Below are 72,089 nucleotides of genomic sequence, written 5' to 3' on the forward strand. Positions count from 1 at the left end.
AAGCCGCCAACTTTTCAGTCAGCTCCGGTGGTGAATGAATTCCCAGATGTATTTCCGGATGAACTTCCAGGTCTTCCACCAGAAAGAGAAATTGAGTTCGCTATTGATGTGTTGCCAGACACAAAACCTATTTCTATTCCTCCTTATCGGATGGCTCCGGCAGAATTGAAAGAACTAAAGGTACAGTTGAAGGACTTGCTCGAGAAGGGATTCATTAGACCTAGTTCATCACCGTGGGGAGCACCGGTCTTGTTTGTGAGAAAGAAAGACGGCTCGCTACGAATGTGTATTGACTATAGGCAATTGAACAAGGTGACGATAAAGAACAGATATCCTCTCCCAAGGATTGATGATTTGTTCGATCAATTGCAGGGTGCCAAGTGGTTTTCCAAGATAGATCTGAGGTCGGGCTACCATCAGGTGAGAGTTAGAGAGGCGGATATTCCTAAAACGGCTTTTAGAACGAGATATGGCCACTATGAATTTCGAGTGATGTCATTCGGGTTGAATAATGCTCCGGCTGTATTTATGAATTTGATGAACAACATATTCAGGCCTCTCTTGGATCTGTTTGTGATCGTATTTATCGATGATATTCTGGTGTATTCTCGCACGAAATCGGAACATGCAGATCATTTGAGGATTGTTCTAGGCATTCTTCGAGCCCGGGAATTATATGCGAAATTTTCAAAGTGCGAGTTTTGGCTAAATTCGGTGACATTTCTAGGCCATGTTATTTCCGATGATGGTATTCGAGTTGATACTCAAAAGATTGAAGCGGTGAAAACTTGGCCAAGGCCTACGACGCCCACAGAAGTTCGTAGTTTCCTGGGTTTGGCTGGATATTATAGGAGATTTGTAGAGGGTTTTTCATCTATCTCAGCCCCATTGACTAAACTAACCCAGAAGGCGGCTAAATTCCAGTGGAACGACGCTTGTGAGCATAGTTTCCAAGAGTTGAAAGACAGGTTAACCTCAGCTCCAGTTTTAACACTTCCAGAAGGATCAGATGGTTACGTGGTGTATTGCGATGCTTCGGGTGTCGGGTTAGGATGTGTATTGATGCAGCATGATAAGGTTATTGCATACGCATCGAGACAATTGCGGAAGCATGAAAAGAATTACCCCACACATGATCTCGAATTGGCTGCAGTCATTCATGCCTTAAAGATGTGGAGACATTACTTGTATGGTGTGCACGTGGATATCTATACAGATCACAAAAGCCTCCAGTATATTTTCAAGCAAAAGGAATTGAATCTGCGACAGAGGCGGTGGTTAGAACTATTAAAAGATTATGATGTTGACATTTTGTACCACCCCGGGAAGGCCAATGTAGTAGCCGATGCACTTAGCCGCCGATCGATGGGCAGTCTATGCGAAGTCCCTCCGGAAAGGAGAGAAATGGTTCAAGAAATACATCGGTTGGATAATCTTGGAGTGCGTGTGCTTGATGGGGGTGAGGCAGGTACTAGTATCAAAGATTCTACAGTTTCGTCCTTGGTTATGGAAGTGAAAGAACGGCAACGCGAAGATCCTCAGTTATGTCATTATAGAGACGTATCTTATGGAAAAGAAAATTCTTCGTTTGAAGTTTCTAGTGATGGGGTTCTCAGATACCGAGGGAGATTATACGTGCCAAATGTGGCGGACCTGCGCCGACGAATCTTAGCAGAAGCACATTGTACTCGGTATTCTATCCACCCAGGTGCGACCAAAATGTATCATGATCTAAAGATAATGTATTGGTGGGATGGTATGAAAAAAGATATAGCGGAATTCGTAGCTCAATGCCCAAATTGCCAGCAAGTGAAAGTTGAGCATCAGAAGCCAGGAGGCTTATTGCAGGCTATAGAAATACCTACTTGGAAATGGGAAGTGATCAACATGGATTTCATTGTGGGATTACCTCGCTCTCGGGGTAAGTATGATTCGATATGGGTGATCGTGGATAGATTGACGAAAGCAGCCCATTTCCTTCCAGTCAAAACAACGTACGCAGCAGAAGACTATGCAAGGCTATATCTCAAGGAAATCGTGCGGCTCCATGGCATACCATTGTCTATTATCACAGACAGGGGAGCACAGTTTACAGCTAAGTTCTGGAAGTCTTTTCAAGAAGGTTTGGGCACGCAAGTGAAATTTAGCACAACATTTCATCCACAAACCGATGGGCAAGCCGAGCGTACCATTCAAACCTTAGAAGATATGCTCCGGGCGTGTGTGTTAGATTTTGGTGGAAGCTGGGATGATCATTTACCCCTCATTGAATTTTCATATAACAACAGCTATCATTCTAGTATACAAATGGCTCCATACGAAGCGTTATATGGAAGGAAATGTAGATCTCCAATCGGATGGTTCGAAGTAGGAGAAGCACAATTAGTGGGCCCTGAATTGGTCCAGCAAGCAATAGAAAAGGTCAAGGTGATTCGAGATCGGTTGTTGACAGCCCAAAGTCGCCAAAAGTCCTATGCGGACAACCGCCGACGAGATTTGGAGTTTCAGATTCATGATTGGGTGTTCTTGAAAGTGTCGCCAACGAAGGGGGTGATGAGATTTGGCAAGAAAGGGAAGCTAAGTCCGAGGTATATCGGACCCTACAAAATCATCCGCAAGATGGGACAGGTAGCCTATGAACTAGAGTTGCCTTCAGAGCTTGAATCAATCCATCCAGTCTTTCATGTTTCAATGCTCCGCAAGTGTGTTGGAGATCCCACAAAGATTGTCCTGATAGATGATGTGCAAATAGTGGAAAAGTTAACTTATGAAGAAGTGCCTATTTCCATCTTAGATAGACAAGTGCGAAAGCTTCGAAACAAAGAGGTAGCTTCCGTTAAGGTCCTGTGGCGGAACAACAACCGGGAAGAAATGACTTGGGAAGCGGAAGAGAGCATGAAGTCAAAGTATCCCCACTTATTCCAACCCCCAGGAGAAATCCAAGACGAAACGCCAACGAGATAAGGTATGTATGCACTAATTTTTATGATTTTGGTCGTGTGTGGCCACAAATATGTTGCTATTGTGATGTAGCCCTGTGAGGCGATGATATTATGGGTTGTTGTGACAGGTTAGTAGTGTCATAGTACAGGGGAAACTCTGGCGAAATCTTCGTAGAATTCCCGAGCGATTAACATTCGAGGACGAATGTTCCCAAGGGGGGAGAATGTTACACCTCGGAAAATTTTCGTTCGCGCACAGTGGATCGACTGGCGAAGGACAATTTTGAGTATCGAACTAGCGATGTCTTAAAGATATTTAGGAGAAGAATTATAATGCCCCTTATGTTGGTAATTAGGATCCAAGTGAGTTTCAAGAAGTACCCACAAGCCAAATATGGGCACAAGCCATCCAAAAAGGGCGAGTTAAGGAAACACTTTCGGAGGATCTGGTTTGTAGGTACCAAAACTCCATTTTGAAGTCGGAATTTGGGAAAAACACCACAGTATAAAAGTTGTAGATAATTGAAATATCTTTCCAACCATATGTGGTGGGCCCTTACATCACATCGGGATCAAAAGTTATGGCCATTTTACGGCAGATAGTTCATCACGCTCTGGCATGACCTGCGACACCACATGCGACTCGCATGTTCGACATGCGACTCGCACATAGTGTCGCATGTTGTTCCAGTGAGAGTTGATCAACTGGCATGACCTGCGACACAACATGCGACTCGCACATAGTGTCGCATGTTGTGCCAGTCCAGAATCTTCTGGACAATTATATATAGACCCAATTTCGTTTCTAACTCATTTTTTTTCACCATTTTAGTCCTAAAACCTCTGGAACCCTCTCCAAACTTTCATCCACAAGAAAAATCAAGGGAAACCAAGATTAACAACATCAAATCCATGAATCAAAGTGTATGAAACCCAAGTAAGGTTCATCTTCCTCAAGGAAATCCAAAGAGGGAAAGTAGGGTTTTGGTGCTAGAAGGGAAAACTCCACTCAAGGCTTGTCCAACCATCATCCAAGGTAAGTTTCATGACTATTACATGTTGTTTAAGATATTGGAAGGTTAAGGTACTCGACTTGTAGAGAAGCATAGCAAATGGGTCATTCAAGAGTGAATAGTGTCATGTTTGGTTAGTAGTTGAATTGAATCATGGATTATAGGGTGTTGTGAGTATGAATAGGTTATAAATGACTTGTAAACCCTGAGATAAATGTGATACGTGGAAAAATACGATATCGAACCTATAACCATAAATGTGATGAAATTGGAGAGAAATGGTGGACTTTGCTAAATGCACATAGATGATGATTGTTGATTGTGATATTGTGAGTAGCATTGGGAATGTTGGCAGTTGATTTGGAACATGGGAAAAGTAGTATAAACAAAGGAAGTGCTGCCCAATTTTTCCTAGAAATAACGACGTGTTCTCATAGTTATTTAGCTAATGTACCTCGCATTCTTTAATGAAGGTGACGACGTAACATCGGAGGTGAACGAGAGACCGATAGCTTAGCTAAACGACAAAGGTATGTGAGGCTAGTCCTTCCTTCTAATGGCATGAATCTCTTAGCTTGAATTCCTATTCCTTTCATGAGCTCTCACCTTCTAAGAAGTTAGAGGCTTATGCCTATGAATGTCTATGTGGATTAAGCTATTCGATGTGAGGATGTTATTCCTTGCCTACACTCACCTTATGTACTAGTCCTTTCAAGGTGAGGCAGAATGTCCATAATGGCTCCATAACGTAACTGGGGGATCACGACCTTACGTCACCCCGATATGGTAAAGTTTATCATGAGTCTTATATACGCATTAGGATAAGATAAGTAATTTATAATGAGCATATTATTATGAGTATTAAGCATTGAGCATGTCATGAGCATTTTACACCGTGCCTAGTTGGCCGGGCAGTCACCGCCAAGGCGGGCAGCTATACGGAGACACCATGACCTTCGGGCATGGGCAGACACCACTAGTGGGCGGCATGAGATGGTACCCCGGAAGCGGGAGGCCTGGACGCGGGCTAATGTTATTGATTATCACACCGTTCCGATATAGACGGGCAGCTTGCATATTATGCATATATGAGATTATGATGAGTATGAGTAAGACAACATGCAATACTTCTTTTATGATTGCCATTCAGATTTAGATGTTTCATATTGATGTTCACATTATATTATCACTGTCTTTCTTCATTGTTTATGCCTCTCATACTCAGTACAATGTTCGTACTGACGTCCTTTTTCTTTGGACGCTGTGTTCATGCCCACAGGTAGGCAGGGAGGAGACGTTGCTCCAGATTCCTAGAGTTGCCAGCCGATTAAAAGCCCTCCATTGCTCCGGAGGTGCCTATGGCAATCTTTTATGTACAGTTGTATATGTGTCAGTTCATAGAGGCTCGTAGATACTCGATGTGGGTTGTATGGTCCCATGGAAGGGTCATTTTGTATGTATGAACGTATATGTATTGTTTTGCTAGCCTATAGGGCTCAAGTATATACAATGCTTTTGTTTCCAAATGAAAATGGTTTTATTATAAATTAACTATGAAGTGGATAATCGATTGATAAAGAGGCTAAGGAGTAGTAAAACGAGTGGTGCTCGGTGGTTAGCACGGGTCCCCGTCGCGGCCCCTAGCCGGGTCGTGACAATTGCGGATCTATGTATTCCTGCTAAATTGGATAATGGCAAGTTACATTTGTGAAATAATAATTAGTTGATAGAATCCATGTCTCGACTTTGAGATTGATGATACCCCTTTATGGATGCTTATAAGTCTTATATGAAAACCCTGCAGGTGGATTTTGTATCCGTCACATGATGTAAGTTAAGCAGAAATATAAAGGATTCAATTAGTCAATGAATTAAATTGTCAATAATTTAATTTAATCGATTGGTATATGTAATCTTAACATGAGGAGTTAAATAAGTTTTAATGTATGATTTCGAAATTGAACTGAGGAGTGCAGTTATGATATTTTAGTGGAATAATTCGTAATTTATTATGGTAGGATTAATTCAGATTTTTTAAATTAATTCCATATTAGGAAGCCTCGTTAATTAAATTTTGTGGTCCCTGTTGCACCCGAATAATAAAAAAATTAAATGGAATATTATTTCTTGGTAGAAAATAAAGACCCAATAGGTTTTGAAAAAGGGTGAAAACCCTAAACCTGTAGTTATAAAATAGGGGGTCTTATTCCATAAGGAGGCTAAGGGTTTTAAAAATTTCTACACTTTTTCCACAGAAATTCGCTCATACGAATTTCACAAATTCTAATATTATTAGGGCTCCACAGCAGAAGACTGTGGAGCTGAAGGATGTCGATCTCATGTATGGTGTGTGTTCATGGTTGAAGATTTGATTCTTGGTCGCGATCACGCTTCAAGAGATAAGTATCAATTTTATGTTTGATTAATATCTTAATTATGTGTTGTCTATATTACATGCAAGTTTGATCCTGACTATTTCCTTTCGCTGCGTATGCCTGTATTCCATCAATTCTGGCATCTAATGTCTTATAGTGCAGGCATGCCATCACTAAATTAAGACGTATAAATAACAAGTACCAAATAATCTCAAATTTCAAGTTATTCAATATTAATACCAATAGGATAGAATAGTGAAAAAGGTCATAAAACTCAAAATTAGAAGTATTTCTTCCAGGAATAGATTCCTTAAAAGCTGATTTCCAGAGAGATCGAAGTCTGAGCTTCATAAACAAAAAGCAGAACATGGAAGCCCAAACGTTAATAGAATACATATATCCTTCCAATCTTGGATTATTCCGAACGATATTTTCACGCCCCGAACCATGGCCTAGGCGTAACACGACACTCAGTACCTAACTGCATGTAACCGAGCGAACCCATAGGCTGACTGAATCAACATGTGATATCAAAACATGCTAAAATGAGGAAATAAGACTAACACATGTTGATCTACTAAAAAGGTCTGGCTGAAATATATAAAATGCGGAAATACTGTTTAAGTCTAAGACAACTGAATAAATGCCATCAAGGCTAACACATCAAAGTCTGCTAATATATGACTGACTAGACTATGCCTATAAAGCCTCTAAAGAATACGGAAAAGATAATTGTCTAAAACTGGTAATACTGAAAGCAGGATAACGCTCTGGAGGAACTGGGGCTCGCCAAGCAGCTGATACGAGTAGTCCTAGCTAGTTAGGTCGTCAACCAGAACACATATCTATCACTTTTGGAATGTTTGGAACCCTTACTCAACATAGGGTCGTCTTTCGACCGATATTAAAGAGGTATCTTAACTGCGTTGTCTGCGTCGCGAGATGCAGGCCCCTAAGCAATAAAAAGGGACATCAGCACATTTGAATTGTACAGGTATGTAAAGCAACTAAAAGAAAAAATACAAGTACTGAAACTGAACTAAACAGGAAGGCAAGGATCTGAAGTACTCCATGTTTTGAATGAAGAATCATTATGTGGCCTAGGGCCCAAATAATGCGCACAAAAACTGTGGCCTCAAGCCCAAGCAATACATATGCATAAACTGTGGCCTAGGGCCCAAAAACACAGATACATGTCTTCAACGTTAAACAATGTGCAAGAATGAGATTGGGCTATAGCATGATAACTGTTTCTGATTATGAAAGTTAAGCCAATGACTTATTATAACTGACTGAGACTCATGCGATGTCAATACACAAATCTATAATGATTACGTACTGAGTTCATTATATTCAGAATGATCACTATGAGAGATTTATGAAACTATAACCCTATAAGATAACAGTTCTACAACTATTCAAGAAACTAGGGCTAAACTATATTATAGGTCAAATTACTGATAAGCATGTGGAATGAGGCGTAGGGAGAATCATGAACATTCCCTAACGTAGATAGTTAGCCTCACATACCTGCATATGCTCCAAACTTTGCAAGAAAGGTCTAAACTTTAAGAAGAATCCCAAAAGCCTAAGTCTTGAACCCTTATATGGGTTTTCTTGAAAATCCTAGGGTAAGAAAAATGAATTCTTGCTTAATGTTCACTTGGAATAGGCTAGGATTGCTTACTTTAGTGTTCTTGGTGAAGGAGAGGAGAGTAGGTCATTCTAGGGTTCAGGAATTTGAAAATAATAAAATAAGGCTGAGTCTGCGTATTTATACTATTCACTGAAGCGGACGAAGTACGGACGCCAAGTGCGTCCCGTACTTTGAAGTGCGGGCTGCACCTTGTGGCCCGTACCTAGAATGTCAAATTCCAATAAGTAGTTAATTTTCCTGGTGAAGTACGGGCACCAGGTACGTCCTGTACTTTGAAGTACGGGCCGCACCTTGTGGCCCGTACCTGGAATGTCAAATTCCAGTGAGTAACTATTTTTCCTATCGAAGAACGAAACAAGGATACGTCCCTTCCTTCCAAGTGCGTCTCGCACTTGACCTGAAATTTTCAGTTTCCAGCTCTAACACTTCTGTCTGATTTTCTAAGTCTAGAATCGTGGTCAAAACTTAGTTGAAGGTCTGGGGTGTTACAGATATGAAAAGATAGAGTCGAACAAAATGTTCATCATTTAAAGCTTCTATTCACCATTGAATTTCATTATATTTTAGGTGTTCAAAGCTTTTGACTGACTATATATGCTGCTCTATATCTTTGTGAATGAGTAAGAGAATTTGGAGTTGAGTTTAGTTCTCTATATGTAAAATTCTTAGTTTACAACATGTCACATGATGGATCTTTTATAAATGTACTAACTAAAGTCATCAAGAACCTTTTGAGGCACCTGACTTTAAATGAAAAAACAATGTATTGAAGATCCTTATTTTAAGGCTTGGGATAGTTCATCGTAGTTGTTTTTAACTAGTGCTTCAAATCAACGACACCAAATATTCAGACCAAATGTCTAGATGTTGAGTGTTCAAGTAATAAAATGAGCACTTCAATCCCATCTAACTATGCATAAAACCCATTAGAAATTCTACCTATGCTTTAGGTAAAAGCTACTACAACTTGCTTATCCCAAAATTGGAAAATTCTAAAGAAAAACATGCGTTGGGAGAGAAAGTGGACAGTATCAATGACACAACTTCATATTTTGATTCATCTGTTAGCTGATTTTGGACATGCATGTGCTAAAAAAATTGATTTCAGACATCTGTTAGTTGATTTCGCTGGTGAATAAAGAGAATTAGGTTTACATCGTAAAGTGATATTGAACGATATAGAGAGCTCTAACTGCACCAAAGGAGAAATAATTAAGAACTTTGTGCCCATTTTAAGCAGTTAAATCAGATATTTCATCTTTTATGCATGAGGTACAAATGGTTGCACCACATAAAAAGAAAATACATAAATTATCCCTAAAGCAGCTGGTTAGCCCCAAGTAGTTAGTTAGCCCTAAGGACAGATGTGGTAATTCTTAAATAGGGATGGTTTTTTTTTTTTTTTTTGGAAACTTTAGGTAAAGTACAACCTAAGAACATGACTGTACAATTTAGCATAAGCTAAATATAAATTGAATACCCCAAAATACCCCTAACTCTAGGTAAAGCAGGGAGCTTAACTCTCCCTTCTATATATGTAGTAATTGTCTCTCACAAGTTTCTTCTTCTCCAAGAAACCTACGTTTCATCTTCTTATCATAGCAAAAATAACCATAAAAATAATAATTCACTGTTCCAAAAACAATGGTGAAACTAAAGAGAGAAATATTTTTGCTGCTTTACTTCTTTCTTGGTTGAAATACACACCTGTAACTAAACAAGATATCAAGAATATAAAACACCCTGCCCAAATTCTTGAAGACAAATATCCCAATTTTCTTGAAAAAGAAATCCAAGAAAAAGAATTAGAAGCAAAAAAAAACCCACAAATCCCAAAGACTCAATTATCAAAAATAGATACGAATTTTTGTCGGATCATTCTTTATACTCAAACTATAAGTGGCATAGGAGTTCATTTAAAAAAATTATATTACAAATCTCCTACATCATAAAAAATTTAGAGTTGCTCTTTCATTTTTTCATGTTTGCTGCCTTTTATTTCACATAGTAACACTAATATTTATAATAGTGATTATCAACTCAAGTTAATCAGATGTTAGCCATGTGTTTTAAATACATTACCTTAATTATTTTTTTGTAAAATTTTATTTAATAATATGAAGATTTGAGTAATTTAATTCAAAGTTTTAAAATATTTCTCTTCAAAAGTAGATAATTTTTTCATTTTTTTAAATTATAATTTTTGAACTTTTTTTCACAATCTTCAATATTATCTAAGAGAAAACAAAATCATAAAATTCATTCTTAAAAAATTTTGGGGCCTCAAAAGTTCGAGAACCTAAAGCAATGGTTTTACTAGTCTCGACCTTGAGTCACTCCTGCATATAATTTAGAAAGGGTAAAATTCAATAGCCATCCACCTTTACGATTGCTATTAGAAAATAATTTATAGTTTTTAAATTAATTCAAATTTAGCGCCACTTTCATGTAAAAATAATATCTAAACAAAAATACTCATATATTATCTCTTGATATAAAGACGTGATAGTTTAGGGTTTATATATACGTATGTGTGTGTGTACACATACACACATACATATACATTATCTCTTGATATAATACTTTTTCGGTTGCTCAAACTATAAAAATTATTCTGGTGTTCAATTCTTACAAGGACATTATCCCAGAGTTCTTTAATGAAAAAAACAAAAGGTGTTACAAAAGAATTAATATAATCCTAGCAAAATTCACAGGTAAGATGAGTGATGACCATCCAAATCCTAGTGAAAGCGAAATAAAACACATAATTTCTCGGAAATCTTCCCAGCAGAGTGTTCTTATCATGATACGATATCAGAAGTATTCTCTATAACATCCCTCTCAAAAACCAAACAATACAAAATCAAAAAACATTATTCAAACTAAGATACGATCAAATTCGAGTAAAATTTTGTGGAGCATTTTGTATTTTAACAATAAATATTTCGATCAAAATTTCTATTTCATATTTAATTTCTATTTAACACATTTAAAAAAGTGAAACTTACACAAATAGCTACCTTTTAATAGCTTCTAACTAGTTATAGCTACAAGTTGAAGATTTACAATTCGTAGCTTCTTTTAGTCGTATTTCAGTTGAATCTCGCGTTTTTGAAATACAGTGAAATACAACGATGTTGAGTAAAAAACGGGTGTATTTAAGGAAATACGACGAAATACAAAATTGTTGTTGAGTAAAAAACGGTTGTATTTATGGAAATAAATATGTTCTTTCAAATTAAATGGTAATTAGTATTAATGCTTCCATGTATCACGCAAAGCATATGAGGTTCTATATCATCACTGAAATATACTGAAATTAGATAAAACACAGAGAAATACACATTATCAATGACAAAAAAAATTAAATATAAACAGAAATACACTGAAATATATTAAAATACATAGTCAATGGCAAAAAAAAAAAAATACAATGAAATATATTGAAAATTAAATATATTGTTTGCTAATATACTGAAACATATTATCAAACATTTGATGGGCATGAAGCTCCACAACTCTAATCAATGGTGTTTCTACTCCATCCACTCCAAAAAAAAAAAAAAAAAGACACTAAAAATTCGCCGTTCCTGGCATTCCTCGTCATCTTCTCCAAAATTTCCTCCAGTCCCGCCGTAACGATTTGCTATCTTGTTCCATGGATTTATTCCTAAAAAAATTCAATCTTTTCTTCTCTTCCTTCGGTTCCTAACCAATGACCAGAGTCGCTTATCCATCAATTTCTAATTTTTCCCTCTCTTCTCAGGTTCAATCTATTTGTTTTCTTGTAGTTTATACATAAATGAATGACCGAGTCTATGAGAAAGAGAGGTGTTAGAGAAATAAAGAGAGGGATGAGATCTCAGATCTGGGATGAGCAGATAAAGAGGAGGTGAGGACCGTGTATTTAGGGATAGAGTAGCTAATGGACTGTATATTTAAGAGATAAGGAAATACAGTAACTGAAAAATAGTCAGGTAGTTATGAAATGTAATTTTAGAATAATATAGCTGCGAAAATTAAATATTAAATAAGATAGTTATTATTCATAATTAATAGCCTGTTTGGCCAAGCTTCTAAAAACAGTTTATTTTAAAAAGTATTTTTTTCAAAAGTACTTTTCAAAAAAGTATTTTTGGTTAAAAGCAGTTTGTGTTTGACCAATTAATTTAAAAAGTACTTTTGAGCAGCAATTGGTGTTTGGTCAAGCTTTTAAAAAGTGCTTTTATGTGTATTTTTCTCAAAAGTACTTTTCAAAAAAGTGTTTTTGGACAAAAACTATTTTTTTTAGCTTTTGAAAAACTGCTTCTGCTATTCCCAAAAAGCACTTATTTTCTCTCAAAAGCTTGGTCAAACACCTCACTTTTTTTAAAATAAGCTCTTATTGAAAAAATAAGTACTTTTGAAGGAAAAATAAGCTCGGCCAAATAGGTTATTAAGTCTTAGGAATAGCTATGGCAAGTAAATTTTTCTTTAAAAAAAAAGTAAACAACAATAACACATCACAAGACATTAAACACAAAACCATTTAAAACACTACTACCTCCAGTTCAAAATAAGCGTCTAATTTCACCGTGCTTGTTTTGTCCTCATACCAGATACTCCCTCCGTCTTAATTTAGATGTCTTAATTATTATTTTTTTGTCTATTCCCGAAAAAAGTATCTTTTTCTATATTTTTAGTAAATTTTAAACCACAAGATTTAAATTACTAACAAATTCAAAAATCTCCCTTTCTTTCTTAAAAATTCGTGTCTAGTCAAATTAAGACACTTAAATTGAGACAAATAAAGCAATATTTTAATACAGAATAAATTTATATTTCCGTATTATAATATTCCACAAATTATCCCCTTTGCCCTTAAAAAACTTATATTGTTCGGCATAAGTTAGATGGTTTTTTTTTTTTTTTAATGCAAAGTTTGATGGTTAAGAGGACAAAAACTAAATGACAGTCCATTTGAAGGGTCCACCCGATTTGGGTTTACCTATCCCAGGGCCACTCTCCTAAGAGCCCGTTTGGATTGGCTTATAAGTTAGCTTATAAGCTGTTTTTAGCTTTTTTGAGTGTTTGGCTGGCCAGCTTAAAGTCACTTTATGCTTAAAATAAGCTCAAAAAAATAATTGGACCCATTTGACTTAGTTTATCTAAAGCAGCTTATAAGCTGAAAACAACTTATAAGCCAAAAAAAATAAGTTGGACTACCCCAACTTATTTTTTTCAGCTTATAAGCTGCAAACAGCTTTAAGCTGTAAGCCAATCCAAACGGGCTCTAATTCCTCTAAAACTCCCAAATAGAATACAAATAGAATTGCCTCACTAAATGGTCGCTTCTTTTCCAAGTAACACAACTCTACCATTAATATAGTCAATATCAACCAAAGAACCAAACAAAATATTCAAGTTGCAGCGAATTTCATAGGTTGTTCAAATCACGATGAAACTAAAAAGAGAAGACATCAATGCGGCTTTACTTCTTTCTTGGTTGAAATATACACCCGTTAGTGAACGAGATATCAAGAATATTAAACACCCTGCCCAAATTCTTGAAGAAAAATGTCCCAATTTTCTTGAAAACAAATGCAGCAAAAATCATCTCAAAATCACAAAAAACCAAGCCCCAAAAAAGACTCAATTATCAAAAATAGATACGATTTTTTGTCGGATCATTCTTTTTATTCAAACTATAAGTGGCATAGGAGATCATTTAAAAAATTTATATTACAAATCTCCTACATCATAAAAAATTTAGTGTTGCTCTTTCATTTTTTCATGTTTGCTGCCTTTTATTTCACATGGTTACACTAATATTTATAATAGTGATTATCAACTCAAGTTAATCAGATGTTAGCCATGTGTTTTAAATACATTACCTTAATTTTTTGTTGTAAAATTTTATTTAATAATATGAAGATTTGAGTAATTTAATTCAAAGTTTTAAAATATTTCTCTTCAGAAATAGATAGTTTTTTCGCTTGTTAAAGTATAATTTTTGAACTTTTTTTCACAATCTTCAATATTATCTAAGAGAAAACAAAATCATAAAATTCATTCTTAAAAAATTATGGGGCCTCAAAAGTTCGAGAACCTAAAGCAATGATTTTACTAGTCTCGACCTTGAGCCATTCCTGCATATAATTAGAAAGGGTAAAATTCAATAGCCATCCACCTTTACGATTGCTATTAGAAAATAATTTATAGTTTTAAAATTAATTCAAATTTCGCCACTTTCATGTAAAATAATATCTAAACAAAAATACTCATATATTATCTCTTGATATAAAGACGTGATAGTTTAGGGTTTATATATATATATATATATATATATATATATGTATGTGTGTGTACATACACACATACATATACATTATCTCTTGATATAATACTTTTTCGGTTGCTCAAACTATAAAATTATTCTGGTGTTCAATTCTTACAAGGACATTATCCCAGAGTTCTTTAATGAAAAAAACAAAAGGTGTTACAAAAGAATTAATAAAATCCTAGCAAAATTCACAGGTAAGATGAGTGATGACCATCCAAATCCTAGTTAAAGCGAAATAAAACACATAATTTCTCGGAAATCTTCCCAGCAGAGTGTTCTTATCATGATACGATATCAGAATTATTCTCTATAACATCCCTCTCAAAAACCAAACTACAAAATCAAAAAAAAATTATTCAAACTAATATACGATCAAATTCGAGTAAAATTTTGTGGAGCATTTTGTATTTTAACAATAAATATTTCGATCAAAATTTCTATTTCATATTTAATTTCTATTTAACACATTTAAAAAAGTGAAACTTACACAAATAGCTACCTTTTAAAAGTTTCTAACTAGTTATAGCTACAAGTTGAAGTTTTGCAATTCGTAGCTGCTTTTAGCTGTATTTCAGTTGAATCTCGCGTTTTTGAAATACAGTGAAATACAACGAAATACAAAAATTGTTGTTGAGTAAAAAACGGGTGTATTTAAGGAAATACGACGAAATACAAAATTGTTGTTGAGTAAAAAACGGTTGTATTTAAGGAAATAAATATGTTCTTTCAAATTAAATGGTAATTAGTATTAATGCTTCCATGTATCATGCAAAGCGTATGAGGTTCCATATCATCACTGAAATATACTGGAATTAGATAAAACACGGAGAAATACACATTATCACTGGCAAAAAAAATTAAATATAAACAGAAATACATTGAAATATATTAAAATACACAGTCAATGGAAAAAAAAATACAATGAAATATATTGAAAATTAAATATATTGTTTGCTAATAAACTGAAATATACTGAAATATTTTATCAAACATTTGATGGGCATGAAGCTCCACAACTCTCATCAATGGTGTTTCTACTCCATCCACTCCAAAAAAAAAACACTGAAAATTCGCCGTTCTTGGCCTTCCTCGTCATCTTCTCCAAAATTTCCTCCAATCCCGTCGTAAGGATTTGCTATCTTGTTCCATGGATTTATTCCTAAAAAAAAATCAATCTTTTCTTCTCTTCCTTCGGTTCCTAACCAATGACCAGAGCCGCTTTCCATAAATTTCTAATTTTTCCCTCTCCTCTCAGGTTTAATCTATTTGTTTTTTTGTAGTTTATATATAAATGAATGATAGAGTCGGTGAGAAAGAGAGATGTGAGAGAGATAAAGAAAGGGATGAGATCTCAGATCTGGGGTGAGCAGATAAAGAGGAGGTGAGGATCGTGTATTTAGGGATAGAGTAGCTAATGGACCGTATATTTAAGAGATGAGGAAATATAGTTGGGTAGTTATGAAATGTAATTTTAGAATAATATAGCTGCGAAAATTAAATATTAAATAAGATAGTTATCATTCATAATTAAATCTTAGAAATAGCTATGGCAAGTATATTTTTCTTTAAAAAAAAGTAAACAACAATAACGCATCACAAGACATTAAACACAAAACCATTTAAAACACTACTACCTCCGGTTCAAAATAAGCGTCTAATTTCACCGTGCTTATTTTGTCCTCATACCAGATACTCCCTCCGTCTTAATTTAGATGTTTTAATTATTATTTTTTTGTCTATTTCCGAAAAGAGTATTTCTTTCTATATTTTTAGTAAATTTTAAACCACAAGATTTAAATTACTAACAAATTCAAAAATCTCCCTTTCTTTCTTAAAAATTCGTGCCTAGTCAAATTAAGACACTTAAATTGAGACAAATAAAATAATATTTTAATACAAAATAAATTTATATTTCTGTATTATAATATTCCACAAGTTATCCCCTTTGCCCTTAAAAAACTTATATTGTTCGGCATAAGTTAGATGTTTTTTTTTTTTTTTTTTTAATGCAAAGTTTGATGGTTAAGAGGACAAAAACTAAATAACAGTCCATTTGAAGGTCCACCCGATTTGGGTTTACCTATCCCAGGGCCACTCTCCTAATTCCTCTAAAACTCCCAAATAGAATACAAATAGAATTGCCTCACTAAATGATAGCTTCTTTTCCAAGTAACACAACTCTACCATTAATATAGTCAATATCAACGAACGAACCAAACAAAATATTCAAGTTGCAGCGAATTTCATAGGTTGTTCAAATCACGATGAAACTAAAAAGAGAAGACATCAATGCGGCTTTACTTCTTTCTTGGTTGAAATACACACCCGTTAGTGAACGAGATATCAAGAATATTAAACACCCTGCCCAAATTCTTGAAGAAAAATGTCCCAATTTTCTTGAAAACAAATGCAGCAAAAATCATCTCAAAATCACAAAAAACCAAGCCCCAAAAAAGATTCGATTTTTACCCAAAAAATCGTCTGGCTCTAGTGTTAATGGAACATTAGAAGCTTCTAGAAGCAAAGATTGCAATGAAGTTCCAAAAAGGGTGCGTATTTTACCCTCAAGTTTGATGAATTTACCAAAAAAGGTACGAATTTTACCAAATAGCTCATCTGGGTCCAGTGTAAATGGAAATCTAGAAGGTTCTAGAAATCTCGATTCAGTTCCAAAAAGTGTGAAAATTTCACCCTCAACTTCGACAAATTTACCAAAAAACCCAGAAACTTTAGAAGCTTCTAGAAATCCCCTTCCAAAAAGGGTACGTATTGCACCCTCAACATATTTACCAAAAAACCCAGGGTTACCAAAATTACCTCCAATGGAGAATTTACAAACCCTAATTGGAAAATGCAGCAACCCGTTTGTGAAGCAATTAACAAAATCTGATGTGGATGAACATCAAGGAAGGCTTTTATTGAATAATGATGATGTGAAAAGACAATTACTGCCCTTGTTAAATGATGATTATGAAGATCTTGCTGAGGGTATTGAAGTAAAAGTGTTTGATCCAATGGGTAATTTTTATAATATGAGATTTAAGACTTGGGGGAATTATAAAAGTTATGTGCTTGTTGGAAGTTGGAGAAAGTTTATTAAGGATCATAAGTTGGAGGAAAATGATTGTGTTACTATTTGGATGTTTAGAAATAAAGAGAGTGATGAGCTTTGTTTTGCTTTAAATTGGAGAAAAGAAGATGAAGATGAAGAAAAAGAAGAAGGGGAAATTCAAGAAGATAAATCTTTTTATCTTTCTTGAAGTAAATATATCAGTAGTATATAGTATTAGTTTGATTATTAGTGATTAAGTGATTGGAGTCCTTTAATTAGTAGTATTAAGTGTTTGAAGGTAGTCTTGCAGCAACGATAAAGTTATATCGGTGTTGTTTATGGGTTGCAGGTTCGAGCCGTGAGATTGATATTTGTGTCAAGGTAGATTGTCTACGTTACACGTTTTTAGAATTTGGGTCCTATGTAGACATGAAATGCTTTGTGCACCGAGCTATCCCATGGGAAGTTCAATTTTGTTTTGGTCCTTTTCTAACGGAAAGGACTAATGAATTTTTCCCATCAGAAATCGGAAGTAAATATAAAATATGCATAGATTATTGAAGTTCTTAGTTTTATATTTTACATAATCTGTGAATGATTTATGACTTTGTGGATATTGTTACCATCGGTTACTGTTTGGACGTTTAGAAATAATCAAAATGATGAGCTTTGTTTTGCTTTAACTGGAGAAAAGAAGAAGTGGAGGAGAAAATTCAGCAAGAAGATTAAATCTTTTTGTCTTCTTGGAGTTAATTAAATATATTAGAATATAGTATTAGTTTGATTAGTGATTTTAAGTCATTAGAGTCCTTTAATTTTGACTATTTAGTACAGTAGTATTTAGTGCTTGAAGGGGAGCGAGTAATGATAAAAGTACTCTCGGTATGATCATTAGGTTACGAGTTTGAAGGAAAGTTACTAACAGAAAAGGAGAGATGAATTTTTCCCAGTACAAAATGGAAGTAAATATACATATGCCCGGATATTAATATTTATGGAAGTTCTTAGTTTTATATTTTGCATAATACAGACAAAGACTATAGATTATGTCACTGTTTGGAGGTGATATTCAGGAAATATAGTGTAATTAGAACTCTAGTCTAGTTAACGAAAACCCAAATTTAAAGGAATTATTCTACGTCCAAAGTCCTATACAAGGTAAAGTTTTAACCATTTCCCTTAACTTTTTAATATAAAATATTTAATGGAAGACTTGCCTTTGAGACAAATATCTTTACGGTCTTACTATAATCAATTTGAACAACCGGTAAAGCATTAGATCGCTAGGTAATTAGTTATAAGTGAAAAGTGGAAAGAAATACTAATTTTTAGGGATACAATTAATTTTATAATCAAATAATAATTTGAGGAAAATAGTAAATGACTATTTTGTCTACTGTAGAATCTTTTAATAACGGCAATAGTTCAATTAACATTTTTAAGGTCCTTCGTGCTTTTAATATAATACAGATAGATTACTCCGGATCTTATGAAAAGGTCTCCTGTTTTTTCTTGGCTCCTAGCAAAACTCCAACCCAAGGCTAATTTGAAACCTTAATAAAAGATTGTGGTAAAATTAAACCTTCCTTCTTGAATATTTTGAACATAATAGATGCTGAAGCTCCCTTAACGACGACAAGGGTAAAACCTTGTTGACGAGAGTATGAGTGAGTCAAGTGTTATGGAGGATAAAATTGAATAATTTCAAATTACATCTGAATAACTTTGAACATTTTCGCTTTATCTCTTAATCATGTTTTGCTGGGAAGAAAGGATTTATGTACACGTACAGTGTGACAATTTCAGTAATGTAAAATTGAACTTTTATACTCATTTTGTCAAGGCAACTGCACACGATTACTTTTAATTACCCTTGCACTGTTTCTGCATAAAACTTCAAAAACTTTTTTATTTTCTTTTCTATTTCACAAATGGACATGCTAGATCATATATCTATAAACGGATAGATAGATCGACCGGTGAATTCACCCCTGGGGTCTTTCTACATTACTTTTTGAACTAAAACTAACCTTGACCTGTAATTGTTCATGGCTTTCCTCCAATCTCGAACTCTAGTACTTACATGCTCAGCACAATATTCTTATTAGACCAAAAAATTTGACAGGACTATTAAACTCCTACTTTGCTGAGTTTTTTGAACTACTAATTCCCTACTTCACTGAGTTTTCCAGTATGAAAAGGTAGCATAAATAAGTTCAAGAAACTTATTACAAAAAGCACGCAGATGTACGAGATTTCATGCTTCTATTCTTTTAATGGTGGTGAAGCTGACAATTTCTGTAATACAATCCACAAATGCACAATTTAACGCTCTTTTTCGTGATAGTAGACTCATCATTTTGGCGAGGAAGTAATTTGATGAAGCATCAATGTCCTCACGACGTTCCGTGTTATGCCTAGTATTTCCTCAAAAAATAGCTTACTCCAATTCCTTGAGAAAATCTATATTGTCAACGAAGACCTGCATGATTCCCAAAGATGTTATAGACTTGCAAATTCAACATAGAGTAAAACTTACAACGAGTGCACTAGGGGAAAAACACGTAGTTTTAATGTTAATAGTATTACCGTCTTCCAACCATCAGGATCGAGGCATGCTGTAATCTTGGTGCTGATACCGGGTAGCGGTCCTGGTTCCCTGGTAATTTTTCCACCACAAAGTCTTATCGCTTCTGCTGTCTTGTATACATCATCCGTGCCTATAGCTATCTGTTGGGATATGTATAAGTTAGTGATGAACTTAGATGCATGGGGCTTACCCTGATGTAGGGGTGGCAAAATTAGCTCATAGAAACATTGACCCGCCCATTTATTAGCTCAGCTCATTTCAGCCCAACCCATTTCAGCCCACAAAAGTAAAGTTGGGCTAACATACGGCCCAAATTGACCCATGAGAAACCTTGTCAAAATATTTCCAAAAATATTTTTTTTAATATGTTATATATAGCCATAATAAATAGAATAAAATCATTCTATTAGGTACTTCGAACATTATAAAAGAACAAAGAAATCAAAAGTTGGTAAGAATTAGGCGGGTTGGGCTATGACCCGCTTTTTGTCCCAACCCATTTAAACTCCAGTAACTTCTGGGGCAGTCCCATTTTGACCCGCCCAAATCCAGCCCAACCCGCCCATTTGACACCCCTAATGCCACCAATGTAACATATGACAGGTAAAGCAAACGGCTATGCAGTTGATGGAGTGCTACCTGTGCGTAAGCATTTCCCTTGTCATATTCAGTGACACCATAATTATATGTCAACTCCATCACAGCGTTCGAGTCTTCTGGACCATATCCCAGCATTGCTATTGTATACTACAAATTTGTAACAGCTTTAGTAAAGACTATTTTGTATTAATTATGCACAATGAAATTACCATCCGTTGTCTTCTATATGCATGTCTATTTAGTTTGACAAAAGTCACTTTGAATCAAGCCATAAATTTGAAATCTCATACAATTCAGTGCGGCTAGTTAAGAAGCAGCACTATTAAGCAATTAGTATATCTTTCAGGAACAAAAGAGCAGATGCATTTAGTAACAGTTATATCCTGAAGGTTATTCCTGTTAATGGCATCTCTCCTTTCCACAAACACTAGTTAACAATTATTATTTCATCTATGCTAACCTATTGGAAGTTGCAAATTGATTCACCAACAAGTAGGACGACAGAAACGGCTGCCGCCATCACAGAGTGCTTTGGAATCATAAATCAGATATAAAGAGAAGGCAGCAAATTCAGTTCTGGACACAAACAAAATCTGCTCCTCCATCCCAGAAGCTTGACAGATTCAACGTACACCGGTCAAATCAATCAATTTTTTTTTTTTCAAATAAGGGGTCAAATTGATCAATCTTCAGCCTCATTTTCGGACATTAATTCATGTTTTCTCAGTAGATTAAAGTTACATGTTCAGAACCTTAGTATAGAATCCATTTTATATGACGAAGTTTAAATTTTTAAGTGAATTATTATATATTATATATGCACTTGATAGGAAAGCGCCAAAAAGTATGAAATTGCATCAGAGTTAACCTATCTCCACTGTCTCCACTGTTTTTCTGTTTCGGTATAAGATAGTCAACCTATCGCCACCATGCTGGCACTTACTTTACGAGCATTTTACTAATATTCCAAGCAATAGGTATTTAAGCTGCCTACACTTGGTTAAACCTCCTTGATGATTTCATTAGTTGTGTTGACTGTTTATGAAAAGCTGTCACATTACCTTGTATTCCGGGTTGTCACGTGTGCGAAGAAGCTTCATACCATAAGCCTGAAGATGAAACAGTGTACAGTAAAAATTTGTGGCTAACACCTGATCCTTGCAGTTCAGCTAATAACACATGACTAGCAGTAAGTACAATGGCAACAGTGCTTATGAAGTCACAGTAATCTTACGTCCTCATAAAATTTTATGGCACGCTCAAGATCTCCAACTCGAAGCATTACTTGGCATAGGGGCTCAGGTGTGGGACCCCTCTCCAAAAGTTCAAACTTGTAACCATCAGGATCTTCAATAAATGCGATTACAGTCTTTCCTCCTTTAACAGCACCTGGTTCCCTCGTTACTTTCCCTCCCTTTGCCTTTACGAGTTCAACAGTCTTTGAAACCTAATGCACAACCCACAAGCTGGTAAGTGCTCAAGTAATATGCACATGCAATTTGTCAAAGATGTAAAAAATGAAGAGAAAATTGACATAAAAACCCGTGCACCAGAATAATAACCGGCAAATGTATATTAATGTATAATATACATAAAATATACATTTTTGATACATAATAGTGCATACTTTTTGTATATTTGGCTAGCAAATGTAACTATTTCACGCCGACCAGCCAAAAGTGTAACTTGTTAAAAAATGAATACTGACAAACAAGGTTATGCAAGTAATACACCTGAATTGCAGAGGACACATACAAAATGCAGTAGCAGTTAAGCAAAGAGAGGGCCTTACAGATATGCAAGATCACATGTTCCTTGTTCCACATAAAATTCCTTTTTTTATGCTAAAGATCATCTTTAATACAGCACTAAGAATGTGCTGAAAATTCTGTACTGTTCTATGTAAATTCATTTCACGCTTATTTAACACTTCATAAAGAACCTTACATCCTCTACAGCAATTCCGAAATGGCCAAACGCAGATCCGATATCATACTTGTCAACTCCATAATCTGGCAGTGCCATAAAACTAAAACATCAGATTAATGAAAAAGCGGAGATTGTAAAAGAGATATTTGAAGTAGTCTTAACCATTTGAGTTGTGTCTAGAAAGAAAAGAAATGGCATAGTGATATGGATAAGGAAGTAACTTACTATATGTGAGTTCAATCACGAAATGAGAGTCCTCTGGTCCATATCCTAGAAAAGCATTTGTGTATCTTTCTTCTGGGATGTCACGCTTTCTCAATAATTTCATCCCTAGGCACTCTGTATAGAATCTGCACACAATTATGAGAGGTTAAAAGAGAGTAAGAGAGAAGATGATTAGGGGTGCTAAATGGGGAGGTTGGGTTAGGGGTGCTAAATGGGGAGGTTGGGTTAGATTTGGGCAGGTCAAAATGGACTGGGTGGTTTGGGTTATGACCCGCATTTTAGCCCATGCACCCACCCATTTATGAACTCAGCCCATTTTGACCCAAATCCAGCCCAACCTGCCCATTTGACACCCCTAATGACAATTAAACAGAATTAGACAAGCAAATTGGAGTGTCAAGAAATTTATACTTTATCGTCCTGTCAAGGTCTCCAACACGGTAAACAACATGGAGCATTCTTCTCTTGTCCTGCTTGACCCATTCTAGGACATTTTCTTGGGTAGCAGCAGTGCTTGCATGTGCCATATTTCCTGCAGCACTAACCGACAAACTGCCTCCGTTTTCTCTTAACAGCTTAGAAGCTTTAAGGCCAAAAGATTGCAACTGCGGAACCGCTGCATAACCAACAATATTACCAAGAAAGCAACTCTCTTACTAACGGATGAACACCTAAAGGGGCCGTTTGGTTGCTAGTTAGAGTTATTCAGGTATTACTAATAGTAATATAGGGAGTAGTTATGCAGGGTCTAACTATGCAGCGTTTCAGTTATTCTTGTATTAGTTATTCCATCTTCTATCCTGCGAAAAATAATACATAGATTCCCTCAATAACTTATACATGTATTAGTTATGCGGGATTGTAAACCAATAACCAAACACCGTACTCGGAGTGCTGATTTTTATACATAGCAATTAAAATGCTACCAAACAAGGTACTAATGATGCTGGTTTTAAATACATGAATAATTCACAACCTAACCAGCAACCAAATGGCCCCTTAGGTAGAGTCTGAAGGTCAATAGACATACGCTAAGTTGCGCGGACTCAAAACGGAGATAACTACTTTAGGTCAATGAAACAACTTCAACTACTCAATACGAGCATGCCACTTTCCGACGACAGTCATCAATGGTGTTTGTCAATAAAAATTTCTTGGAGTAAAATTGGCCCCTCTAACAAAGGTTTTTTTTTTTCTTACTATCATTTACACAGACAATTCAATCACAACTCAGTAGGCACATCATCAGTATACCAGAATCTCATTTCCATGTTCCACAAATTTATAAAAAAAAACATATGTATGTGTCATCAAATGAATAAAATTCTATTTCAGTAGCATTACAACATCTTCTTTAACCTCCAATTCAACCACCATACAACAATACTACTAAAAATAAAATACAACATGGGTACATAAAAAGGGGGAAAAAAAGCCTGACCAACAAACAGGAATTAAATATTGAGCAGTGACAAAAAACAAATATATTAAGTGGATATTGCAAAAAAAGTAAAAGGGGCTTATACTGAAAGCTCAAAATGAAAAAAGATAGAATTTTTACCAGTACCAAGATTACAATAAGTGAATTTCCTTGTAGAATTGTTAGATAAAAGAGAAACACAGAATCTTGAAGAGCCAGAAAACTTGAAGGATGTAAGTGAAGGCCTAATTGAAGAGGCCATAGGTAAAATTCTAACCATTTTTTTTTTGTTTATGTAAAGCTGCTTTTTGCAGCTCTATATATGGATTTTGATTGTTTATGAGACAATTGAAGATTTGGATTTTGTGTTGGGGAAGTGAAGTGTGGATGCTAAAAGAAGGAATAAAACATAAACAAACAGTTTTGTTTTTGATGATGACTAAGGTTGTGCGATTGTGATGGAGAATCACGAGACTGTTCTAATTCTTTTTGGGCTTATGGTATGAGAAATGGATGGACCATAATGGCCCAAATACCAAAATTATAACCATTTAGTTGGGCATATATGGAGATTTGCATCTACTAGTAAAAACTATTTTGTGCTGGTCTTTAATTTTTTGGCCTTCAAACGAGCTGATCTTTAAATTTTGCCATCAAAATCAAACTTATACCTATAGGGACATAAGTTACGTATCATAATATTCACAAGTTATGCCAGTGACCTTAAAGAACTTATGGCCCTATAGACATAAGTTTCTATTTTAAAGGACAAAATTAAAGACAAGCCCATTTGAAGGGAAAAAAAATTAAAGACCAGTCCATTTGAAGGGAAAATCGTGCAATTACTTGGTAAAAATAGTAAACCGGCTAGTAGACAGTCAAAGGCAGTAAGTTGTATTTCACGTTATCATTTTGTCATCTTCATACTCAACTCATCTACCATTAACAACTACATCAGTTGATGAGCTAAGGCAGCTCAAAAACACTCTTAACATATTGTGATATTATTTGCCAAGAAATTGCAGAGTCTGTCCGTCAAATGGGTGGTCTCAAATAGACTGGTCTTTAATTTTTATCCTTCAAAATCGAATTTATGCTTAGGAAGGCATAAGTTCTTTAAGAGCATGAGACATAACTTGTGGGATATTATGTATAAAGTTATGTCCCGCGAAAAAGTTATTTGTTATAAGGGGGAAAATTAAAGACCGGCACAAAATAAAGATAAAAGTGCAAATGACCCGAACGATGACCATTTAGTTGGGCCTTAGCTTTACGCAAATGTCCCTTTTCTAACCCTGATTTAGATTTTAGCCTCTTTTTTTTTAAAATAATTGCAAATAGAGATATTACGAAATTACTTTTTCAGACAATGCTAGACTCGAGTATGGTTTTTCCTCATATATTTTTCAACCTTATAGATAAAATATTAGATTGTCGCCTAACATATACAATAACTTATAAAAATTTAAACCGTGGTCTAATATTTCTCATAAAATTTTCAGTCTGTTCAAAAACGATTTTCGAATATGTCATCTTCATGCTCGTCTCACCAATTATTGGCAATGATACAAGTTGATACGCTAAGTTAGCTAAAAGGTGCTCTTTACATGATATGATATTATCCACTTGGATCAAACTCGCATGATTTTGCACAAAAGATTACATATATTCATACCTTTAAGATATCACTACATCTTATACATAACCTGAGATAATCGGTCTTATGTGGAGTATCATGTTTGCCTGTAGGTTGTCTCACTCTCTCATATAAACCAACACATGAAAAAACACCATACTGATGACAATTACCTAGCTTCACTTTCACAAGACATCTTAGATGAATTCCAATTTAGAATTAGTGGGTTCAGCGTGTCATATTTATGCATTTTTATTTTTCCTTTTAGGTATATGTTTGCATAATTAATTGAAGAAAAAGTAATAGATTCAGTTGGAACCCTAGAAATCTGACATCATGATATATAAATTACTATACAACAACAACATACTCAGTGTTATCCCACAAATGCTCACCTCTTAGGATTTAGGACTTAATTAACATGGCCAAAAGAAAAACAATGAATATAAGCACAACTCTTACACTTGTAATGTTACTATGAACATGTAAAACAACCCTAGTAAGTTGTCACCTTCTTTTGACTATCTGGATTTGTAATCTCGAGTGATTATCACTTTTCCTTTTCCTTTTAATTACATGTTTTCTTTAGAGTTGAAAATAAAGATTGAGAGGTCAACAATAGAGGCCTCAGGTTCAAGCCTGGAAAGGGAATTGTCTTTGGTAAGAAACAATTTTCCTCTAAAATAGGATTATCCGGGGTGAATCCGAATTACTCGGGTCCCAAGTAGATACTGGATACCGATATGAAAAAAAATTGAGAGGAGGTAAGCATTTGAACTTAGTTCTCAATCTTTAAAGCTGGGGTAAGCATCATATTATTAGTTCCCCCTTGAAGAAGGAAAGAGTAATTAAATGAACCTGCTGATCAAGAATTTTTTAAAAGGCTAGAGATTGTGTTTGGGATTACTGGAAAATCCAACCAAGATGATATCACCGTGTGGATAAGTATAAATAACAATAACAATGCATACAAGTGAATATCTTCATCAAATGGACACAATTGAAGCAGCCAAAAAGCATATAGGTATAGTAATTCATGAACATGGATCCACACCAAAAAATATAGATAGATCCATAAATCCATGGATAAATGATACTCTTATAAATTATATAAATTTACGTACTGGCAAATTGTAATATTCCATTATGTACAGAAACATGAATGGTGTGTTTACAACAAATGATAAGCGTGAACTAATATGACATCAGTTGTAAAATCTTTATCTAGTATCAAATATAATTGTCTTTTTGTAGTTACGTGAATCGAAGTTCTATTCATTCATCAGTTGCGACTTTTAACCAAATACGTTATGTAAATAATAAAAAAATCGAGGAGGAACTTTTTTCCTTTAACTAAATGTTTTAGGTGTTGAGTGAGTCAGTGAATCTGTTAAGGAGGACATAAAAAATGAACAAGGTCTTTGATAAACTTGAATTAATTTATGAAAAGGCCCTTTGGTAAACTTGAACTCAGTGATTACACTCACTAGATTATAATCCCTATAAATATTCTCGGTATGAAACTATTTTTTTGTTTGTTTGTTTAGTTTATGAGGATAAATATTAATGGAGATAAATCATACTACTGAAGTCGGCAAGATCAAAGTTTTTTTTTACCACTCCTTATTTGGTACACGTATTGAGGTCCTGCATGCGTAGAACGTATTAAAAAGAAAAATACTTCCTATAAAAAAAATAAAAAATTATATCCATAATTCAAACAGAAGACTTCTAATTAAGCATGAAAAATATCCATCCCACTACTATTCCTCTGGTTACATATTGCAAAGTTAGTAATAGCCTGTTTGGCCAAACTTATTTTTTTCCAAAAATATTTTTTTTTTCAAAAAGTGTTTATTTTAAAAAAAAAAGTACAGTTCACTCTAATGTCTAAATCAGCTTTGGGATGATTTTAATATAATATCGCAATGATCAACGTTAAGATACTAATTTCCATAAAAAAAAATTGTTCAAATGTAATGGCATAATATAATATTAGGGAAATTGCAGTATGAGGCCTAGATCTTTTATCCAAGTCTTAATTATTTATATTGTTTTTAGCCTCATCCAACCTTCAAAAATATTATTTATGTTTCTCATGCAGCTCTTGCTGAAACTCCTTTTTTCAATCTACAAGGTGCTACTTTTAATCTACGACTCTAAGGGCATGTTGTTATGGAGGAAAACATTTATTTCTAAGAAAATAAGTTTTTATTTAAATCAGAAAAATAACTTTTGTGGTGGGAATCCATAAACGACATTCCATGTTGGTTGTCTCAGCTTCCTCACCCACATTCCCACCTCCAACTGCTATAGTGTTTGCTTAAATTGCACAGTATATAAAGGCTTTTACATAATATTTTTTGCTTACTTATCGAACATTAAAAAATAGTATTTATTTTTTAAAACAATAATTTTTGTCCCTTTATACCAAAACTACTTATCTTTAATTTTGCTTTCGCTAACTAAATTCGTATAGATTAAAATCCTGTGTTTTCTAGACAATTTCTTTTTATGGGATCTTTAAATTTATATCGTGTTATGTACGCACAACATCATGACATTGTACCTACGAGCTAGCCTATATAAAAATAGCTACTAGGAAAACACAAAACAAAAAATGGTAGTACTACTTAGTACAATGTAGTGGCATTATTTAAACTTATTGGAATAATAAATAAGAATAAGTCGGCTTAAACTGAAATATGAGTACAAACAACAACAATATTTCACAATTAAAAGCAACTCCCCTTACTTGCATGGGGCCTGGGGAATCATAAAATCCCCTAATGAAGAGACACACAAAAATTGCCAAATCCAAAAATTGGTTTTTAAAAAAAAAATTTGGTATTTTTAAAATCACAATATTCCTTGTGACAGCCAGAAAACTACAGAAATATCAAAAAAAGATATGTGTCACTGAAATGGACAAGGTATGACACTTCAAAAATTGTGTATTTTAATGAGTTGTTGGACTGAAAACTCTCACAATTATTAAAAAAGCAGCATAGCTTTATTAAAATAATTAAAAATATAACAGAAATTAAGGAACTTGTTCTTTTATTTTCATTTAGAAACTTAAAAAATTAAAAAAAGGGGGGCGTCTTCTGGAAAAGTCATTAAAAACTTTTGCTTTTTTCCCGGCTATAACTGAATTCGAACTGGTATTTAGAAACATTTTTAAAAAGAAAATAAAAGAAGCATAGTTGAAAGAAATGTTTTATGAAGGGGCTGAAGATTTAATGAAAGAAATGTTTTAATGCTAAACTTTTCTTTATCAGAGTTTGATCTAGTTCAAGAGATCCTTAGAGGCTTAGACCTTAGTATTATCTCACTTTGTTAGTATTTACAGGATTTTACCAATATGCACTAACCATGTAAAGAAACTTTAATGTAATTTAATCAGTTATAGTAAATTATTTACCTATTTCATATTATTTCATCAGGCTCGTTATGAATAATTTACGTCAACTTCACGTGATTGTAAACAGAGATTGCGCTAAAAAATAATCCTAGGAAACAAAATGTCAGTGGAAAAAAAAAAGGATTTTTACACTGCACAACTTATAATAAAAATAACTGTAATATGTACAATATACCCTTACCATACACTCGTGGCTACAAGCTATTACAGTAGACGGGTTAAAAAAAAAAAAAGTTGGCTGGCTAAAGATATTAAGATCCAAAAAAACAGAAAAAGAGGAAAGAGATCAAAGTGTTTACTTCTTTTTGAAAATCATACATCTGGATGATTTTTTCTCACCTATCTTAATGTAACTCAAATTCTTTGACTTACTAATTAAGCAAATATGCCGATGAAAAAGACTATACATTGAATGATTGTCTTGTGTATTCTGGCTGTGCTGCATACCTTTTTTCTCTATTTGCAAACCATTGAACTGTTCTTCTTGCAATTGGTAGCCAAAGATTCCTCCTTTTTTCATCCTTCACATTATTTGGTACAACACACGAACTCTCTCTATTACAACTCCTAGTATTAAAATCATCAAATCTTGGACAAATCAAAATCTCAGACATGGTTCTCTTCTCATTTTGCCTCAATACTTTTGATGTACTTTCTAAATTGGTTCTTGATTCCAAGTATGAGAATCTGTTGCTCGTCGTATCATTAATCATTTCACTATTCAAGAACATAAAATCCGATGAACTAACGTTGCTCCATCGATGTTTTAAAACAACATCAGACACAATAATCTTATGATTGAACTTGTGTAGAATTCCGTTTTGTTGTTCCTCTGGTTGATCAAAAACGTCGTTTTCTTGAATTAGTATTTCGTCTTCTCTAACACCCTTTTCAGATTTCTTGAAACTTATGCTGCCAATACTGAATCTTGATGATCTGTTACAACCATTTTCTTCTCTTTGTACATAAAGTTCCAAATTGGAATCCTCTCTTAGCTCAGATTGATTCCTCAAGAACCGAAAACTATTTGAATATGTCAACAATGAATTGTCCTCAGCACTGATTTTGTGTCTACAAAGAGGACAACTCGAATGTTTTTCGAGCCATTGGTCAATACAATTGATGTGAAATGCGTGTTTGCACTTTGGGAGCAATCGAAGGACTTCAACATCTTCGAAGCTTGACAAACAAACAGCACATTCGAGGCCTTTTTTCGAGCCTTTAAGCAATGAGAACCTGAAAAAGGGGAGTGATTCGATGACAGTTTTATCGATACCTGAGGAAATTCTTCCAATTGGAAGGGTTGTTAGTCCATTTTGATGAATTTGCATCGCGTTGTGAAGGGGAGGAGGTGATCTACGACAGAATTTAGCGTAAAGGAGTAGAAGAAATGTTAAGGAAAACATGATGGAGAGGACACCAATAACAACAGCAATACTTGGCCTGAAATTGTTGGATTCATCTTGTGAAGATGGAAAATCTTGAAATGGAGAGCCATTGACCTTAACAATATTTAAGAGTAGAAATTGAAGGATTGCTATGACTAGCATACTTGGATGAACCGCAAGATGGCTACTGCTTCTGTCTGAATTCGACATCACGTATGTAACCAAAATGATTTATGAAAAGAGAGTAAAGTTTTGAAAATTGCAAAGAGTTGAAGACTTATCAAAAGGACATGAATAATTGTCCTCCTTGTTTTGTTTGTATAAGGCTCTTTAAGATTGTGGAGGTTAGTTTCATGACATGAGTTTGTTTGGAATCTTTTTTATATGGGGTCCCCTCAAAGAGTATTCTTCTGGTTTGTCTTTTCTTGTATGTCCCAATCTCAAGAAATTACTTTTAAGGAAATGGTGTGAGGTGGGAACGGGCGGATCCAAAATTTTAACTTGATGAGTTTGATCTTTAAAGTTCTTAGCATCCGACTGATTGTACCTTTTGACTTATGGGTTTAGAACTAATATTTATTGAATTATTTCTAGGTTTTCGAAATCTTTACTCCGCATTGAAAATATTGGATTCGGAATCGAAGCACTTGGTCCGCCCCTAGGTGGGGAAGCAAGCTTTTTGTTATGATTAAACATATATGTACCGACAAATAGCCTGCTGCAACACATAAGCTGCTCTATTTTTCAGCTTACTAATCTCATTTTTCAAGATTGTTACGCGATAGTTATCTTATAAGTGAAATAATATTGTGAAGAAGTCTTCTTACAAGTCTTCTATATTATTTAGTGTATAGAAATTAACCTCAATAATGAATGTATGTACAGGCTTGAATTTGAACACATATTTTTCTGACTTGGGCTGGAATTACAACATCTAGCAAATGGTTCGATATGTGACTTCATTTTTCAAGCATACTTAAAAAGTGGGAAGTGAAATTCCATTTGATAAGTATCATATACTAGTTAAGATACCAAGAGGTGTCAATGTTTTAATGGATGACAATGAAAAGTCAAATCTAGGTGCATGAGACACTACCAAAAAGTTGGTAATTTGCGGAGGTTGAAAGTTGCAATTCGTGAGGGTTTTAATCTCCGCTATTTTCTAAAGGAAGCTAAAACCTCCACGAATTGCAACTTTCAACCTTCGCAAATACCTTTTTTTTTAGTAGTGAGAGAGCAACTTAAAACAAACCAAAAAAAAAAAAAAAAAAAAACTTTCAAAGTCAAGAAGTAGGAAGCATTTCACCCTCTTCGCATAAACTTGATTTTTTTTAACACACTTGCATGAAACTTTGCAAATGTAGCTGTCGTTTTTGTATTATATTAATTCAAGAGTCAGCTGGTATTACTAAAACTTAATTGTTTATATGCCTTTTGTCAACTAACTCTGAATTTTAGAAGAATGTGATTGCTATTCTAGGCCTATTCATCATTTTTTTTTTTTTAGGATCAAACAATTAAAAACACCAAGTTCAATTAGAAATATTGAAACTTGTTGGAAAAGATTATGATTTACAAATGCAGTTTAGTTAATATGCAAATCCAAGTACTCATGATGCCTTGCATTTAGATCCTCATTTTGTTTATCCTTTAGATTTTTTATCTTTTAATTAAGAAGGCAGGTGGCTATTTTGTTGATTTTGGAGCATAAAAAGGAATTTGGAAGAGCGGATATATAGGGTGTAAGGATTCACAAGTTGACTGTTTTAGTTATATATATATATAATCCAATTATTTAAACAGGTTCATAGCATTTTTGATTCCTTATCGAAATGATTCTGATTTTAGTCCTTGTGATATTTTACTAAGCATATTTAATCTTTAATTTCTTGAAATGTGCACTTTTGATCCCTTTGCTTACGAATATTCACAAGTTCAGAATTATTAATCACGCCATTTAGTTATTCATGTGTTATATTAAACTTGTCTTGTTGTTACTCTATATTTTGAGCGTAATATACTTTTTAAAATAGTCGAAATATACCATATTTCCTACATAAAGGCTCCAAAAACACACATTTTAATTAAAGATTAAATTTGTTAGAATCATATATTACAGGAGCCAAATTAAAATCTCCTAAGACACATTTATGTGTAGAGGGAGAAGAGTAGTTTCCTCAAAACTTATTTACCCCCAATATTTACATCGATATGGTGTAACACCATCCCTAATTAGTAGATTCTGACAATTTGGGCTTGGGTATGAAGCTAAGGTGATTTGGGCCTATTCACTGCCTGTGAACTTCATTTTTTTGCGCGGATTGCCCTTCTTTTGGGGTAGTCTTTAAATTTTGCCCCTCATATTTGTGGTCTTTAAATTATGCCCCTCATATTGCTGGTCTTTAATTTTTGCCCTTCGCATTGCAACTTTGAGCGTTCACGCAGAAATCATGATGTTCTGAGTTCGAACCCCCGCTCAAGCATAAATTAAAAAAAAAAATTGCAAGGCAAGGTTTGGGTCGCGTATATGCCGGACCCAGCATATACTTGTTAAGGAATTACCAAATTTATGCCGGACCTGGCATACTCATGCCTTATGGGCAGACTTGGCATAAGTATGCCGGGTCCGGCATAACTTTGATAATTCCTTAACAAGTTTATGCCGGTGGGGGCATACTTTTAATGGGCAAACTTTTATGCCCGACCCGACATAAACTTGTGAAGGAATTACTAAAGTTATGCCGGACCCAGCATACTTATGCCAAGTCTGCCCACTTATGCCGGGTCCGGTATAAGTTTGGTAATTCCTTAACAAGTTTATGTCGGTGGGAGCATACTTTTAATGGGCAAACTTTTATGCTGGACCCGACATAAACTTGTGAAGGAATTATCAAAGTTATGCCGGACCCGACGTACTTATGCCAAGTCTGCCCATAAGGCATAAGTATGCCGAGTCCGGCATAACTTTGGTAATTCCTTCACAAGTGTATGCTGGTGGGGGCATAGCGAAATTTAAACTCTGCCTTGCGATTTTTTTTTAAAATTTTGACTGTTTGGAGGTTCGAACCTAGAACCCATGGGGTTTAGCCGAAGGGCAAAATTTAAAGGCCACCCCAAAAGAAGGGCAATTCTGCGAATTGCCCTGTGAACTTAGACCTTTTTTTTGCGCGAATTGTCCTTCATTTGGGGTGGTCTTAATTTTTGCACTTCAATTTGGTGGTCTTTAAGTTTTGGCCCTCAAATTGTTGGTCTTTAACTTTTGTCTCTGCCTTAAGGTAGAATTTTACAAATCTGTCCATGCAAATTATGTCCTTAAGGCAGAATTTGGGCCTTAAGGCAGAATTTCTATGAACAAAATTTGCAAAACTGTCTTAAGGCAGAATTTGCATGGGTAGAGCAGAATTCTGCCTTGCATGAGTAGAATTCTGCCTTAAGGCAGAGGGTAAAAATTAAAGACCACCAATTTGAGGGCCAAAAATTAAAAACCACTCCAGCGAAGCACAATCCTGCAAATTGCCCAACTTAGACCACAACCATAAGACATTGGGCTTCTATGAAGGGAGAAATTGGCAAATAATCACTTTCTAGACCGCTAATTAAGTTTTAGCTATGATCTTAAAATTATTCAATATTTAACTACTCTTTAATGCAAAAATGTCTGGACAAAAGAATCCTTACCTAAAAACACGGAAAAACTCCACTATAATGTGTTAAAGTTGGAAGCTTTTACAAGCTTTTAAAATTGCTATTGATCTCTTTAACTAAAAAGAAAAAAAGAAAAAAAAGACACTGATTAGAAGTTTAATGAAATGTACATATTCAAATGTACACAATGAAATTTACACTCATTACAAATCACTTACAAGCAACATGTCCTATTGGCTATATTTATTGGTCGGCAGAAAATTGCTTGGGATAAAGGGAATTAACGAATATATTTTTTTCCATAACTATATAAAGGAAAAAACGAGTCTCATTAAAAGATAAATTTTGAAAATGTAGAGAGCCCAGCGGATAAGATTGTAATATATATTAACCTAATTGATCCAGAGAGATAATATAATCCTTCTTTTAAGCCACTAATCAGTCATTAACTTATCTTTGCTAGTATAGGATAAACATCCAATAAATATTATGTTGAATTTGTAAGTCTCTAATGAATCAGCATTCTTATCTTTCTTCTATCCAAGATGTTTAGTGGTTTGAAATTAATGTTACTTCTCTAAATCTAACTACCGTAATCTTTAAAACTGTAAAAATTAATTATTTGTCTCCAATATTTATACCAAATCAATGAATTGGGTACACACAAGGCTATGCCTTAATTATGGTTAACTGAGGTGTATTTTTAGTTTATTTCTTAATTGCTAATGCTAAATTATTTTAGATGTGATGTAAACACGTGTAAATTTTTACTCTTTCAAACTGTAGTTTTTCATTATCCACTTTATCTTTCACACATGTATATATTCCTCTCCTTATATATATTTGCTCAGCTACCTTTTTTAGAACTTTATTGGTAGGTTTATCACACATTACATCATGGGCAATTGTAACATTTTTTATCATCTTAACAAAAACAGGAATTAGCTACTATTCATTACTAATTTATTGTTAAATAGCCCATAGCGTTCATATTTTTTTTTCTTTGCTGATCCATTATTAGAATACGAGTAGCAACAAACTTTTGATATTATAGCGATAAAAATTGTCCGTCGCTAATTCCACGCTCATTAAAAAGAATGTTATTGTAGCATTCCTTTTTCAATCTCAGAGGCTGCTCTTTCTATGTTGAGTAATGCAAGATGAAATCTGAGATCCTTTAAACTACTAATGTAAAAAATATTTGTATAATTAGATCGCATAAAAGTTTAGAAATCTACACTTTTTTATTAAAGAAAAAAAAAAGTCTATTACGTACATTGAGGGCAAAGGCGAATTTGAATTTAAATTTGATAGTTTCAACCTTAAAATTTCTAGCAGCTCATTGTATTATTAAAATTGTAAGTAATAAATTAAATTGGATGGAGAGAGCACTATATAATCCATAATTAAAAGTATTGTCATGACATCTATACCAAGAATTAAATGTTGTCACCTAATGAGACATATGGAGTAGTAAATACTCCCTTAGCTCCCAACTATTTAACAAATAACAAGTTGTTTTGGCTGAATTTGTAGAAAGCAAAAAGCATTTATTACGTATTTGAGATCCTTTAAATTACTAATGTAAAAAATATTTGTATAATTAGATCGCATAAAAGTTTAGAAATCTATACTTTTTTATCAAAAAAAAAAGTCTATTACGTACATTAAGGGCAAAGGCGAATCTGAATTTAAATTTGTTAGGTTCAACCTTTAAATTTCTAGCAATTCATTGTATTTTAAAATTGTAAGTACTAAATTAAATAGGACGGAGAGAGTGATATATAATCCATAAATAAAAGTAGTGTTGTGATGCCAATACCAAGAATTAAATGTTGTCATCCAATGAGACATATGGCGTAGTAAATACTCCCTTAGCTCCCACCTATTAACAAATAACAAGTTGTTTTGGCTGAGTTTGTTTCAAAATTCCACAGTATAGGAAATGAATTATATTTTTCCTTTCAAATTCTTTCATTCCTGCTCCAGTTAATGGAGTGTTTAAGTGAAATTTTAAATAGAAATTAAATATAATTTAGACAAATACTTTTATAATCAAAACTATAAAATTCTTTTTATAAAACCTAAATAAACCTTAAAAGAACAAATAATATGAATGGGAGGTACTAACATTTTTTTGCCAAGATCCAAAACATAAAGAAAGAGTGAAACGAAGAAGGCAAATAAAAAAGGAACTTTATTATTTATTAGCAATGGTAAGTAAAGAAGAACACACACACACACAAAAAAAAAAAAGACTGAAAAAGGTGAATTGTCACATACCATATTACGTAAAATCTTTATGATGGGAACTAGATGATACTGAATGAAAATAATAATTGACCTGCTATTAAAGGTAAATTACATTGATATTACAAAATAAAAATAAAAATTACACTTATTTATTTTTACACTATCAGTAAAATTTCACCTAAGCTTGCAATTAACCAATTAATGTTTGCGAAGAAATTTACCTGCAATTTCTTTACAAGGAACTTAATAGTATACATATTTTCTTACACTATTTGTTCAGAGAACCCAAACTCTAACTCAAATCCTTATCATTACTATTGTATCTCTTTTTCTGATTTTTCTAAATCTACCAGATTCTCATTTAATGATAATTAGATTCCTAACTAACTTTAAATTGAATAACGACGTTTCTACGATAAAACTTCCAATTGATTCACTAAATATTTTTAAGTTTTGATGCATTATAAATGCTGTCAATGGGACTAACCTGAGTTAATTTAATATAAAGCTACTTTTTATAAGTTTAACTTTGGCACTGATAGTCTGATAGTGTCAAATAGTTTTTACCTTATCAAATTATTTAGAAGATAATTATAAACAACTAGCCCATCCATATAAAATGGAATTAGTAACATAAAAAACAAGCAGGTGTACATTATCTGCTAAAACATGTTAAACTATATTGATAATAAAAAAGATCAAATTATCAACATATTTTGCTTTAGTTAAATTCATTTCTTTTATTGAAGAATTAACATAAATAACCGCTCATGAACTGCTTATACTAAAAATATCCGGCAAATGTAAAATATATGTATAATTCATGTATAATTGTATATAATCAATATATAATTTGCGTTTATAGGCTAGGAAAGATAAAATGTGAATAGCCCAGCCGAAAAAAGAGTGAAACAGAAAACCTTTTTTATCTCCTTTTTCTGTTTTTCAAAATCTGCCAGATTTTCCATTTAATCCAAATAAGACTCCTAACACACTTAAAATTGACTACTGTATAAATTAGGTAGCTTTTCCACTTCTGGATGAGTATTATCCTTGGCTGATTTTGTGGGAATAACCTTAAAAGATGTATAAATAACAATTGTGCCTCCTAATCTAATCCTCTTCTACATCCCATTTCTAGCATTTTTACTTTTTCCATTGAGAAAAAAAAGAAGTTGTAAATTGTAATTAGGAGAATTAACAACAATGGCTGGTGGTGGATTTGATGATAAAAGAGGAGCAAGAGCTCATCTTTATGAGTATAAAATTACTAGCTATTTTGTTTGTTCTTGTATTGTTGCTGCCATTGGAGGTTCTCTTTTTGGTTATGATCTTGGTGTCTCCGGTAAGTACATTATCTAATTTGTTATTAATACCACTATAATCTTTATCTTTTACACATTAGATGTATTCATTCTTGTACTCGGAGTCAGAATTTTTATTAAGAGTTTCAAAATATAAAAAAATAAACATACAAAAAGGTTAAAAGAGTTTTAAAACATAAACAAAAGAAGAAATTAAAGAGGTTGTGTAATTTTTCGATAAAAAATGTTACTTAATTGACTCCTCTTGAACAAGGCTGACTCTGCCGGTCATTAGTGTTGTCAACGTCAGTTTTTCCATTTTCTTTTTTTTTCTTTGTTTTTTGATTTTTTTCTCCCCTCTTCTTTTGGCCCCATTCTTATATTCTTGTGGTTCTCAAATTTAAAGAGAATCACTAGTTTTGCAATAAATCTTACTGCCTTTTTTTTTCTTTTTTTTTTTCTTTTGTCTAAATTTTACTCCCTTAGGTTGAGGCAGGGATTGAACTCTAAAGGCTAAAAAACTAAAACTTTTTTCTTAATTCTTTTAATCTTTCGGTAATACATGCACCATTTCATTTTAGTCCAAAACCTGACTGAAAATTAGAACCCCTTAAAAGGAAAAATAAATCAATTTCTAGTATGAGTATCAATATCAGGGAAGATTCAGATACTCCAAGTTTGGTATGGCAGATATTTTCCAAAATATAACTCATTTTCTGGCAATCAAATATAAAATCGTTAAAAGGGGAAAAACGACTTTCTTTACTTATATTGTTGTCCTTTTACCCCATCCGAAATAGTTTCTAATTTACACAGTGTTGAATAGTTAGAAAAGTTTTTTTTTTTTCGAAAAATATTTTGTCATTCTACTTAAATTCCTAGCTAGGTTGATGCCTTTGCTGTGTCTTAAACTCAAACTCCTAAATTCATAACTAGCCGGAAATGCAATCTTGAGCTCGCTCATGCAGATGTTCTCGCGGATCTTGACTTTACAAATTGTCTTTATGTGGTCACTCTTTCTTTCCCTTTTCTGGTCAAAAGATCTTTTTTGACCCGCTATACCCAGTAGCGGAGCCACATATACGGAATGATAGTCAGTTGAACACTCTTCGTCAAAAGATTATATTGTGTATATAGAAAATTATATAACATATATAGGTCAAGAGATATACTTTTATACATACATATTATATCTTGAATACCCTTAGCAAATTCATGATTTCGTCACTGGCTATACCAATCACACCATAAACTTAAATTTGTTTTTTTCTTCAGGTGGGGTAACTTCAATGGATGATTTCTTGAAGATTTTTTTTCCCAATGTGTACAAAAGGAAGCAAGAACATCTCCAAGAAACAGATTATTGCAAATATGACAATCAAATCCTCACATTGTTCACATCTTCTTTGTATTTTGCTGCACTAATTTCCACATTTGGTGCATCACATGTTACTAGGAATAAAGGCCGTAAAGCTAGCATTCTATGTGGTGCTGTTAGTTTCTTTTTGGGAGCAGTCCTTAATGCTGCTGCTAAAAACATTGCTATGCTCATTATTGGTCGATGTCTTCTTGGATTTGGCATTGGATTTAGCAACCAGGTAAGTCGGACGTACTGATATTTCGTTAACAGCGTGCAAGATTTAATATATCTGTATAAAAGAATATTTGATTTATACATAAAATATATACTTTTCTGGCGAAAAGTGTTCCAACTCACTATCCTTCGGTCACTATAGCTCTGCCAATGCAAGTGCACACACCCTGTTGTTATTAGAGGTTGCGAATAGGAGTGTCGTGTGAATTTGAATGGGTCGAAACATGTCAAATTAATAAATTAGTCGTGACTCAACCCATCCAAACTTATCCAAGTTTCCTATGGAAATCGTGCCCACCAGTTGCTTTTTGGCCCTGTGACTGAAAAATAACCACTGTCATAAAGTTTCAAATTTCACAAATGATACTCATTATAATATCCTTGTATTTCAGTTTATGAAATTTGAAACTACATGACAGTGGCTATTTTCTCATTTACATGGGCTAAAAAGTGACTATCTATGTATTAAATGAGTATTAGATTAAGTTCTTCCAAATTACATACTATTTTCAATCTTCAAATTTGATATTGTATGTCGGGTTTGGGTTGCATTTTTGACCCGTAAGATTACACTATTTGACGTGGATTGACCCAATATGATGAGTCATTTCGAGAAAAATTCATAAATACTCACTTTTCAGCTCCTATAATTGAAAATAGCCATTGTCATGGAGTTTCAAATTCCACAGATGAAACCCTATAACAATGCCCTGGAATTCTACATGCGGAATTTGAAATTTCACTACAATAACTATTTTTCAATTACTGGGGCAGAAAAGTGGCTAGCCGCGCTATTACTACTTCAAATTGTTGGGTCAATTCAACAAACGGGTCATAACCCAACTTGTTTAAACTTAGGCGAGTTAGCAAAAAATGAGTTGATTTTATGTTGTTTGTTTCCCAAAATTACAGGCAGTCCCATTATATCTTTCAGAAATGGCACCTGCAAAAGTAAGAGGAGCAGTGAACCAATTGTTTCAACTCTCAACTTGCCTAGGAGTATTAATAGCCAATTTTGTCAACTATGCAACTGCTAAAATCCATCCATGGGGATGGAGATTATCTCTTGGCATAGCAACAGTTCCTGCAGTATTTATGTTTGTTGGTGGACTTTTTCTCCCTGAGACACCAAACAGTCTCGTAGAACAAGGTACCATTATAATCATTATTGTTACCGTTTAAGTTATATACACTGACGATATAAAAAAATCTTTATGGAGTTTGATCACTTAAAGAATAATAACTTTTAGTTAATGTGACTAATATATTACCTAAAATTGTAAGTGACCTTTTATAATATGTTAAGTTACACTGATGGCAGTTATACTGTTTGGTTGGTGCATATACCTTAAAAATATAAAGAGCCTTTTTATTTCACAAGTCCAAGTTATTATTAGGAATTTGCAAAGATAGCCTTTTTTTAGGCCACTATTTAAATTTTGTGTTCTCTGAGCTTTAGTGAGCTAAATGTGTCTGCAAAAAAAGACAAAATTATTTAATTTATCTTTAAAGGAAATTTATCGCACTGAAGCAACAGGGATAGAATTTAAAGAGCAACCTTAAAAAAGGTCATACTAATCTAGTCATAATGATACTTATGATTATATATCATTTTATAAATATCATATGAATTTAAGTCTTTTGCACACACCATCGGATTAAGTTCACTTATGCTACAACTAGTTAAGTCGACTTGATGGCATAAAAAACACTCTCAGTATATATAACTTAATCCATATCATACATAGTGGTCAGTGGACATGTACTTTCTTGGATGGATAACTATCATTTCTAAATTCTAATATGGGACTCTTGAAAGGTAAAAGCTGACCTGATATTTACACAAACAATGAATGCAAGATTGTGTGTCTTTCATTAATTCATACACATATTTTATCACTTAATCATGGTTAAGTACAATACTTTCACTTTAATTTCTATCTACTAAGCAGGAGCGGAGCTACCTTTGTCAAGGGGAGTCAATTGACATCCTTTTGTACAAAAATTACACAGTGTAGATAGGTCAATTTTTCTATAAATACTATATGTTGAATCCTCTTGATTTCTTCATGTGTTTACTTCTTTATATTTTAAATTCTCTTAGTGAAAATTCTGGCTTCGCCCGCTACTCGTTGCTATTGAAGTTTCCTTATTATTTTCACAACAGGCAAATTAGAGAAAGCAAGGGAAGTCTTGGAAAAAATTAGAGGTACTAAAAAAGTGGATGCAGAGTTTGCTGATCTAATTGATGCAAGCAATGCAGCCAGAGGCATAAAAGATCCATTCAGAAACTTACTCGAACGAAAAAATCGCCCGCAGTTGGTGATTGGAGCAATTGCAATTCCAGCATTTCAACAACTAACTGGCATGAACTCTATTCTATTTTATGCACCTGTTATTTTCCAGAGTTTAGGATTTGGTTCTGGTGCAGCTTTGTATTCATCTGCTATCACTGGTGGTGCACTTGTTGTGGCTTCACTTATCTCAATGGCCTTTGTTGATAAGTTTGGTAGAAGAGCTTTTTTCTTGGAAGCTGGTGGTGAGATGATATGTGTCATGGTAATTTCTCGTTTAACTTTTGTGCACTGATGGCTTGATTTCTTATAGTACTATGAGGTCATTTTAACGATAACTGCATATAGACGTTCATAAAAAGTGAGATTGGGTAACCTGAAAAATTAATGTTGTCAATATATATAAGTTCAGGATTTGCAAATATTTGTTTGGCTATCAATATTTGTAATATTGATCTTTAGTATTCGAAGTACTGGTGTTTTATCGAAAAACTTATTCGAAAAGTATTTCAAGTGAAATAATAGTATTGGTTAACAAATCTTCAAGTGAATTCAGCATCCAAATATTCTTTTTCAACTTTAGCTTCAGTACTCTTTCTTAGCGTTCTTTTCTCATCCTGAAGTCAATCTCCCATTTTCTAGTGAACTTTAGTATTTGAAGTACTAGTGAATTACATCAAAAAACTTGTTTAAAAAGTATTTCAAGTGAAATAATGATTTTACCTCACATAATTAAACTTTATTTGCCCCAAGTGAAATTCGAGTCCTAACAAAACAAAATCCATATATTCATTTTCAACTTCAATACTCTTTTTCAACTTTCAACCAAATGTTCTCCAAACGTCTACAAATCATAATGTCGGCCTCTTTTATCTTAACCAAGGTGCTTTCCTCGACGTTCTTTTCTCATCCTGAAGTCGATCTCCCCTTCTCTAAAGTCTCAGCCCAATCAGCATTACTATAAATTTCAACTCTCCCTTTTATGATTCAAAATTTTCATTATACTATACTTACTATAAGTTTTGTTCCACAGGTAGCACTTGCCATCACTCTAGCATTGAAATTTGGACAAGGTGTAGTGCTCCCAAAAGGAATTGGCATATTTCTTGTAATCATAATATGCATATTTGTTTTAGCATATGGAAGATCATGGGGTCCACTAGGTTGGCTAGTTCCAAGTGAAATTTTCCCACTAGAAACAAGATCAGCAGGACAAAGTATAGTTGTTTGTGTCAACATGATCTTCACAGCCATCATTGCACAATGCTTCTTGGTTTCATTATGTCACCTCAAATATGGCATATTTTTAGTATTTGGTGGTTTGATTATCATTATGAGTTGCTTCATATTGTTGCTCTTGCCTGAGACAAAGCAAGTTCCAATTGAGGAAATTTATTTGCTATGGGAAAAACATTGGTTTTGGAAAAGGTATTGCTCACCACAAGAGAATGGACTTGAATTGAAGAAAGAAGAGAAAGTCTAAGAGTTGATTTGATGGATTCTTAGGAATGAAAACAATTAGCATTTTGATTTTATTTGTTGCATCTTTTTTACATGAAAAAAAAAAGAACTTTGGAAGTAGATTACATGTATGCACTTTGGATGCCTTTTTAATCAATAATTTCTTCTTCTTTTTTCCCAATATTTATTGAGTGTATACTCTTTATCTTTCTCCTCGAATTCCTATCGAGTTGTTCAAAGGCTTCTCTTCTGACCGTGCTCGTTGAGGCATTAAGCCTATGGTCAAAGCAGAGAAAGTCTAAGAGTTGATTTCATGGATTCTTAGGAAAGAAAATAAATAGCGTTTTGATTTTATTTGTTGCATCCTTTTTACATGTTAAAAAAAAAAAAAAAAGAAGCAGAGTACATGTATACACTTTGGATGCCTTTCTTAATCACGAATTTCTTCTTCTCTTTTTCCCAGTATTCATTGAGTGTATACTTTTTTTTTTCTCTCCTCTGATTCCTATAGAGTTGTCCAAAGGCTTCTCTTCTGGCCTTGCTTGTTGAGGCATTAAGCCTAGGGTCAATATCATCCTTGCGCAAGCTCCTCTTTCGTCATTCTTTTGGTGTGACTCTTTTTCTATTAGTATCCGGTGATCAAGAAGAGAATAACGTAATTTAGGTGATAGATACTTAGTGGAATAATTGAGTTGCGCGCAAGGTGATCCCGATGCCACCGTTATAAAAAAATTAATCCACATAATATATACGCACACTGAAGGTGATGAGCGAAGCATTAGTCATCACTAATTGTGTGTTCACTATAAGATTAGGCTTACTGTAGTTTCTTTTCTGAAATAATCTGTGGTTTCAGTGGAAGTTCTTTAATCATCATTATGTCACCTCCTGAAGATATATATGATTTTGATGTGGTTAGTGAATATTGCAAATCTTCCTAGTTCATTATTAATTAAAAAAAGTGTTAAGCAGACTCGTGTATAAAGAATTAAACAATTCATTTTTTAACCACACAAGTTTTAGGAAATGTTGGAGCAGTTTGTTTCTTATAAATACGTAATTTTTATTATGGCTTAAAGATCAAACAAATCCGTTATCGTCCAGCGGTTAGGATATCTGGCTTTCACCCAGGAGACCCGGGTTCGATTCCCGGTAACGGAATTTTTCCTTTTTTTGAAGGGGAGTCTTGAAACGATGGTATAGTTGTCTCCGTGTGACAGGTCACGGGCCTCCGAAAATTGCCAGCGTGGGATATTTTATACGCCGGGTTGTCTTTTTTATGCCTTAAAGATCAAATGGATTTCGGAAAAGGGCCAAATATACCCCTGTACTATCCCTTATTTTACTTTCGGTTCAAATATATACTTGCCGTTATACTTTCGGTCCAAATATATCCCTTCCCCGTTAAAATTGTCCAAGGTGGACATCAAATCTGACGTGGCACTGGCAACGCGGTGAGTTATAACTCGATTTTATTTCTATTGGCTGGTCAAACTATGGTCTTTTCTTTAAGTTTGTTGAACCAAATGGCTAGTAAGAATCCTGATGATCCATTTCCAATTTTTCGAAAGCCAAAAGCAAAATCTCCAGATGGGGATGGCCAAAATTTTAGAAACATCACTTGTATTGAGTGTTGAACCTAAACTAATATTATTGTAAGATTGAGCAATTGTTGAAGGTAGAAGGACTAAAACATTGCAAGTAGAAACAGATGGAATTGCAGAAGACCACGAATCAGGTTTGTCTCGTAGGGGCCCGACTTAAATCCAATTATCATTTTATGTCTACACCAGTAAGCTACGTTTTCTAGAATCCAGAACCCATATACTCAAAATTTTAACTCCGCCTCCGCAGTGGCGGAGCCACAGTCAGGCAAGGGTGTTCAACCGAATACCCTTCACCAAAAAATTATACCGTGTAGACATGTCAATTATTACGTAATACAGACATATATTATATATTGAATACCCTTAATGTATAGATTATATGAATTCAAACACCCTTGACAAAATTTCTAGCTCCGCCACTGCGCCTCCGTGTATATATATATATATATAGAGAGAGAGAGAGAGTGAGAGAGAGAGAGATACAAAATCCATACGACATAATTGTATGTGTTGACATGTTGTGTATGTCATATATATGTTTTTTATGTCTGTATGTCAATGTTGTTATTGTTCAATTTCGATCGTTTATAGTTAATCAATTGTGCTTCTGTCAGTTGCTTGTTTCTAAAGTAGGGTTTCTCTTAAATTTTCAAACTTGATTCATGTCTTCATTGGACTGTTTTTTACTAATATTTGTTTTTCTTCGTTGATGAAGACATTAAAGGGTTAAGTATGCGAGGCAAATAATTTGGATATAATAGAACGACAATCATACCCATATTTAATTCACAAGGTACAATCCTCCCCGATGAAGTTTGATTGCCTTGTCTCGCCCTTTCACATTTAATAAAAGAGAAAGCCGTCTAAAAATAATAATATCAAATACAAATTGGATATATAATCAAACAAATAAAGGACAGCCCAGTGCACAGAGCATGTGCGTTAGTAGGGTCCGGAGAAGGGCCGTACCAAGGGGTGTGATGTAGACAGCCTACCCCACTGTAAGCATTAGTGACTGCTTTCACGGCTCGACCCCGTGACCTATAGGTCACACGGAGATAATCAAACAAGTAAGTACCCATAATTCCATTGAGCAAAAAGTTCTCCTTCAATTCTTAATTTGGTGAAGCCGGCAGATTTGTTTAGGGAAACTCACGTTCCAAGCCACTTTTCAATAGGTAGGATTCAATTGAAAGTTTGTGACTATTAACAGGATTATGAAGTGACAGTTCTTTTTTCAGATTTAAATATTGAGTATTTAGATAAATAAAAAAGATATTTAGATAATTCAACTTTTAAGTTTTAAGGTCCATTTTTAATATAATATAGAAACTGATGCTTCACAATATATTGCTCCATTTACCTCTTCTCTCTAACTTTCTCTCTCCTCTTCCCTTCACCATTAGATCTGAGATTTAGATCAGATTAGATCTGATATCTGATATTTCAGATCCTTTTCCAGCCACTATCACATTCAGGTAATACCGGCGACCAGGTAACGCCGGCGACTTTTCCGGCTACATTTACTTTGCTTTCGCTTTTTCCTTTTTCTTCTCCTCTTCTTCTTCTCTTCTACTTTTTTCCCTTTTTATCTGCCGGATAGCCGCTGCTCAGTCGCCGGCGAATTTTTCCGGCAACTTTTCTGGTTTTTTCGCTGTGAACAGTACCCCGACGTGAACAGTACCCCGGTGTGAACAGTACTCCGCGTGAACAGTACCCCGACGTGAACAGTATTTTCCGGCGGCGAACAGGTTCATTTCGACTGGAGTTGGTACCTCCGGTTCTCATATCTATGCTTTGTTCATAAATTTGTAGCTACATTTGCTGACTTTAGACCTTTGACTAATTTATTAGTTCAAATGCGTTTTCGTGGCTTTGGATATTGATGGTAGACTAGGGTCATGTTCTCGTTCAGGGACGGGGACGGGGACGAGGGTTAGGAGGAGTAAGTGGGTTAAAGGAGCATCTAGACTGAGAGTAGGTTCTTGGAACATTGGGACGTTAACGGGAAAGTCCATAGAGCTAGTTAAGACCCTTAAGAGGAGGAAGATTAATATAGCTTGTGTCCAAGAGACCAAATGGGTAGGACCTAAAGCTAAGGAGGTAGACGGGTATAAGCTTTGGTTCTCTGGTAGATCGAAGTATAGGAATGGGGTAGGCATTTTAGTAGATAGTGATTTAAGGGATCAGGTGGTGGAGGTTAGGAGAGTCAACGATAGGATGATGTCGATTAAGGTGATCGTTGAAGGGACCACTTTGAACATTATTAGTGCTTATGCGCCGCAAGCGGGCTTACGCGAGGAGGAGAAGAGGCGCTTTTGGGAGGATTTGGACGAGTTAGTGGGAGGCATACCGCCTACTGAGAAACTTTTCGTGGGAGGGGATTTCAATGGGCACATCGGGTCTATTTCGGGAGGTTATGATGATGTGCATGGAGGCTTTGGCTTCGGGGACAGAAATGGAGGAGGAGTTTCACTTTTGGAGTTCGCAAGAGCTTTTGGGTTGGTGATAGCCAATTCGAGTTTTCCAAAGAAGGAAGAGCACTTGGTAACCTTCCGTAGTTCGGCGGCTAAGACTCAGATAGATTTTTTACTTCTTAGGAAGGATGATAAAGGTTTGTGTAAAGATTGTAAGGTCATTCCGAGGGACAACCTTACAACCCGACATAAGCTCTTGGTGATGGATTTAGGGATTAAGATGACGAGGAAGAAGAGGGTCGGGGATGATCGACCTAGGATCAGATGGGGGAGTTTGACCACGGCTAGTGCCCTGGAGATGGAAGAGAAATTGAAGGATATGGGGGCCTGGGATAATAGTGGGGATGCGACCAGTATGTGGGATAGGACGGCTAGTTGTATTAGGGTTGTAGCAAGGGAAGTGTTGGGAGTCTCGACAGGTAGTCGTGGTCGGCATCGAGGGGACTGGTGGTGGAATGGAGAAGTGCAAGGGAAGGTGGAAGCAAAGAAGATGGCGTATGCGAAGCTGATAGAAAGCAAGGATGAGGTGGAGATGTGGACGAATAGGGAACTTTATAAGATAGCGAGGAAGGAGGCGAAGTCGGCGGTTTCGACGGCAAAAACGGCAGCTTTTGAACGCCTCTATGCTGAACTAGAAGAGAAAGGCGGGGATAGGAAATTGTTCAGGCTAGCCAGGGTGCGGGAGAGAAGGGCGCGCGATGTGGATCAAGTGAAATGCATTAAAGATGAGCATGGAAAAGTATTGGTAGAGGAGACTCTCATTAAACAGAGATGGCAGTCATATTTTCACAAACTCTTGAATGAAGAAGGGGAGAGAGACATCATGTTGGGAGATTTGGAGCATACAGGGAGGCGTCACGATTTTGGGTATTGCAGGAGTATTAAGGTTGAGGAGGTTAAGGGTGCTGTCCGTAGGATGCGCAGGGGAAGAGCGACCGGACCTGACGAGATCCCTGGGGAATTTTGGAAGAGCGCGAGCTCGGCAGGTTTGGAGTGGCTGACTAGGTTGTTTAATGTCATCTTTAAGACGGCAACGATGCCCGAAGAATGGAGGTCGAGCGTAATGATCCCTCTATACAAAAACAAGGGGGATGTCCAGAGTTGCGAAAACTATAGAGGTATCAAGCTACTAAGCCATACTATGAAAGTGTGGGAAAGAGTGGTGGAGATGAGGGTGAGGAGAGGCGTGTCTATTTCAGAGAACCAGTTCGGATTTATGCCGGGACGCTCAACTACAGAAGCCATTCATCTTGTGAGGAGACTGGTGGAGCAGTATAGGGAGAGGAAGAGGGACTTGCATATGGTATTCATCGACCTAGAAAAGGCTTACGATAAAGTTCCAAGAGAAATCCTATGGAGATGTTTGGAGGCTAAAGGTGTACCTGTAGCATACATTAGGGTGATCAAGGACATGTATGAGGAAGCCAAAACTAGAGTAAGGACAGTAGGAGGGGACTCAGAGCACTTTCCAGTTGTGATGGGGTTGCATCAAGGATCAGCTCTTAGTCCGTTTTTATTTGCCTTGGTGATGGATAGATTGACGCGACAAATTCAAGGTGAGGTGCCATGGTGTATGCTTTTCGCGGACGACATAGTCCTGATCGATGAGACTCGTAGCGGAGTTAACGCTAAGCTGGAGGATTGGAGACATACCTTGGAGTCTAAAGGATTTAAGCTGAGTAGGACCAAGACAGAGTACTTAGAGTGTAAGTTCAGTGAGACACCCCAGGAGGTTGGCGTGGAAGTTAGGCTTGGTGCTCAGGCCATCCAAAAGAAAAGTAGTTTCAAGTACCTTGGGTCTATCATGCAAGGCAGCGGGGAGATTGACGATGATGTCACACATCGTATTGGGGTAGGGTGGATGAAATGGAGGCTAGCTTCAGGAGTGCTATGTGACAAGAAGGTGCCACCACAACTGAAGGGCAAGTTCTACAGAGTGGTGGTTAGACCGGCTATGTTGTATGGGGCGGAGTGTTGGCCAGTTAAGATCTCTCACGTTCAAAAGATGAAAGTTGCCGAGATGAGAATGTTGAGATGGATGTGTGGGCACACTAGGAGCGACAGGATTAGAAATGAGGCTATTCGGGATAAGGTGGGAGTGGCCTCGGTGGAAGACAAGATGCGGGAAATGCGACTGAGATGGTTTGGGCATGTGAAGAGGAGAGACATAGATGCCCCAGTGCGGAGGTGTGAGAGGTTAGCCATGGATGGTTTCAGAAGAGGTAGGGGTAGGCCAAAGAAATATTGGGGAGAGGTGATTAGACAGGACATGACGCAGTTACAGCTTACCGAGGACATGACCTTAGATAGGAAGGTGTGGAGGACCCACATTAGGGTAGAAGGCTAGTATATAAGTCTCGTTATCTTTCCTTATTAGTAGGCGCATTAGCGCATTATAATTTCTTGTGCTTTGATTTATGTTATTATTTGCTACTTTCTGTACTTTGATTACTCTATTTTATCTGTGCCGCTTTCGTGATTTGCATTTCCATATCGCTTTGAATTCCTTGATTATCCTGTTTTACTGTGTCGCTTGCATTATTTCATTGCAATATCGTTTTAAATCTTTTAACCTTATCTGACCCCCTTTTTATGCTTCTATTGAGCCGAGGGTCTCTCGGAAACAGCCATCCTACCTTGGTAGGAGTAAGGTCTGCGTACATTATACCCTCCCCAGACCCCAAGATGTGGGATTTCACTGGGCTGTTGTTGTTGTTGTTGTTGTTGTTTTAATATAATATAGAAGATAAGGACTCCAAAACAAAATTGTGTGCTTCTTACAACGAAGCAAGAAGTATGGTCAGATAGTTGGGATTCACTCACTCTACTTAGAGGTGATGTGTTCAAGCCTGAGAATATCGAAGCGCCTTATTCCCCATGGTGAACCTATGCGCCGCGAACTCAAATTAGTTGGAGCGGTGGATTTGGAATACCAGATATTTAAAGCCAAAAGTGAAAGACAAAAAAATAACAAAATAACTTTGTCTGTCAACTTTTCCAGGTCAAGAAAAGTTGGACCAGTGACCTATTCAACATTTGCTTTAGGTAATGTTGTCCAAGAAAGGTCATTGATGATTGACCAGGCTGCAGTTATAATTTGCGTAAGACTTGCAACATTATATTTGTAACTAATAGGTGTAATTCCATGTATCCATTCTGATTTTCAAGTCTTAAATGGCTTCTGCGGTTGTCCCTTATCTGTTTCTACTTGCAACCTTTTTACTGCTTCTACCTTCAACAATTGCTCAATCTTACAAAAATGTTAGTTGGGGTTCAACACTTACTACGAGTGATGTTACTATATTTTGGCCATCCCCATTTGAAGAATTTGCTTTTGGCTTTCAAAAAATTGGAAATGGATCATCAGGCTTCTTACTAGCCATTTGGTTCAACAAGCTCAAAGAAAAGACCATAGTTTGGTCAGCCAATAGAGATAAAATCGTGCCGGATGGATCCAAAATTGAGCTCTGCATGGATGGAAGACTAGTACTCACTGATCCAAATGGTCAAGAAATATGGGCTCGTGGCATGGCCAGTGCTGGACCAGCCTATGGAGCCATGCTTTACTCTGGAAATTTTGTGCTAGCAACAACCAGTAGTAATTCAGTCACTCAATAGCAGAGCTTTGATGAGCCAACTGATACGATTTTGCCTGGCCAAGTACTTAAAGGAAGAACCAGGCCTGTCTCAAGCTTCTCTGACACGAATGTATCGAGTGGAAAGTTCGAGCTTAGTGTTAAAGATGACGGAAATCTGGGACTTCACCCAGTTGCAACACGTGATGAATACTTGTTAATCGAGACTGCTGGCAGTGGTTACCAGGTGGTATTCAATCAATCCGGCTTTATTTTCTTTCAAGCAAAAAATGGAACTATGTTAAATTTGTTATCCTCTTCCATTGAGGCAAACTCAACCACGAGTCAATTGTATCACCGAGCGATTCTCGAATATGATGGTGTTTTTAGGCACTATGTGTGTCCAAAATCTTCTAGTTGGGGGGCCAATGGCAAGGTTTACTTTGAATTACTTTCTGGTTAACATCTGTTTGTCTCTCCCCCGATATAGAGGAGGGGTTGCTTGTGGTTTCAACAGCGTTTGCTTGATAGGAACTGACCGGAGGCCAAGATGTGATTGTCCAGTCGGGTATATCTTGAATGATCCAAACGACAAAATAGGCAACTGCAGGCAGAATTTCCCTGATCAAGTTTTTAACAATGAATCGCAAGACGTTGAGGCTTTTACTATCCACGAACTGGTCAACACTAACTGGTTTGGCAGCGATTATGAGTCTTACCAGGATGTTACAAAGGATTGGTGCAAACAGAATTGTTTGAGTGATTGTTTTTTTGTTGCTGCTGTTTATGGTACAGACAACATTTGTTGGAAGAAAAGGTATCCGCTTTTAAATGGGAGAGCATATCCAGCAAATTTAGGCAAAGCTTTGTTAAAAATAGGGAGAGACAACTCCACTGCGGGATCAACAACAATGACTACACCTCAGTCTCAAACCGGTGAAAAAAGGAAAAATCAATCTAGTCTAATCATTTCTGGTTCTGTATTGTTTGGCAGTTCAGTTTTCATCTTAATGTTGTTGGCCTCTTTGTATGTTAACTTTAAAGGAAAAAATACAAAAGCTTGTACCATATCAAGCTGTTACAGGACTGAACATAAGAAGTTTTAGCTACAATGAGCTAGAAGAAGCTACAAATGGATTCGAGGATGAGTTTGGAACTGGGGCCTTCTCAACAGTTTACAAAGCTGTTCTTAATGACTAAAATGGGAAAATCGTTGCTGTAAAGAAATTACACAAGATGGTGACCGAAGGAGAACAAGGATTCCGAGCTGAAGTGAACTCAATCAGCAGGACTAATCACAAGAACTTGGTCCAACTCCTCGGGTTCTACAACGAAGGCCAACACCGGCTTTTGATATATGAACACATGGAAACTGGCTCAGTAGCAGACTTGCTATTCAAAGATTGTAGGCTTAGTTGGTCCCAAAGGGTGCAAGTTGCCATAGACACGGCCAAAGGGCTTTTCTATTTGCATGAAGAGTGTAGTATCCAAATTATACATTGTGACATCAAGCCCCAAAATGTGCTTTTAGATGAAAATTTGACAGCAAAAATAGCAGATTTCGGAATAGCCAAGCTTTTGGGGAAAGATCAGACTCGAACGACCACTAAGATACGTGGAACGAGAGGGTACGTAGCCCCAGAGTGGTTCAGGAACATGCCTATAACCGTCAAAGTGGATGTGTACAGCTTTGGAATCTTGCTTTTAGAGCTGATTCGCTGTAGAAAAAGTTACAAGCAGGATGTGGCGAATGAGAATGAAATGATACTCGCGGAGTGGACTTGTGATTGCTATAGAAGAAAAGAGCTGCATTTACTCGCAGGCAATGATGAAGAGGCAATAGAAGATATCATGAGGTTCGAGAAGTTGTTGATGGTTGCTATTCAAGAAAGTCCAGCATTATGGCCTAGCATGAAGAATGTCATGCTAATGCTTGAAGGTTCTGTGGAGGTCTCAATTCCTCCTGACCCCTTTTCCTTTATATGTTATGTGTAGATCAACCTTGTTTTTCGCTTATCCTTTTTGTATGCTATGTTGCTCTAGCTCTCTTAAAAATGCACAATTTTAGAGGTTTCGACATGCAACCGTTGGTGCTTTTGAATAGTCCATGAAACATATATAGCCTGCATGTTCTCTGCATTATGTTTCTTGAATTATGGTATTCCAATTTCAAGTCCAGTTTAATCATAGGAAAATAAAAGTAGAAAATCCATTTGATCTTTAAGCCATAACTACTGAAAAGTTATTATGCTATAAGAATATGCCTCTGTAATTTCCAAAAATTTATGTGGTTTAAACAATGATTCTTGAATTTCTCTATGCTTTGTGCATCTCTTAGGCTATTTTTCATTTAGAAGCTTAACACTTTCTTCTTGACAATGAACTAGGAAGATCTGCAATATTCACTCACCACATCAAAATCTTATAAATCTTCAGGATTGTCCTGCCCAATGCCATCACAAGTTAGAACAAATTTTAGTTTGCAGCTCCCATACTTATCGTTCGGATCGATCCTCGTCAAATAGGGTATGCATTTATTAAATTAAAAATAAAAAAGGATTAAAATGTAGAGCAAAATTATCACTCATCGGCAAGTTGGGTCTTTCAGCAATAGTGACTTTTGTGTTAGTAGGGTGAAAGTTTTGTGATTTTTCTGTTAGAAGACATTGTCATGTGACCATGGTGAAACAACCATAATTATGTGACCATTTATAACATTTGCTCCAAAATAAAGACTCAGCTTATGATAATTTTCTGAGAATGAAAGCACTTCCGTTCTTCAATTAAACTCCATTCTCCTCTGGAGCAATACCTTTTTTGTCACGCCCCAAAACCCACCTTAGACGTGACTGACATCCGATGTCATGAACAACATCGGAAGAACCTTATAAATCAATAACGTCAGGCCCTTTTTCGATAATCTTTCATTATTTAATTAAACAAGTGATATATAACAAAATAAAATCTAAGACCACAATTATGAAACAAAATCAGCGAAAGTCTAATATAAATGAATAGTTATGAACGTGGCAAACGCCTCAAAAAGTCATAGGAGACTTCAACATCTACCCACAGTATGACACTTGTCTATGGAGCTTCTAAGAAAACTAAACTAACTTAGGACACAGCCCGAAACTACTAAGGAGTAATAATTGACTCAATGAAAACCCACGAACAAATATGTGGGCTCACCAACAATCTGGAAAGTAGGAAGTACTCCTAACCCGCGAGATCTGTGTGTACCTGCTCTTCTTCGTTATCTAACATACCATCAAAAACAACAATGGTATGCCTGAGTACTGAGTACTCAATGAGTGCCTCGGGGACAATAAGTAATATAACAAAATATGTATTTATATAAGATCAGTGATACAATTTCAAAAACAAACAGTTGGAAATCCAGAGATAAAAATAGACCGACAACTTCACAACCATCGATAGAGAGACCATAAATCGGTATATAATTCAGTTCCAAGTCATTATGTCTTTAAGTACAATTCCAGTCTTTCCAGTGCTTAGTGATTCCAATAGAATAGTTTGAAACCAAAGACAAGATCAATCGTATAACTCATCATTATCAATAGAAACCCATCAAGACACATATATATATCTTTTCCGTTTCAGTATACCATTTATTACCATTTGAGTCTTTTCAATTTGAGGCCAATATCATCAACAAGCCACTCACATGCAAATAGGTTCATTATTATCAATAAGCCAGTCACAGGCAAACAAGTTCATTCTTCTCAATAAGCCACTCATAGGCAAACAATCAATAGATACTCTGGGCTAGGAAACCACGGAGGCTAATTGTCCTCTGGACTAGCACAGCAATAGATGCACCGGGCTATACCCCTCGGAGGTCAATTGTCCTCTGGACTGACACAACAATAGATACTCCGGGCTAGGAAGCAATGGAGGCTAATCGTCCTCTGGACTAGCACAGCTTGCCCATACAAGCCCAAACATACTATAACGAAGGGACAACCATTTAAGGTTCCCTAAACTGCATAGAAGCACCACACGGGATTTGTCACCCTCGACGGCTATCCTTCCTCCCGAATAGCTAGGCAAAACCACATCGGAGTTATGAACCCTCAATGACCACTCTTCCTCCAGAATGGCTAGGCATAAACCACACCGAGGTGACGAACCTCGATGGCCACTCTTCCTCCCAAATGGCTAGGCTTACCCCACTAGGATCTATAGTGACTACCCTTCCTCCTGAGTAGCTAGGCCAAACACAAACCAAATAAATCATGGCAAAAGAACTGAATCACAATCCTAGCATAGAATCCGAATCGCTCAAATCATGGAATAGAAGCCGAATTACAAGTCATATCATAATAATCACATTATTCATTAAGGATTATGTTCATCTTCTCATTATAGGGGTACATCTAGCCATTTCAGTTTTAGAAACCGGGTTCACTTCTTTAAACAAGTTTCAAGTTCAACACAATCCATTAAAAAGCATTTACATTAATAAGGAAGCTTTTCAATTATCAAGTTCAAACATCCCTTAAGGGGTAATTCAAGTTCGAGTACCAAAGCTTTATATCTCAATTTTCAATAGTCCTTTAGAGAGGAAAACAATCATGAATATGTATATTTAATATAGTACGAACAAGGTTTAATGTGGGCTTGTCCCTCACGCACACAAATCACAACCAAAGAGTTCATAAAAATCGTTCAAAAAAGTATGGTCAAAAGAGACATACAAATCACCTTCATAGTCAAAAAAGATTTTTAAAAGAGACATACCTCAAATCCCGCTAAAATGCTACCAAACGGAATTCCCAAGATTCAACAATCACACTACAATTGTTTTAGATGATAAAGATTAGAACTTGAATCGTTTCTTGAAATTTTCTTGGAATTTCAAAAATTAGGGTTTTTCGTAAGCCTTAAAAACGAGTTCTTGAACCCTTTCATGAATCACTAACGGATTCCAACCTTGTAGAACTTTCTACTCTAACCCATTACTTTATTAATACTAGGAAAATTCAGAAACTTTACCTCTTAGATGAATTCCACATGCACCTATCTTCTTCTTCTTGAGAATTCAAGAACTTAGGGTTTTAGAGAGATGATTTACTATCAAGAGTGGATGGATATGGTGTGGGAATGATCAAGATTGAGTGAGAGCTCACCTTAGGTTAGAGAGACTTTTCTAGATTCTTTTCCTCATAAATATTGATTTGAAACGAAGTGGGAAATAACACAATGAAGTAGGACTTACAGAAAATTCGGAACCAGAAAATATTCCCCGTTCCGTGCTGAGTCCGCGTCGCGGGGTTAGCACCTGATCATGGATCCGTGTTGGCCATGTAACGCGGATCCAGCACCTGATCATGTTTTTTTTTTGGTATGCAGTTGTATTTTTGCGTGTTGGGTCCGCGACGCACGCCCAATACATTTTTCCGACAATTGATATTCACTCAGTAAAATGATCATAAATCCCTGTACGTAGATCCGTTTGAGCCCTACTTTATATGGTTGGAAATATATTTCAGAGACCTACAACTTTCATGTTTTAAGTTTTCTCAAATTCCCAAATAAATACCCTAAAACTGGCCATAAGTGCAGAGTGTCTCAGATTTAGACGAATTTAGAAGCCCTTAAGAACTCCACTTTTTAGTTTGACTTCAAAACGATAGTTTATCACCCGAATTCATCCCAAATGGATTCATATAGCTAAAATATCATCTCAATACTAGTTTTTACAGATTCACACCTAACTCAGATTTACGGGGTGTTACATTTTTCCAAAACAATGATTTGAAAAACTGATGACCAGAGGCGGACCTAGGATTTGAGTGCAACGGGGGCACCATTATCTTTAGTACGCCAATTACTAGCAACAAAGTTAGGCGTGTGACTCTTAAAAAACTTATCGATTACAATAGCAAAGTACAAAATTCAATATTATCAAATAATTAATTTGGTACTAATATAACAAAAGTACATCATCAACTCATACCTAAACTCGACGCTTTTTCATTTGAAAAATAAAAACAAACTTGACTTTTCAAGACCTTAAGTTGATTGTATAAAATCTCAAATTTAAGAATATGATAAGATTTTAGGGCTTAGTATAAGATAATACAATTTTTAATTAAATTAAATCTATAAAGTTATGTATTCCTCAATCCCGAGTAATTAAATTCTATTATATACTTATATAATAAGTAATCTATATTAATCAATAAAAAAGAAGGGAAAACTTTACCGTAAGAGAAGTCCATTCGTTGGCTCAAATTCGATAGGAGAAATTAATGAATGTCGACAATAGATTTGACTACGGGTGACATTCCTAACTTAGTGATTTGGGAGAAAACTTGATAATGGAAGAAGGGTTTGAGAATGGAGAGAGCCAAAGGAGATTCCTTTTGCTTATTACGTTGGGAAAAGATGAGTGGGTAGTGGGAAAAGATCTTTTGGAAATTGGGGCTTTGGGGGGAGGGTTTTAATGAAAAGTAAAATGGGAGGGGGACTAAATAATAAAAATATTAAAAAAAAAAAGAATTAAAAATCTGCATTATGTCGCACCCCATTTTAACCGGGTTAAATTAGGGAGTATGACATATTGGTGATTCCTGTTTATTTGTTTATTTAAAGGAGTCGCCACCTAATTAATTTAACGGTGAATTAGGACACCTAGAGGTTAACTAAGGCAAAGTTAAAACTAAACCTCAATTAGTAGTCTGCTTAACCAGTGTGATTCTAAGTAAGGGCTCTATATTATCCTAAAGGGAAGAGGTTAGGCATCCTTTAGAATTCGTTAACTTACGGTTATCCGACCAAACTTAGGTTAATTAATTAAGATGGAAATTCATATAAAAGAGGACTTTGAATGCCATTTTAAATAAACTCGTAAATATTACTAAGGCTTTAAATCAAATGCTATTTAGAAATAAAACTTATAAAAGATAGTTTGCATAAAAGAGGATTTTAGATGCTATTTAAATAAAGCTTAAAATATTGCTAAGACTTCATATGAAAGTAATAATGTTGTCGTTTGAAATAATACTTGTAGAAAAATATGATGCGTTGCATACAAGAAGATTTTAAAGGCTATTTAAAATAAGACTCGAACATGCTAAAACCTTGAATGAAAAATGTAATAATGTTCTTAAAAAATAGGACTTGCAAAAAATATAACAACTCGTCTATAGCAAAATGTGAACTTTAGACAAAATTTTGCATTATATCAATATGGTGATGTAAAAATACCTAAACTTATTTTTCTTTAAAATGTGATGGATAGGGTATGGGTTTTCATTCTTTTATATTAACTATACTTGGATAAAAGAAGTGTATTATTGGATAAACTTTGAAAAATTATTCATAGAATGTATTTGAACTTATATTTGCATATTAATGACGTTTTGAAATGTTTAGATAGTAAGAATAAAATATGATTCCTTTTAACTTAAAATATATAGTCGTGGCATTTTGTGAATTAATTATTCCAAATAAATATTAGACCTTATAAATAGTTTTAACATGAAAAGAAGAGAATAACTTATGGAATTAATTATTAGTCCTCCTAACTACCCATCACTAAAACTAAACCTACTAATTCATCTAAGGTTCATCTAAATTAAGAAGATAAAAACAAAATAACGAGTTAGTCATGCAATACAAATTAAATGCACAACAGCAAAATAGAGGAGTAGATGTAATTTAAATGGGCTCAGCCCATTCTAAAACAAAAAATGCTGCAATTGGGAATGGGCTCAGCAACAGGAAATTAAATGGATTGGTCCATTTTGACTGGCCACTGCAAATCTGCTGCTGCTATTGGGCTTAGCCCAGAAATTCCTTTTATTTTGCTGTGGATGGGTTGACACGGGAGAGAGATTGCGTCGGGATTTTAGCCCAACACCGAGTGCGGAGGAGGAACGAGTTTCTCGGACTCGTATGCGATTGTCATGCATAAAATGAAAAGAAAAGGATTAATGTATAATCAATAATAGGTCTAAACACATATAATATAAAATCAGAATAAACCAACTGGGTTACGTACACATCGTGTATACTTAAGTATACCTAATGTATACGCATATCTATCTCACAAAAACAAAACAATACAGGGTGTATACGTATATATTTATTATATCACGATATAGGATCTGCCAAACCCAAATGCAGAGTTGCAAACTTAAAATTGCAAGAGCGATTTTCATCAGCTACATCGAAACATCCATATGCAAATATTTCAGCAAATAGAAGCAGTTGTTCAACTAAACTCATAGAGTGGATCAAATGTAGTATTACTCTTGTTGTAAAAAAAGAACTAATAAGCAGCTGATTCCCTTTTCGAAGTATAGCAGTCGTTTTATCATAGTAATAATATTCCCTAGCAAACAGCAAACAACAAACAGATGTAGTCTATAATAGACTAGCTAAACCTTTCAGAGAATGCACAAATTATTATGTTTGAATGGTAATTAAGATGCAGCAAGAATCTTCAGGTTGAGCAGATCACAATGGTTAGATTTGGACATAGCTGAAGAGGCTAATTACATGAAATGTAAGATTTACTATGCCTAGACAATGCTAACTCAGCTACAGGTTCAATGAGAAAGAATAAACAGGCCCACTACTGGGTTCAGCTCTAATGCATTGTGATGTATGATCAACTGATGACCAAACTGCCATTTTGTGACACACACAAAGAGGAAGCTGAAACTAAACATAGATAAAGATGCACGTTCAGGCTTCGAACTAAGACCAGTTTTTAGAAATGGGGTTGTTTGATTGGACAGCTACCATTCTAAAATGATTCCATGAATCCGCCACAACCAGAAAACCAAATGATTTAGCAGCAAACTCACACACCAGGCAGATTCAACTGATTGGGACTAACATATACTTAATAGAATTTTAAAAATTGATAGATACCTAACCCATGCCAAATAACTGAACTGAACAACCATTTAAAACAGACATAATTTATTTCAAAACTGATATTTTATACACTCTATTGCATAACTGCGATTAGCCTAATATAAAGATTCCTTAACCACATATCTTTAATGCATCAATCCAGTTTCTTTAAAACAATCACAAGGATTCTTTTCATTCTTCACAAAAGACAAATTCTCTTCACAGACAGAAAACTGAAGCGATTGATTTCAAATGCCTATATTTCTTACCTATACTAGCATACATCCCTATTTATCCAATGCACAGTAACAACATCCTCTTCTAACAGTGAAATCAGAATGAAACACAGAGTTATACTTCACAAGTTCGAATCATATATGTATAAACCAAGACTGCCAGACATCAATTATATTTTTTCAGGATATTCCAGATTATTAAGGCTTAGGATAGAGCCTAATCACTCAGACTCCCAGGGAAATGATAACGCATTAAACAATAATCTATCCAATGCACAACAACAACATCCTCTTCTAACCAGTACATAAAGGCAAATCAAATAGGCATTGATAATAGTCCTTGTTAGACCCTGCTCAGACAAGATGCAGACTAACTAATCATGGAAGAAGGCTGATGCATACAAACACGATTAATAGGCCGCCTAATTTAAACCAACACATGATTAATCTAATGACATACCAGTCGACAAATATAGGCTTAAAGCACCAGGTTAATTCTAAACTTGCATATAAAGTTAACACAATCACAGAACTGAACTAAACAGGATCAAATATGTTTAATACGACTAAAATAACTGCTAACGAAATTGAAATACAACTAAGCAAACAAACCCATAAGCAGTTTCACACATTACAACAAATACCAAAAGTAACTTAAGGGAAGGAAATTTACCTTCTTCGGGTGCAGCGAAGTGGGTGCGAAGCCTTCGATCTATACTCGAACACTTTGAAATTCGAACTTGCGTATGCTCGGACTAAAAGCGACCCAGAGGCAAGCAAAAATAGAAAATTGATTTTATTGTTCTTGATTCGACGTTTAGACTTTCTTATGAAACTTGATATATATATCTATATTTGGAGAACCTTGGGCTTCAAGATCTTTAATTTTCAGAAGATTTCCGGCGGCTAAACGACTTTGATTTTTAGGGGGAGGTGGGTTTTCTTGAACCGAAAAAATCAGTTCTTGGGGAATTTCATGAATCGAGACAGCCCTAGGTTCTTGGGGAGAGTTTTTCCAATCCAAAAAATCCTCTACTTCTTGAGGTAACTTCGTGAACCCGAAAAGAATCCCCCCTTTAACATGGATGATGAAACCAATACTTATAGACTAATTTTGGGTTTTGAGAGGAGCGGGGAGAGACAAGATTAAGTGGGGAACAGAGGGAAGTGGGAGTGGGGGTAGGCGGCGGTGGTGGGGAACAGGAACGAGTGGGGGGAGCGGAGAAGATGGAGGAAAAGGAATTGAAGGAGAAGAGAGGAGGGGAAAGGGGGGGGGGGGGGGGGGGGAAGGGAGAGACAGAAGTGGCGGAAAAAATGAAGGGGGGTTAGGGATTTAGGGTTAAGGAAAAATAGAGGATGGGCTGGACCGGGTCGGGTCGGGTCGGGTAGTGTTTAGGTAATGGGCTGGTCCGTTTTTAAAATATTGGGCTGGTATTTAAATGTGGATTGGGCATTAAGATGGGTTGGTAAATTAAAATGATGTCAGGTAAATAAAAATGTGGACTGGTTTTTTGTGAATTGGTCCGAAAATAGTTCGAGTTGATTGGGCTACTACATTTAAATAAAAGACCTGTTTTAAATAACTTGTGTTAAAATATTATTTAATATAAAATATGCAATTATTAGTGCTCAGATAAAAAATGGCGTTCTAATAGTCGTGCAATAATATTTTGAAAATCCACAGTAAATAAACACTATTATTTAATTATGCAAAGGTAAAATGCGATGCGTGTGCGTAAGCTGGTAAAATGCCAAAATGATAATAGTAATAAATAATAATAATAATAATAATAATAATAATAATAATAATAGTAACTGTAATAGAATAATGAAGTGCCGGTATTGATAAAGGCTAACAATTATAGTAAAAAATAAATACATATTTTTTTAATTTTTTCTAAAAATATTAGAAGCGTAAATAGGTATTTCGGAGGAGAGGTGGGACAAAATTGAGTGTCAACACATTAAACGCAGGTTTGTACAGTAGTTCACTGCACAAATTTTTAAAAAAAAATTGTAAGAGCCGAGATTCGAACTCGGGTCACAACCAATGAGCATCAACGCAGGGACACTCCTACCAACTGAACTACTTTAGCAATTATATTTGAGGAGTCCTTTTAAAATATATGATAGTTTTTCAAGGTATATAGATATATGTATATAGGGTTTTTTTCTGAAGTTACGGGGGGCAGGTGTACCCCCACTCTTCAAGGTGGGTTCGCCCCCGCTGATGGCCAAACCAATTTTTGAGTATACCCAAACTTGCACATACTGACAGGTGACAATATTCATTTATTTTAACATGTTGCAGTAGTTAGAGTCCGCAAATTAAATAACCCAAAAAGTAGTAAAATACCCCAATAAAAAAAAAGTTACCGAAGTACTTTTTGCGCACTAAATTAGTGCGCAATACCTCTTTAATAAAACTCTCAGCCCTTTATTCATTGGCCAAAAGTTTTGAAATTCACGTTTTTTCCGTACTTTGATCAAAGATTAATCATGTTTAAAAATGCCAGAATATCAATATTTTGTATAGAACCTGATATCTTTTTCTGAGAACAATAATGTAGGCTTACCAAGGACATGACCTTAGATAGGAGGGTTTGGAGGACCCAGATTAGGGTAGAAGGCTAGTAGATAGTCTCATTATCCTGTCTTATTAGTAGTCGCATTATCGTAGTATAATTTCTTGTGCTCTGATTTATGCTATTATCTGTTATTTCTTGTGCTTTGATTATTCTATGTTATCTGTGTCGCTTGCGTTACTTCATTTCCATATCGCTTTGAATCTCTTAGCCTTATCTGACCTCTTTTTATGCTTTTTTATTGAGCCGAGGGTCTTTCGGAAACAACCGTCCTACCTTGGTAGGAGTAAGGTCTGCGTACACTCTACCCTCCCCAGACCCCACGTTGTGGGATTTCACTAGGTTGTTGTTGTTGTTGTTGTTATTGTTGTAATAATGTAGGCTCAACGCATCAAGTATACATATACGTTTGGATCGCCGTTTTAGGGGTTGTAAAGTGCCCCGAAATAAGTTTTGTTTGCTTGAAAACTTGTTATCTTTAGGTTTAAGTGTTTTATTTTAAAGGGTTTTGATTAAGTTAAGATGTCGCATGAGTTATTTTTAAACGACAATAAAAACTAAGATAACTAATTATCATTAAGAAAATAATACCCAAAAAAAAATATTAACATAAAATGTATATTTTATTACAAATACACAATCTCCATCCCCCTAGGTCCCACATGTGGGAGAGAATAACCTTAGTCCTAAGGCGAACCCCACCACCCTCATCATCATCTCCATCCCTTTTCTTCCTCTTAATCCGTACATGCTCTATGGCATGATCATCCTGCATTCCCTTCCTTGGGGGCTTGTTCAAAACATGCTTCCTATGGGAGACGACGGTGACCGAAATATGACTTTCTGGAGATAACTCAATCTCAATAGGAGAAGGGTCAACAGGCGCAGAAGAATGAACCTGAAATAACATATAAACAATTTAGTTTAGATTTATATTAAACTAAACATGGAATAACATATAAACAATTAATAAATACATTATTTTATTGTAAAAATCAAACCTGTGTGTCGACGAGCTCCTGAGATGGCTGGCTATAGGGTCCTTAGAGGGCTCATAAGTTGGCTCCTCAGTGACCTCCTGAGTGGGACCCAGAGCCAGAGATGTAGATGGTGCCGAAGCAGGAGATGGTTCCACAAGCGCAGAAGAATGAACCTAAAATAATATATAAACAATTTAGTTTAGTTTTATGCTAGACTAAACATAAAATAACATATAAACAGCTAAGTTAATACATTATTTTATTGAAAAAAATAAAACCTGTGCGTCGACGGGCTCTTGAGATGGCTGGTGAGAGGGCTCTTAAGATGGCTCCTCAGCGGTCTCCTGAGCTGGCGTCGGAGCCGAAAACATGTCAAAATCCTCGAATAAGTAATCGAAGTCCAGCTCCGTGCCACTCTGTAGATCACGAGCTGGCCGCTCACCCTATGGATGACGAACTAGCGGCTGTGCAGGCGATGGCCAGAACATGTGATATGAAAATAGATTTAGCATATATACAGGTGTCGACGGATACTCTGAAGTCGACGGCCTGTAAGAAGTCGACGGAGGCTGCTGGGCTGGAGCTGGAGCTGGAACTGGTGTTTGGTCGTCAGGCTCATCTACTAGAGCACGACCCCCTCTAGCCCCACCCCCTCTGTGACCAGCCCCTCTAGCCCTACCACTTCGGCTACCAGCCCCTACCCTCTCAGCCACCGGCCCCTCTGGCATGACCACGACCACCCGCTGCCTGATGCGGGACCTCTAGAACACGCTCGTCGAGACGTTCGAGCTCCTGGGCTTGTAACATACCACCCTCGGCTAGCTAAGCCATCCGTGCTGCATATCCCGCTGTCTCAGGGGAATCCATATGGTCCAAGCTCTCCTAGCCCATCCTCCGTACGGTCCATAGCTGCAATTGTTTGCAAATATTAATGACTGAATAAATTTGTAATGTAATACATAAAATAATTAATTAAGTTTAAGACTAATGAAACTTACCAATGCCTCATGTTGTCTTGCGAGTGCTGCATATCCTCGGCCATCTGCACGAGGCCTCGCGGGGTTGCCAATCAAGCTGCGAGTGCTCTGCGTGTACCACTCCATGTAGCTTTGGATCGGAGTCGCATGTCCGACTACCGCTAGCATCCCCACTCTCTGATCCCAACGGAGCTACATAAAGGCCCGCCATGCATCAGTGACAGCCGCACACTCATCCCGCGTATAATGATCGTGCTTCCAAGTAGCCTGCTTAGGTATATTTTGTCCATGGCCGAACTGTCGTAAGACGCGAACGGGAGCGTGTTCCTCAATGATATCCATATGTATCAATGGACACCACGACCTCCACGTGGGCTCACCAGCCCTATAAAACACCGGCAGCTGATCCAAAATCTGATCATACGATGTCCATATAAAAGCATGTAAAAAGAATTGAATTAATTAATAATAAAAGACTAAAGCAGTAAAAAAAAATACTAATGTTAACTGTGTCCGACATTATACGATCTAGCTGATCCTTGAACGGGAGAATAATGTGGTGCGTATCCACATCTCGGATTACGCCTCTCATCCATCTCCGCGCGCATGACACATGCTCAATAATATAGTCGAGTGAAGGTCAGCAGTTGTGGGCTGAAAAGGTCTCATCCTAGTCCATACCCATATCTGAAAGGGTCATTAATTTTTTTTTATTAGTCATCATTTCAAAAAGGTATATTTAGAATGAAATTACACACACTTAAATATATTACCTGGAGAAGTGGGCAAAATGCAGCGACATCAGTCCTCGAGCCTATAGACGATCGATAGAATCCTCGATACATGTAAGCCAGAATAGTAGGGCCCCAACTGTAACATTCCAACTCGCCCAGATGCTCCGGAAATGGCAAATACCTCAAGCTCACACGGGAACCCGATGTGTTCGGGATCAGAATGCCCCTGAATATGATGATAAGGTACAAATGAGCACATCGCTCAACATCCACCTGAGGTGTGACCTCTGTAATCGGATGCTCCATGTCTACGAGGCGCAAGTGAGTAACGAGGAAATGCATCGACACCCAACTCTATCCCTATATATCAACCTCCTGAGGCGCGAAATCAATGAGCCTAGTCAACTCCTGCCAATACGGCATCTGCTGAGGCTCCTCAATAGACAAAGCGCGTCCATCTACCTAGAGACCATAAATGACCTCCACATCCTGAAGGGTGATGGTGGCCTCACCAGTGCGGAGATGAAATGTCTAGGTCTCCGGTCGCCATAGCTCAATCATGGCCGTCACAAGAGCCCTATCATGCTGTACACGACCAGCAGCGACATAATGATAGACATCGCCTTGATATAGTATATCTAAGATGCGAGGATATGGGGGTCGAGCTGCTAAAATATCTCATGCATGTTCCATCAACCTGGGACGGACCAAACGGGTGGGATCTACATCCGAATCCCATACTAGTTGGGACCTATGCTGCTGCTGTAGATAAAGTACCTCTGGCTTGAAGGGCCCCGGATGAAGGGAGGCAGGATCTATGGAGGTGTCGTATCTGTTTTACGCATTTTTAATTAATCATTAACATGTAATATTAATTATGTAATCTTTTATCAAAAGATTATACTAAGGATGTTCAATCCTAAACTAAAGATGTTCAAACCTAAGCTAAGGATGTTCAATTATACTAACTAACAAAGACTTTAACGGGAAATTATATGAACTATCTAAATTTGCGAATTAATAATTGTTAATTAATTATTATACTAACTACAATTAAATAACTAATATTATATTAATGCTATTTTAAATCTTAAACTAAGGATGTTCAATCCTAAACTAAGGATGTTCAATTATACTAACTAACTAAAACTTTAACGAGAAATTATATTAACTATCTAAATTTGCGAATTAATAATTGTTATTTAATTATTATACTAACTACAATTAACTAACTAATATTATATTAATGCTATTTTAAATCTTAAACTAAGGATGTTCAATCCTAAACTAAAGATGTTCAAACCTAAACTAAGGATGTTCAATTATACTAACTAACTAAGACTTTAATGGGAAATTATATTAACTATCTAAATTTGCGAATTAATAATTGTTAATTAATTATTATACTAACTACAATTAGCTATGTAATATTATATTAATGCTATTTTAAATCTTAAACTAAGGATGTTCAATCCTAAACTAAATATGTTCAAACCTAAACTAAGGATGTTCAATTATACTAACTAACTAAGACTTTAATGGGAAATTATATTAACTATCTAAATTTGCGAATTAATAATTGTTAATTAATTATTATACTAACTAGAATTAGCTATCTAATATTATATTAATGCTATTTTAAATCTTAAACTAAGGATGTACAAACATAAACAAAGGATTAAATACAATTAACTAAAAAACATAATATTAAGGATTTTAAGGTTTAACATAATATTCGAACCTAAACTAAGGCTGTTCAATTATACTAACTAAATAAGACTTTAACGGGAAATTATATGAACTATCTAAATTTGCGAATTAATACTTGTTAATTAATTATTATACTAACTACAATTAACTAACTAATATTATATTAATGCTATTTTAAATATTTAATTAAGGATGTTCAAACCCAAACTAAGGATTAAATACAATTAACTAAAAAAATATAATATTAAGGATATTAAGGTTTAAATAAGGATGTTCAAACCTAAACTAAGGATGCTCAATCCTAAATTAACAAATATTTCACAAATAAAAATATAAAGATTAAGAATTCATTATCATATAATTAACAATTAGCCAGCAAAAAATTAGCAAATAATTAACAAATAAACAATTAGCTAATGAAGTTATTAACAAATATTTAATAAATAATTAAAAAATAAATAATTAACTAATAAAACTATTAACAAATAATTAATAAATAATTAGCTAATCCGACAATTAACAAATACTAAATAAATAATCAACAAATAAACAATTAGCTAACTAACAATTAACAATTAATTAATAAAAAAAGTTAAAAAAAAAACGAAAAAAAGGGGCAGTGGACTGCCCCATTTGCTCAAAAAAACAAGAGCGCGATATTCCCCCCCCCCCCCCCCCCCCCCCCAAATCCACAACTATTACACAACAAACATGCTTAGGATAATAATATATTTAACAATGTAATAGAAAATTCGTAGTGAAATACCTAGATTGAAGGTGGTTTTAGTTTTTGAAATGGAGTTCTACGCCGCTTTATTCCGAAATCAAAGCTTTGAAACTTGTTCCTTGCCTTGAATAGACCAATAATATTGAATTTTGGGTTAAAAAATAACACGAAAATGATGTTTTTAAAAGGTGGGGACCACTGTTTTTCGAAGGGTCGTCGCTTTTTTTTTTTAAATGGTGGGGGATAGTCGGGGTGGGGACGAATATTAAAGAGGTATTGCGCACTAAATTAGTGCGCAATAGGACTTAACTATAAATTTACAGTTTGGTCCTATTGCGCACTAATTTAATGCGCAAAAGGTAGTTCTGTAACTTTTTTTTTTTACTGGGTTATTTTGGTACCTCTGGTAACTTTTTCGGTTATTTAAGTTGCAGGCTCGTTGTAGTTAACCTACCTTATTTTCAGGTCGAATATTTATATCTAATTATCATTTGAATGACCTAATAGTGTAAGAAATTTAGCCGCTAGTGCATATAAGTTAAATGGATTTCAGCTCCAGCTTCCAAGAAGAAAGCTCGTCTACCAAACTTGTCAACAAAGGCCATTCACATGGTGAAGCGATGTTTATTCTTACTTTAATTTTTAAATGTTATGTCTAAATTATTTGGTTTGGTCTAAGCATTAGTTGTGAGTAAATATTTATCATTTGAAAGTAATGAATTGAAATCACCAAAAGGATATGGTGGGATGGAAATATCTCACCATATGCTTAACTAGAGGTATCGGGTTCAAATCCTCAAAATAAAAAATTCGATAGAAGTGTTTGCTCGTTTGTACCTACATTGTCAGTCCGGTCTTCTTCGAAGTTGTGTTAGTTTCTTTCTCCCTCACTTTCTTCCCGTTGTGTGTGCATGGCATAGTGACTCTATCAGCCTTAAATGATCATATCGAGGCGCCTCCCCGTATAACATTTCATAGGGAGTTTTTCATTCACAACCGAAGATGGTGTTCTATTGATCAAATACCTCGCAGTCAAAACACATTCTCCCCAGAATTTGATCCGAAGATGACTGTGAAATCTCAATGCTCACGCCATATTAAGAATATCACGATGTTTTCTTTCGACTTTTCCATTCTTCTGTGGTGTCTCTATGCAAGATGTTTGGAAAAAAATTTCATATTCGAAGAAGTAAGTCTTCATACATGTGAACTCTGTTCCATTATCACTTCTAATAATCTTCACCCTCTGACCAAACTATCTATCCACCTAGGCAAAGAAATTCTTCAAGGTTTGGGACACTTCTTTTTGTCGACTAACAGAAAAATCCACACGGCTCGCGAACGATCATCCACAGTAATCAAAAAATACGAAGCACCACAAGAAGAAGGGTATTTATACGGCCCCCATAAATCACAATGAATCATTTCAAAAATATCTGAAGTTACATTATCACTTAAGGGAAAAACACTTCTTGTTTGCTTTACCCTTTGGCATATATCACATTCTTTATCTGATCTAATACTCCTCTTTTTTAGGCCTAATGTCATAATGGATTTCGTTACTTGTGTTGAGGGATGACCTAACAGTTTGTGCCAAAGATCGAACCAATCAACTGCCTTCGCCTTCATAGCTCGTATCCGCGGCACATTCCGAAAATAGTAAAGTCCACCTCAACTCTCACCCATTCAAAGCAGCTTCCTCATGGTGGGGTCCTGCATAGTTCATATAATTTCGTTAAATTTTACATCACAATCTAAATGATCAACAAGTTGTGACACATAAATTAAATTCCATGTTAAATCTGGAACGTAAAAGACATCCTTAAACCATATCCTATTATTTAGCCTGGTTGTTCCTTCTCTCATGGCCACCAAGCTACTTCCATCCGGAAGCCCAAACCGGACACTTAGGAATGTCCAGTTGATCGCTCAGTCTCCAGATTACCTGTCATATGGATGGTATCTAGCTCCGGAGTCAGTAATCCAGGATGAGTTTTCGGTCTTACTATCCATCTTGCCATTCGGGTTTATTCGTTGGGAATTCAACCCGTGAATCACAGTCTTCTAGATCTTGTCGCTCAAATTGTGAGGTCATGTCAGCCTGTGTTCCCCAATTCTGTCTACGCCTAAGTTCTTTCTTTGGCAACCACGACATTAACCTGGTAGTTGCCCCTTCCATACCGGATCTCGGTCCACCCTTTTGCTGATGTTGTTTTTCTAGTCTTCTTCCCTCGATTTTTTTCCTTGGCCACCTATCCGAATAACCAATGAGTCGAAATCATCCGTTCACAATGTGTTTGAATTTCTTGCAATGTGTGCATAATGCACCGTCATTTTTCCCTTTACCTTGGTCACGCTAAAGGTTTCTCCCTCATATGGCAAAAGCCACGATTTCACTCCGTTCTCCTTTTTTTGTGTGATTCCTCCCACATACTCTTCTTGCACCAACTTCGAATAGACCTTGTTCAATGATGACAATAGTTCCTTGGCCAGTATGTTTGACCTCACCGATCCATACATTGCCTCATCCAATCCATGAGGAAAATATGCACTTTTTCTTCTTCTTTTTAGCTTCTAGGACTATTCCTAGATTGCACGTGCACTTTCCGTACATACAAGTTAGAATCTGTTCGTAATTCGCCAATTCCTCCCACAACTTAGTGAGTTTTCCCTAGTAATCCGGTATGATCCTTCCCTTCTGCTCGCACTCCTCATGTTTTGCCTTTGATTGTTGCATCCGAGGGCCGTTAATAACGGCGAACCGCTCTCAAATGCTTGTACATAATTCTTTCGCTTCCTCTTTATGTGAAATCGTTGAGCAAAACGTTGATTCTATGGCGAATCCACGACACCAACAATGAGTTTTTAGTCCACCAATCTTCCAAGTCCGGGCGACTCTTTATCTAGCTTCTTAATTGTACCGTTGATGAAGCCGAACTTTTTTCTTGCTCTTCGGGCTGTCCTCATGGATCTAGCCCATTCTTTATAATTCTCACCTTCTAATTGGACTTGTGTCACCACAATTTCAAGGTTATCATTCGACGTAATGTCGTAGGGAGAGATTGTTTTTCTTTGGGTTTTGTTTTCTTCACCGACGATTCCTTTGCTGTCATCGCCAGTTTGTTTACCGTCACCTGCCCATTGTTTTAGGGTTTTTGTGTTCTTTATAGCGTGGTTCCGATACCATGTTAAAATCTTGACAGATACAAGAATAATGAGAGAATTCTTTCTACTTTATATTCATCATAATGACCTCTTTATATAGAAGTAAGGTCTTCAATCTCCTAATCTAATAAGATAATCCTATTCTAATAGGATTACACATCCTATATTACCATACTTATAATTTCGCCATAAATAAAACTATTACAGTTAGACTAGGATAGGGTTCCATAACTTGGAAAAGTTGATGCACAAAGAGTGTATTTGGTAGGAAAGAAAATGTTTTATTAGAAAATAAGTTGATTTCTTGTTTATTTCCGAGTCTTTGCATTTTTCACCCCTACGGTGTGCTTTCTTTTATGATTTGCACCATATCCTATTATTCTTAATGATTCACACCCTAATCTCTTCATTTCCTTGCAAAATGAAAAACAACTCTTATTTTTTAGTTATTCATTAAGATCTCAGATGGTCACTCAACTATGGCTAGTTCACTCCGAAAGCCACTCAACTTTGTTTTCTAACCAGAAAGTCACTCAACTATGGGTAGTTTACTTAGAAAGTTACTCAACTATAGGTAGTTCACTCAGAAAGTCACTCAAATATGGGTGTTTCACTCAGAAAGTCACCCATATTGACTATCTGAGTGAACTACCTATAGTTGAGTGACTTTCTGGTTAGAAAACAAAGTTGAGTGACTTTCTGAGTGAACTACTCATAGTTAAGTGACCATCTCAGATATTATTTCGATCGACAAGATAGGAAAATAAAAAAATAGTGCCAAATGAAAATCGATTCACATCTCCCCCTCCATAAATACAATTCAAACCAGAGCCTACATCAAGCAAAGTTGTAATCACACGACAAAAAATATTTTCAAGCATTCACCAAATGACTTATATAGAGTAGGGGTGTAGATGGACCGGGTTGGTTCGGATTTTTAAAATACCAAACCAAACCAATTGCATAGGGTTTCTAAATCTATAAATCAAACCAAATCAACAAAAGTCAGGTTTTTCAACCTAGGGTTTTCTCGGATTTTTCAGGTTGCTCGGGTTTTTTGGGTTTTTTCCGATAAAGTCTTCATACAAAGACATATGACTTTTACTTCAAATATTTATTTAATCCTAGTAAGTTACGACTATCTAATTAAGATTTTTTTTTTAAGAAAATAACACAAAATGTCATATGAGAAATGACATTGTACTAAAATATTCAACAAAAAAAAAAGTAACCAAATCGCATAAATAAAATGATCATAATCTAAAAGTACTACTACAATAAATACGGCTAATTTTAT

General features: G+C 35.6%; 6 protein-coding genes and 1 non-coding gene across 8 annotated transcripts; 5 read left to right on the top strand and 2 right to left on the bottom strand.

Annotated features, from left to right (window-relative positions):
* Nucleotides 1–16,323: 16,323 nt before the first annotated feature.
* LOC132636811 (B3 domain-containing protein At1g05920-like) lies at nucleotides 16,324–17,923 on the top strand. The gene has a single exon (XM_060353838.1). It carries the CDS (start codon nucleotides 16,574–16,576, stop codon nucleotides 17,567–17,569), a length of 996 nt encoding a protein of 331 aa, XP_060209821.1. The 5' UTR covers nucleotides 16,324–16,573; the 3' UTR covers nucleotides 17,570–17,923.
* A 1,517-nt stretch (nucleotides 17,924–19,440) lies between these two features.
* Nucleotides 19,441–24,537, bottom strand: LOC132636812 (probable lactoylglutathione lyase, chloroplastic). Of its 2 annotated transcripts, none has more exons than XM_060353840.1 (9): nucleotides 24,273–24,537; nucleotides 23,117–23,321; nucleotides 22,706–22,830; nucleotides 22,499–22,563; nucleotides 21,786–21,998; nucleotides 21,613–21,660; nucleotides 20,591–20,698; nucleotides 19,951–20,091; nucleotides 19,441–19,843 (listed from the first exon to the last, which is right to left on the bottom strand). In XM_060353840.1, exons 1-9 carry the CDS (start codon nucleotides 24,403–24,405, stop codon nucleotides 19,802–19,804), a joined length of 1,080 nt encoding a protein of 359 aa, XP_060209823.1. In that variant the 5' UTR covers nucleotides 24,406–24,537; the 3' UTR covers nucleotides 19,441–19,801. The 2 variants fall into 2 exon arrangements, with proteins under 2 accessions (XP_060209823.1, XP_060209822.1); XM_060353839.1 differs by having other exon boundaries at nucleotides 24,267–24,536.
* A 4,761-nt stretch (nucleotides 24,538–29,298) lies between these two features.
* Nucleotides 29,299–31,041, bottom strand: LOC132638779 (E3 ubiquitin-protein ligase ATL42-like). Its single transcript, XM_060355549.1, has one exon. The coding sequence runs from the start codon at nucleotides 30,781–30,783 to the stop codon at nucleotides 29,587–29,589; it is 1,197 nt and encodes a 398-aa protein (XP_060211532.1). The 5' UTR covers nucleotides 30,784–31,041; the 3' UTR covers nucleotides 29,299–29,586.
* A 6,430-nt stretch (nucleotides 31,042–37,471) lies between these two features.
* Nucleotides 37,472–43,305, top strand: LOC132638780 (sugar transport protein 14-like). The gene is made up of 5 exons (XM_060355550.1): nucleotides 37,472–37,816; nucleotides 39,051–39,373; nucleotides 40,282–40,519; nucleotides 41,537–41,928; nucleotides 42,697–43,305. Exons 1-5 carry the CDS (start codon nucleotides 37,678–37,680, stop codon nucleotides 43,144–43,146), a joined length of 1,542 nt encoding a protein of 513 aa, XP_060211533.1. The 5' UTR covers nucleotides 37,472–37,677; the 3' UTR covers nucleotides 43,147–43,305.
* A 908-nt stretch (nucleotides 43,306–44,213) lies between these two features.
* TRNAE-UUC (transfer RNA glutamic acid (anticodon UUC)) lies at nucleotides 44,214–44,285 on the top strand. The gene has a single exon. It is a non-coding gene; the product is annotated as a tRNA-Glu (tRNA).
* Nucleotides 44,286–50,382: 6,097 nt separating this feature from the next.
* Nucleotides 50,383–51,983, top strand: LOC132637977 (G-type lectin S-receptor-like serine/threonine-protein kinase RLK1). The gene is made up of 4 exons (XM_060354979.1): nucleotides 50,383–50,787; nucleotides 50,830–51,134; nucleotides 51,274–51,763; nucleotides 51,828–51,983. Exons 1-4 carry the CDS (start codon nucleotides 50,383–50,385, stop codon nucleotides 51,981–51,983), a joined length of 1,356 nt encoding a protein of 451 aa, XP_060210962.1.
* On the top strand, nucleotides 51,984–52,802 carry LOC132637978 (G-type lectin S-receptor-like serine/threonine-protein kinase LECRK2; the record flags this gene model as incomplete). Its single annotated transcript, XM_060354980.1, has 1 exon — nucleotides 51,984–52,802. A coding segment is annotated over one exon (795 nt), but the record flags the coding sequence as incomplete, so codon positions are not given.
* Nucleotides 52,803–72,089: the final 19,287 nt, after the last annotated feature.

Source organism: Lycium barbarum, chromosome 4, assembly GCF_019175385.1.
Source record: "Lycium barbarum isolate Lr01 chromosome 4, ASM1917538v2, whole genome shotgun sequence".
Taxonomy (NCBI): domain Eukaryota; kingdom Viridiplantae; phylum Streptophyta; class Magnoliopsida; order Solanales; family Solanaceae; genus Lycium; species Lycium barbarum.

What these genes read in the sequence shown, in the direction of transcription:
- LOC132638780 (XM_060355550.1), top strand. Translation starts at nt 37,678, where the DNA reads ATGGCTGGTGGTGGATTTGATGATAAAAGAGGAGCAAGAGCTCATCTT. An exon ending in GCATTGGATTTAGCAACCAG is followed by an intron (nt 39,374 to 40,281) that starts GTAAGTCGGACG and finishes CCAAAATTACAG; the next exon opens with GCAGTCCCATTATATCTTTC. An exon ending in GTGAGATGATATGTGTCATG is followed by an intron (nt 41,929 to 42,696) that starts GTAATTTCTCGT and finishes TTTGTTCCACAG; the next exon opens with GTAGCACTTGCCATCACTCT.
- LOC132636811 (XM_060353838.1), top strand. Translation starts at nt 16,574, where the DNA reads ATGAAACTAAAAAGAGAAGACATCAATGCGGCTTTACTTCTTTCTTGG.
- LOC132636812 (XM_060353839.1), bottom strand. Translation starts at nt 24,405, where the DNA reads ATGGTTAGAATTTTACCTATGGCCTCTTCAATTAGGCCTTCACTTACA. An exon ending in TTATTGTAATCTTGGTACTG is followed by an intron (nt 23,322 to 24,266) that starts GTAAAAATTCTA and finishes TTGGTTATGCAG; the next exon opens with CGGTTCCGCAGTTGCAATCT. An exon ending in GACCTTGACAGGACGATAAA is followed by an intron (nt 22,831 to 23,116) that starts GTATAAATTTCT and finishes AATTGTGTGCAG; the next exon opens with ATTCTATACAGAGTGCCTAG.
- LOC132637977 (XM_060354979.1), top strand. Translation starts at nt 50,383, where the DNA reads ATGGCTTCTGCGGTTGTCCCTTATCTGTTTCTACTTGCAACCTTTTTA. An exon ending in TGCTTTACTCTGGAAATTTT is followed by an intron (nt 50,788 to 50,829) that starts GTGCTAGCAACA and finishes ACTCAATAGCAG; the next exon opens with AGCTTTGATGAGCCAACTGA. An exon ending in AACTCAACCACGAGTCAATT is followed by an intron (nt 51,135 to 51,273) that starts GTATCACCGAGC and finishes CCCCCGATATAG; the next exon opens with AGGAGGGGTTGCTTGTGGTT.
- LOC132638779 (XM_060355549.1), bottom strand. Translation starts at nt 30,783, where the DNA reads ATGTCGAATTCAGACAGAAGCAGTAGCCATCTTGCGGTTCATCCAAGT.